This window comes from Procambarus clarkii, chromosome 40, assembly GCF_040958095.1.
Source record: "Procambarus clarkii isolate CNS0578487 chromosome 40, FALCON_Pclarkii_2.0, whole genome shotgun sequence".
In the NCBI taxonomy this organism is placed as follows: domain Eukaryota; kingdom Metazoa; phylum Arthropoda; class Malacostraca; order Decapoda; family Cambaridae; genus Procambarus; species Procambarus clarkii.
The window spans coordinates 9,881,043-9,953,131 of NC_091189.1; the positions used below are offsets into that span (position 1 = coordinate 9,881,043).

Consider the following 72,089-nt stretch of genomic DNA (forward strand, 5'->3'; position numbering starts at 1 on the left):
TACCTTTCTTGAATTCCCGAGCGTTTCTCAACAAAAAAATGTCCTGTCACTCTTGCGTGGGGAGTTGACACTATTTACTGATTGTCCTTAACACGTGTTATCTGGTATTGCCAGATATCTTATAACCATACCACAAAACTACGTCTTGTAATTAATATTTTCAGTCATCTTTTAATCATTTTTCCACACGCTGTTTAACACTGAATGGATCTTTTCATCTGCAAGTCATTTCCAAGTTTTATCAACAGCCACCTTGTCATTACTTCTTCTAAACTGTTCATATTTCCAATTTTTCTTCCACATTTTCCAGTTTGTCACAAACCATTATTTCATCACAGCCGTCACTAGTATTATAGACAGCCCCAGTCTGAGGTCGTCACACACCTGTTACTTTACCGCCTCATCAGACACTCGACGGATACATATGGATATCAGAAGCCATAATTTGCATATATGGCAAACCAAGCGGGCCATAGCACTGGTCCTACGATACGCCACTTCTCCTGAGAAGGGATGTTCACCTTGCGCGCCTTCCTACGCCTCCTTCTCTGCCCTACACACTGCTACCACCTCGTGAATATACCCAGCTTCCCACGGCAACAAGGCCCTTCAACACCATCGCCTTCTCCCAGGCCAGCATTCCTGTACGCGCCACACAAACACTGCCGCAGCGTGGAGAGCATGTGTGAGGGTCACACGCGGCCAGGCCCCGACGCTACTATGGCCAGGTACACCAAAACGTGTGAGCTTTGAACTGAGATGTTTGGCAGGAGAGGCTGCGAAGGGTACGATAATTCTCGTTTTTTCACCATCTCGCTCTGAGAGAAACACACCTTGTAACATAAAATGAGGTCCATTAAAAATATAATTACGCTTAAATGACATCATCCTGTAATATATTTACATATAAAAGAACAGTGTGTTGAAACGTTTGCGTAGAAACGTAGTCATCGTTTGCCCGAAACTGTGTGCGCATTAGTGGCTTCAGGCATAGTAGGTCTATCTTGAACTCCAACATTCTGTTTGTAACTCATTTTGAATGTATAGTACTTTCACCTGAATAAACATTATCATTATCAAACACATATCGCTCTATGCATCAATATATATACATATAGTTCCAAGACCCCTTATTAGTAGCCCAACAGCATAAAAAGAAATGACTTATTTATACAAATTATTTGAAAACAATCATCTATTTACATACTAAGTAGAAAAATGGAGTTGAAGGGCGACTGTGAGCTATACTTTAGGTTACCATTGGCGTGAGTGATGGCACAACAGAGATGCTGCCCGGGTACTTGGCAACTGTGGGCGGTGGTGGGGCCGTGCCCGCAGGTCGGGGGCGGGGTCTTCCGCTCCCCCCTACCCACAACCCACTACCCAAACATCACCTCATACCAAGGGAACACTTCCGCTAGAATTTTAGGCGACATATTTATAATAACAATCCCATCAGCGAGTGGCGATTAATACTGCAGAATTAGGCACATAAATCACCTGGTCCAATTAAAACGCTCTCACCAAAAAAAATTCACCATTCGAGAGCATGTAGCCAGGGCCATATCCTCCCCCTCTATGATTTAACCGTTCACTGCGAAACACCCGGCGGCTCGTGGCCTGGGCAGGTGTTTCCCTTTTGCAGGTACCATAATATTGATCCCATGCACACCTGCCACAGTTATTACGCGCCTCGACACGCGCCCGGTCTCCACTATTTCAAACGCTAACGTGTCGTCGCCAATTTAAAATGCCCGCCAATCATGCCACGGCATTTGGTGGAGATTTGATGTCGGTTACAAGGCACTATATAAGGTCACATATTGTTACACTCCCTTATTAACTATTTATTACCACCTATATAGCACCTAAAGCAAGTAGTTTTTTACGTTTAATGTAATAAAGACGGACAGCAGAGTCATTCTCGTTGGTTTGTGAGTGTATGTTTTTACTTAACAGTGCTTACCTAACAGTCACTACGGGAGGCGAGGTCTCCCTCATTATACCCCGGCTACTAGGCTTGTTGTACCTGTCGCGAGCACACGTGTGCGCGCGCGCGCGCGTATGTGTGTGTGTGGGGGGGGGGGGTGTTGTGTGTGTGTGCGTGATGGGAAACATTAGGTAATCTCTTTAGGTATGGCTAGACGGGGCAGGTCTCAGGTGAATAGTGGTGGACGATGCCCACTCTGTCAAGCACCCTTCGCAACGCACTCCTTTAGAAATCTGAATTTCTAAAGGAGTCGTTTAGGACCTTGTATACTCCAGGTAATAGACCAGTTATGTTATATTTGTTCTGTTTGCGCTATGCAACGCTATGCGTATTAGTGAGACCGATAACATGGGGTTTCCAGTTTGATGATTACGCTCAATACGCTCCCCTGCTGCAGGTTGAACGATCTGAAAGCGGCAGAACATGTATAACTTACGGATTTTTCAAGATACAAAGTCGACTTTCTTTGTAGTTCGTTTTAGTGTGCACATTAGAGTAATTGTAGTGGTCATAGTGTTTACTTGTGTCTGCAAAATAGCTGTTGGGGTACCTGAGAGGCCGATCTACAGCTTTAAGGGAAAATTTTCTTTGTTATATAAAAGCTCGTTGTTAAAGGTGTCGACTGTGAAGGGTTGTAAGCGTTGTACCACTCACAGGCACTGAAAACACTGAGAGTTGAATTTTTACTATATGCAATGTTCTAACTTAAGATGGATAGTTGAGTTACATACTATTTAATTAAATTGTACATTTTATTAATCTACTGTGTAGGTACAGGGATAATAAGATCTGTTACATCCCGTTATACCTCTACGGTGTACGTCCGACACTTTTCAGAATATATCAGTAATTTGTCCTTTTTTTTAGCGGACTCATCATCAATAGCCAATTAACTCTGGAAGGTTTGTTAACAAAATAGTTTGAGTTCATTGAAAGTTTCTGCTGATGGCCTGGGAAGCTTTTAATTTCAGTGTTCAAGGTTGGAAGAGAGGAGGGAGGGAGTCAGTATCACTGACTCCACACTACGTGTTGTTCCTGTGTAGGTACTGTATTGCCTCTCTTGTTGGGAGCTGTTCACGTAGCCTCTACTGCTTCTATTGTGACCGCTGATGCTAGTTATGTATATGCTGCTGGAAGGTAGCTGCTTACTGCTCAGAGAAGGTAGTTAACGTCAGGTTGCTATGGAGGTAGGGGAAAGGTTCGCAATTTCCATCTCTTCTTGATTCTGGTGTGGTAATTGCTAATCCTCACTTTAAACTCTGTTGGACTATAAGGGCTACTGTGCCTGAGGTGGTCCACTCCCACTAGACGGCAGCATCCCGGAACTAAGGAGTGACCACTTGTTTTCTTATCAGCTGATGTCATGACCTGCGACCTCAAAGGTACAGCTGACAGTAGACGCAGCTTCAGTCAGGCTGCCATGGGAAATGGATTGGCAGGGAGATCCAGAGGGCGGAGGACGAGGGAATAGCGACAACCTTCTTTCTAAGGAGGTTGTCGCTATTGTTGTCTGGCACCTGTTTCCCTGAACACCTACTGATTGGCAGGTGGCAGCGCGTCGAGATGTCAGCTGGAGCGAACATTGTGTAAAGATGGCCCACATCTGTGAGTCCCGCAGGTGCACGAAACCACGTCTAACTGTCCAACCCGTAATTGGTTTGGTGTTGAGCTTAACGCCTATTAACCTATGGGAGGTTATTAAGGCAACAACAACAGCTTACTGGCCAATCAGCAAGTATACCTTAGTCTTGAACATTGTCCAGGACTAAAGTATACTGTCAGTGTATACCACGAAGCAGGTTACACCTCTCAGTGTATATATATCCGTCACACTGAATGTCAGATGCACGTCAATGTGACTAGAACTCTCCTCTGATCTGTAATAATAATAATAATAATAATAATAATAATAATAATAATAAGGTTCCATACACTTTACAATAATACTACTGTCTTGTGCAGTACCTTATAATGTTAATAATAATAAATTTATCTGGAAAATATTCAGAAGAACATGATACAATAAGTTAGTTTAGTTCATTTATTATGCACCCCATACCCATCTTGTGGACGGTAGTAGAAAGGGTTACAGAGGCACATAATGGGCTCAGGGACTTAACTCCATAATTCATTTAGTCCTGAACCTAAATAACACTTCAGAACAATTAATTCACGATTCAGTTTTTTTTTTAAGATTTAAATAGTTAGCCATTTTTTTAGTTTTTGTTTTCTTTTAAAACTTTAGATTTCCAGAAGAGAAAATGTTTGATGGAAGACTATTTTAAAATTGGCAGCTCCGAAGCGTATTCTGAAGGTTTCTACAAGAGAAACCTTTTGATGGGCAATAATTTTAAAGTTGTCAGTTCCGAAGCTTATACCTAAGTTTACCTGAGAGCCAATATTTAGTGTCCTTGAAGGAGACAGGAATCCGGTGACCTGTGAAAGGTCTCGTTATTCATATGGGGCCATTCCATGGGTTTATATATGGGTTACTTACACTATTCGGAATAAAATCTCATTTTAACTATCCAACATCGTCCCTTGTTGAGATTAAAGTTCTTGTCCCTTGACGTAACAAGGGGCAAGGAATTGACGTAATAAAGGAAACATTACAGACCTTAAAAAAATTGTCTGTATTCTTCTAATTTGTTAAGTATTTTAAAGATTCCGATGAGGCTATCGCTGATATATCTTGTTTCCAGAGTTATTATTCCTGAGACCTTCTGCCTTTGTTTCTATAACAGCCGACAGGGTTTCCCCCTTTTCTCCCTGTCGGGGACAGGAAGCCTGTTAGGAAACCAATTATGTGATTACTCCAATCACATAAGTGTTGTTGAGTCTCCAATCACTTGTTGTTGTTGAGTCTTCAATCACTTATTGTTGTTGAGTCTCCAATCACATACGACTTGTTGAGTAACGTAGTTGATGGCTCTTTTTTTTGGGTCTGTTTCCTTAGTCTTAAATAAACTCATTAAAGATGACAGCCCCCATTCCATGATCCCGTTGCATTGACGTTATGCTATTAACGACTATTTTCAAGTTAAACGAACCGCAGCCGCATGATCCCTACTAATTTATATATCATTAAACAAGTCCTCTCGTTGGGTGACAAATCCATGTTCCAGGTAGATTAGTCACACAAAGTTAAGATCCAAGCAAACAATCTTGTCATTACCTAATCACTATCTGCCTCCTACAATTCCCTGGATAGAATTTTGAATTCCACATGCATTACCTGAAGGTTTACTGCTTGTCAACTTAGCACAGACCAAATTTGTAGTTAAGACTTTAAAGTTATCTTAGAACGTACATCTTAGTGATGATTCCTCCTGTGTAAAGCATTTCTCACAAATTTGGCAGAATAAAGATGGTTTAATAACTCTCTGGCCATCACGAGGATACTCCTCATCTTTTACACCGAGAGACACAAATTTACGATTGTACTCTATTAAAAATCAAACCAAAATCAAAATGTTTATTCAGGTAAAAGTACATACATAGAAGATGAGCTACAAACGTAATGTTGGATTTATAGATATAGCTAGTATATACACTACCTAAAGCCACTAATACCCACGGCGTTTCGGGCAATTAGTTAGTCAATTATTAGTGTTATAAGTGTTACTGATTTATTATTCATTGTGTGTGTTATTTATTTACTGAGAAATTTGTTTTTCACTGTACATGTAGGAAAGAAAGAGATAGAATGTTGTGTTTTATTTATGGTGTATTCGAAGTGACGTCATTATGACGTCACACATTCTTTTCTTCACCGCCCACCTCCAGGCAGCCATCTCCCTGCTAGCCTGAGATTACTATCTACTGTACATCTAAATCACTTCCTACTTCTTATTAACCCATCACACATGCAATATATGATTGTTACAAGGTTGCAGTTTCTTTTGTATGTATATATATATATATATATATATATATATATATATATATATATATATATATATATATATATATATATATATATATATATATATATAACAAAAACGGTTTAGAATTTGGGTTGTAGAGTGGCAAAGTTCGCACCCCAACAACACCAATGGCTGTAACCTTGGTCTTGTAGATTGTATATAATATATACTTGTTTAGGCTTTCTATCATAAATAGAAAGATTGCCTTTCCTTCAAGGCAACCCCCATTATATCGAGAGCTATTGTCAAATTCGAAAATTATAAGAAAGTTTAGATTACATCGTAGTGAAAGTTTATCGTCAATACTGGTGGTATAACTGACCTAAATCTTTGTCTGCGAGCACGTCCGTATATTCTTGGTGATGTTCCGCCTCTTCAGTGAATAGGAAAAAAGTTGCCAGCCACAAGAAAGCCTGTATAACTACTTTGAGCAAGTCCCCGCACCACCGAGTTTGCTAGATTTATGCAAGGAATGTTTTCCGACTGTGGTAATCAATTATATATATATATATATATATATATATATATATATATATATATATATATATATATATATATATATATATATATATATATATATATATATATATATATATATATATATATATATATATATATATATATATATATATATATATATATATATATATATATATATTTTAGTATCACCTCTGGCTGGAAGAAGGGGGACCCATAGCCTCGGAGGAAACCACACATAACGCATTGGAGGGAATGTAGGTCCCCCTACATTCGAATGTAGGTAGACGAACAGGTCAACCCCTTCCCACGATTTGACGAACCTCAAATTTGCAGTAGTTTAGACTACAGAAAAGTGCTCGAGCCTAGGTCATCCACCGAAATTATCGATGCTGTTACTCATTAATCGCAGGCAGCACCAGTATTATGGTGCTTTTGATTTCACTAATGCACTTAAATTATTTGTTCAGGGAAGGGGAATTTCCCTATGATCAGACGTTCCCAAACACAACGAAGCATGGAAAGTAACGATAAAATTTTCCTTCTTGCTGCAAACGTTTCGTTTCGCTTCAGTCTGTTTCCCGGTTATATGCTTAGTGTTTCAGAAATGTTTAATGTTTGTTAAAACTAACATTAAAGCAATTATTGTTTTGTTTTAACTGTTATTAAGTATAGACATAGTGTAATCAGGAAGTCGACCTTAGGTGTATTAGTTGTATCTGTTGGAATTACATTCGTCAATTCAAAAAATTTTCTCATGATGAGTGGTGGTAACAAGTAATAGATTACCTTCATATTAATTGCACACTAGTTTCTCTATCAGCTATCTCACCCTGTCAGAGTAAAAGAGACAAAGGTATGTGTGTGTATATATATGTATGTATGTATATGTGTGAGTATGTATGTGTATAAAGTATATATGGAAGCTGATCAGAGTTACGTTTCGCCTTTGTAAATGCACATTAATGACACTGTAAAAGACACATCGAACACTTTATGTAGCATACATAAATCTGTGTATCTATGTATTTACGTATGTAGCTTAGCCTAGCATTTTAAAAGCACTACAATCACCTTCTGTGGTTGATTGTTCAATAAATCCTTGAACTGTATGTTTGACAAATCTCTCACACTGTCCATGGAGGACAGAAGAAAATGTATATATGTTGGTTAGCATTGTAAATGTTTGGCCACGTCTGTGGTAGAAAATAATAATAATAAAAAACAACAACTTCGTATTAGAATACAAAAAAAGTAGTAGACGTCACGAGCCCACAATAAGGAAAGCTGAGACTAAAAAGCAAGCCATTTAATATCATTATCGAAATGAGGAAAATTCTCGCTGAAAATTGTTCCAATGAAAACCACATAACTTACATTAACAACTTTACTTATGCAAATAATTTGATTAAACTTTGTGGAATGACATGGGTTTTCCTCTATTCATATTTTTAATGCTTTGAACTTTAGATACCTATATCGTTAAGAAATTAGTACTGTAAATAAATAAATACACATTACGATTCTCCGAAAACACAAGACAAAACGTGTCGTATATGACGAAAATACTTGAAAGAGGAAAACTTTGTGCTGGGTCCCAGAACCCGGATGGAGGATAGCTTGGTGAGGCTAGTAGATGAGGACCGGTGGTGAGTCATGCTCTGAACTGGGAGAGTACGTTTCGTACCTTTTGTAGTATGAAAACATTGCTATAATAAACACAATGTGAATAATTTGATCATACGTTATTGGGTCGTTCAACAAAGTATATGCCTACTAGTCAAAATTTTGTCTTCTAAAGGTGCATTCAGAATACGTTGAACCAAGATTCATCACAATGAATAAGCTAAATGGGAATATGGAAAACATTTTTATTTGATTTTATGAGCCTGAATAATTTCATTGCTTTCGATATCTGAGAATATCGGAGAGAACAAGTTAATATAACACGATCATGGGGATCTATTTAAAATCAGAACTTTGTTCCTTGTGTTTGTGAATAGGTATTGACGCTGATAGCTTCTTCAAAACATTAGTACACACACACACACAATTCAGCATGGCGCCCATGTGTGGTAAAGCACAATATCAAAATTGAGAAAGTCCTTAGATACGCCAAAAGATTAGTACCAGAAAAGAGTGAGTGAGTTATGAGGGGAGGGTAAGAAAATTATTTCTAACGGCATTAGAAGAGAACAGGACTAGAGGCGATATGACCACAAACTTACAAGATAATGAAGTGAAAAGACGAAATGAATAGAGACTGAATTTGAAGTAAAGGGAATCAAAACAACAGGCGGCGCAAGTGGAAAATGGAAACATAGAAGGAGCAGAGAAATGTAAGGAAATATGTACTTGTATGTAGTAAGTGTGGTAAACAGCGGAATGAACTTTAGTCAGAGGTGGTGGAAGCAATTACTAGTCACAGCTTCCAATGAAACTAGGATAAAATACAGTCATGAGACAGGGGCTCTAGGCCTAGACATAGCTCCTCGTAAACCCACATACATACTAAGAATACGCACATAGCTTCTTAAACACTCAAATACACAGCCTTGCAGAGAGAAGACAATTTTCTACTTCTGAACACTTGGATCTGATATCTACCATATGAAGTGAGCTGTTACCGGGATTTCCCCCAGGAACAGCAAACAGGTTTACTAGTTCCAGGTTAATATCGAGTAGAGACGCCTTTGTGTCGACAATTGTGCTTCTTCAATATGAAAAATTATATGACAACTTCATAAGTAAAAAAAAGAGCCATCATAGTATGCAAATATTAAAATTTATTAATATAATCCTGCGATCGTATACAAAATCCAATTTTGTGACATAGGCTGTGGATAGTTTTATTTTATTTTATTTTATTTTCATATTTTAAAGGAATTGGTGGTAGGAATTGTGCAATTTGAGCTTGAATCTCCTGTCATCTTGTTTTCTCAATTCTGAATAAAAACTTGCCAGCAGTCGGTATTACAATAGGGGGATTCTGAAAATACTGTTAACATGGATTTGATATTTTAATTGTTAATTAACCGGATTATTTGAATAAATGGTGCCTCATTTTAGGATCTTATGGACACAGAGTAAAACCTAAGTGTCTTTGTGTATTGTAGAACAATACACGTTTCTCCTTTTCGATATACCTTCAATACTTGAAGCATTTTTACATATCTCTTTTGTAGAATTATGGAAATATATCTAATACGATTTATTCAAAGAATATTTTTTTATTTGGATAAATACTAAGCAGCAGTTTTAACAGGAAATTCACATTCTGTCAATCAGAGACGCTGTTTAAAACTTATTATCAATGCCCGGAAACGGGGTCTCCCCTGTTATATTGTGGCGTTGTCTTGGTGGTGGCGAGGACGTCATGTTTGGTGTCGGAGTCGCCAAGGCGTCACAGCTTATGTTGGACACCTCATTTATTTTAGATTTACTCAAACATAACATTACATTAATTAACATGTTTACCGAGTAGTATATAATGGTACCATAGATTGCACCATGTACGTAGTTCACGTTATAGAATATGCGTTTGAACTAAAAGATTTTTGTGTCTGTACTTAAAAAGAATTGCACCATAGGTGTCAACGAATATGTGAGGTTATGTAAATATATGGTTTTGGAAAAAGTGTAGCCTAATTTTTTGTCTGAAGTTGTAACATAATTTGTTCTTATTTGTATCCGGTAAATGAAGCACTCTAAAAAGAGTTCGGAAATCCTCTTGCATTTGTTTATACGACTGGAGAGTGATGGGAAGTGAAGGGTCACAGTATGGAACTCACTGAACTGAGAAACTGGCAACCTAAGAATGGTATTCCCAGTATTGAGAACTTGGCAACTATGAAGCAAGGTTAAGAACGAGACACCTGCGTCTTTCTTGCCAGTCTGTCTCCGTGCGCGTAAGGAGACTTAAGTCACAAGCTGAGGATATCTTCAACGGTATGTATTTCGGTTAATTAGTAGAGTTTTATAATCTTGAAGAGTGTAGTGAATACATACGTTTTATTAGAGTCGAAGGAACTATGTAAAATTATAAGCATTTGCGACAAGATGTTAATTATTGTGTTATTTATAAAATGGTTTTAATAGGTGTCTTTCCGGAAAATTGGTTTTGATTACCCTCAGATAATGTTTCATCCTCACAGTATTAGGCAGGGGCATAAAAATATATATATTTTTTAATTTTTTAAGTGTAAAATAAAAATATAATCCGATGCTCAACATTGAAATATAAAAATACTGAAGCCACCACTCTTAAATATAATAGTTAAGAAAGAAATGATCAATTTGTAAAGATTAAGAGTAAAAACAACAGTGGCAGATGGCACTCTTGAAAAACCAGTTGAGTTACTCTCCAGGAGAGAGAGTGTACGTTATACGCAGCCACAGCTACCAGCGAGTAAGGGCTCTCAGTCCAAGCTGTGGTTATATTACCATATTAACTGAAAGAGCTGGACTGTTATATGGTTTGGAACACTAGGCTGGGGGACGGATTATAAATTTCATCAACACAGTATATGCATTTCCAATAAATTTTCACTCAGTTCATACTGTGAGAAATACTAGACAAAGGGATACTATGCTGCTAGTTCTGCTTGTGTGGAGGTCAGCCAGTTGTTTAACCTGATACTGACAGTCTTTGTGCAAATAATATTTCTATAAAACCTACATGCTGCTGCAGTCCGTCCAGTAAAAGATTGGACTGAGCCGTCGATGTAGACACAGTGCTCGCGAGTCTTAAATTCTCGCTGGAGGAGGCAGTTGTTTCGAGTGTGACAACTTTGAGAAAAGCAAGATTTTCATTATCTTTCTTGGTGACAGGTGTGTATATATTCTTGCGGCAACCATGACTGGTGAGCCTAGAGACTAGTGCTAAGACATGCAACCCAGAATTCGCAATAACTTTTCTTAATAGCATCTGTTTTTTTTCATTTAATTTGTATAAATTTGTATTATGCATTTGAAACTGTTGAGATACTTGTTAGGTTCATGAAGTGAATCACCTCAGTAGTTTTGCCGGTTTTGAATGAAACAGGCCCTTCTGGTTTAAGAGAAATTCCTTTGACGTCATTATTTGCTTAATTTCATTTTTAGAAATGGTGTTAGTTCTCCGAAGGCTTATAACAGTATAAAATAATATATATATATATATATATATATATATATATATATATATATATATATATATATATATATATATATATATATATATATATATATATATATATATATATATATATAGTGTGTGTGTGTGTGTATGTAATTCACGAAAATAAACACGTGATTAAAAATGTGACAGAGTCAGACCACGGAGGAAAATTGAAACGGAATTTCCTTAAGTACTTTCGTACATTAATACATCTTCAGAAGGAGTGAAGATGTATTAATATACATCCTGTATACATATACATCCGACAAGACTCCTTCTGAAGATATATTAATATACGAAAGTACTTAAGGAAATTCCGTTTCAATTTTCCTTCGTGGTCTGAGTCATATATATATATATATATATATATATATATATATATATATATATATATATATATATATATATATATATAATACTTAATGTGTTGCATATTTCCATAGTTATAAAAGACATATACATTATATAATTATGGATATCTTGTTGATTAACAAACATATTTCACGAATTATAAATTCCTATCTGTATATCACTAAATTCGCCGTTTCATTGTTTTATTTGTTCTCAACTTTTAGGAAATTTAGAGCATAAATGTTCTATGTATTGATATTTTTATTTTATAATATCTTAGTTACAAGGCATTACACCGCTTAGTTTATGGACGGATTAGATATGCTTAAGGTTAAGAAGCCGGGAAGTATCGGTCACAGAGGTCTTGTGTTATAATTATACCGACAAGACGTGTTTCCCAGACCAGGCATCACGTCAGCTCGGTGGGAAGTTCTGTGGTACCAGCGTCCAAGGCCTTCACACCGGGCATTCCCCGGACCATATCCTTGAACGCCGGTGAAACCTTAATATCAGGTTGAGACTAAAGCCTAGCATACAGTATATTTAAATGTTAGAGTTTTATTTTCATTATTTAAGTAATTACATGTCCTTCTAGTTCCAGTATTAAGTCCGGTGCATATTGTACATGGTAGTCAAGTGTTCAGAGTACCTGCTTATGTTAGTTCAAAACAAGGCTTTGCCATAAGAGGTTTTTAAAATTTGTGGAAATAGCATCGATTCTTTTCTGTTAAGCGTCAACAACATGCTGAACTTCGCTCCTTCTGCTAGCTTCCGGATTCACGAAGCACTTACACAAGTACTTACGAACGTGTACATCTTTCCTCAATCTTTGACGGCTTTGGTTACGTTTATCAAACAGTTTATAAGCATGAAAACTTCCCAATCAACTGTTGTTATTGTTAAAAACAGTCTCCTGGTGCTTCGGAGCGCATTCACTCTTTAATAATTGTAAACAGAGCCGCCAAAGATTGAGAAAAGATGTACAGGTTCGTAAGTGCTTGCGTAACTGAGACAAGAGAACATGGTGCACACAATTATTACATCACAAAAAGTTCCCGGAATCTTCCGTGGTCAGCCAACGTTCATTTTTAGTTCAGAAGAACCACTGCTACCATTATTTGTAGGGATCATTTTTACATGTGTGGGCGACACTTCGAATGTATGGGTGTTCGCAAGATGAGTTAATTACCTTGTAAAATAAAGCAAGGCAGGCATATAACCTATTAATGTATAGTGTGACAATAATTCTTCATTTGATGTATGTTTTATAACGTCAATGCATTTTTAGAATAATAAATTTAACAATTTAGGAAAGTTTATAAATCTATATATACATGTATATATAAATTCGAAAGTCTGTTCACTATGCTATCAGACATCGTTAAACGAAATTCGGCCACACTTTCCACGGCTTCCTCATTTGACCCAAAAGAAGGTTGCATCTTCTAGGCCCTGTCTTAAGCAACGATTGTTTTTTGTCCATATCGGTAGCTAAGTTCCAAGTCTTATAACTCTCCCAAGATTCAGTCACAATCTATTTTCTTGACAGAAAATCCCAATGGATCATGGATTCTGGGGAAACCCCAAGGGCCAGGGATGGTAAGCGGTAAGAGTAAAGTTGATACAGTGATGAAGATCGTATGTGGAGAAGACGTGGGCTCTGATGTTCACTTGGGAAGTGTTGGGTACCTCGGCAAATGCTATCTCGTGTAACAAGTTGAAATAATGTATGAGAAACCTGAACTTTGTATTGTGCATTATTTTAGGGGAACTTTAATTTACAATATGTACGAAATTTTGTCAGTGTTCTTGCTATCACACACACACGCAGACACACACTCACACACACACTCACACGCTTTCTAACTTCAGAATTGCTTTTAAATACATGGATGGCGATATACTAAAGAAATTGTTCACGACTTTTGTTAGGCCAAAGCTAGAATATGCAGCGGTTGTGTGGTGCCCATATCTTAAGAAACACATTAACAAACTGGAAAAGGTGCAAAGACACACTACTAACTGGCTCCGAAAACTGAAGGGCAAGAGCTACGAGGAGAGGTTAGAGGCATTAAATATGCCAAAACTAGAAGACAGAAGAAAAAGAGGTGATATGATCACTACATACAAAATAGTAACAGGAATTGATAAAATCGATAGGGAAGATTTCCTGAGACCTGGAACTTTAAGAACAAGAGGTCATAGATTTAAACTAGCTAAACACAGATGCCGAAGAAATATAAGAAAATTTACTTTCGCAAACAGAGTGGTAGACGGTTGGAACAAGTTAGGTGAGAAGGTGGTGGAGGCCAAGACTGTCAGTAGTTTCAAAGCGTTATATGACAAAGAGTGCTGGGAAGACGGGACACCACGAGCGTAGCTCTCATCCTGTAACTACACTTAGGTAAAACACACACACGCACACACTCGCACACACTCACACACACACTCACAGACACACACACGCTCACACACAGCAGCAGAAGCACCTTATTCAAGCAAGTGAATATCTGGATATCATTCATGTATTTCGACAAGAAAGTCTTCTGAGCCGTATACACTACGTATGTGATACCAATAATTGAATATGAAACGATTATGTGTTAAATTCATCCAATGAAACACGAATATAAAAAAGAATATCTCCCGGGGATTTGTAACAATGCTGATCCTTGAGCTGAGAGGAATATGATGAAATGCTGCAGCCTGAGCATGACCGCCTAACACTGGAGGGACAGAGCAAGACTAAACTTGATCACTACATAAAGGCTCTTGAGAAATCAACATGGTAAACAAAGATGAAATGTTAGAAAAATAATTAGAAAAAGCACAGGGGCATGATTGTACCAACAAGACACACAGATGTCATAGATATTTAAGAAAGTATTCTTTAATTATGAGAAGTGAATAGGTGTGATGTGTTAGACGAAGCAGTATGAAGCTACCAAATTTTAGTTTTAAAAGCAGGTGTAATATAAAAATGGAACGTAGGAATAATTGCACTTGGTGACCGACAGCATGAAAGGCGAGGTCTAAGAGATGAGGCTCTACCCTGCAGGTACAATTCTATAAGCATTTTTACGTACATTTTTTACGTGAAGCCTTCCACTGCCTTCCAAGTGTAATAGAATGATTTAAATACGGTAACGAATGTGAAAAATTTACAGTTATCATTACAATATAGTAATTATAGAATTACAAATATATTATACAGTATAGTTTATATTATTATTATATAGTAATTATATAGTTTACAATATAATTATCTTTAGTTTCTCACGTGCTGGTTTACGTTCTATGATAAAATATACATATTTCTCATTAAAACAATTAGATAAAATATAAAACTAAAAAAATAATGATGTGCATATTTTAACAGAATTAATATATTTTTCAGAAAAAATGAAATTGCTTGGATGTGTGGTGCTCTTCCTCGCGACGGCCCAGGCACAAAGTAGGTATAATGGCTCCTTTATAACCGCATGATAACATTTTAGAAATAGTGAGTCATATATGAATAGTAATAGCGCTTTTATTTTTTCACACATAGCAATTGCATGTCTATTAAAATTACTTCAAAATATTTCAGCCTATCTGAATTCTTATGCTACTTTACTCACATATTTAACTAGTTTTAAATGCGGATTTTTAATTGGAACTGTATTTTGTTCCTCCTCTTCCCACATCCCCCTTTCCTGTCACTCCCTCCATCCTGCTGTCTGTCTGTCTGTCTGTCTGTGGCCGGGTCAATTAGAGTTCTTAGTTATATATATATATATATATATATATATATATATATATATATATATATATATATATATATATATATATATATATATATATATATATATATATATATATATATATATATATATATATCATGGTATCCCCCCCTCTCTTCCACCTTTTGTTTACCCTCTTCACTTCATATTCACACCTCATCACCCAGTTCGTCCCTTCCTTCCTCACCTGCCCCCCACTTCTTCCCTCTTCCACTTGTCTCAAAAAAATGTATCATTAGGAAGCAGTGGAAACTCTATGGGAAACACGCCAAATATTTCATACTTGACTCCAAGAAAATTGCATACAAGTGTCTATAAATGCTAATATCTCTTAAATTATTTAAGTTAACCGACCCCTACCAGCCTATGTCCGATCCTGTACCTGAGACCATTTCCCTTACAAAGTTGGTTTAAGTTAGTCCCCAATTAAACGATTGGCCTCTGACCTTGAACAGACAGACAAGCAGACATTATCTCTTATGGATATAGATTGGCAAAGGTATATTCAAGCACGTAAACAAATTATAAAATAATAACAAAAATGAGATCCTTAGAATAAATCCAGCAATGAATTTCTTTAAATAATATTTACCACAAATTATTCTCATGGATTTATAATCATTATACCATATTCAGCACTGAATGGCTCCTTGCCTCAGAACTTTATCCTAAGCTTAAATTTTATTCAGCCCATTCTCATCAAACATTTTTTTAGGGATGCGGAGAAAAGAATTAATTTAAGAAAATGGGCAAATGGTTTCAAACACGCTGATGATATAAAATAATAACACTTTTATCTTGGAAAATAGGCAACATCTGATTCAATGTGAATTACTCTGAAAATAACTTAATTTCAGAGCTTCACAAATAATATACATGTGGAAAATACTGGAGAGCCAGGTCCCAAATCTGGATCATCCAATAAAATCAGCGGACTTCTAGATGTTACTACTGCTCGGCTTAGACTCGGTTACAAGTATCTCTGGGAATTCTCATTATCTGCTAATGTAGACCTGACCAAATGTAAACTGTGTCAACAAAATTATTCGCACACCCTCCGTCACTATGTGATGGAGTGCGAAAAGATACGTGAATTTAGAGACAATTCTATAACCAATGTTCCAGCGATGTGTCAATATTTCATTCAAAATGATCTGCTACCAGAAATTTTAGCCAAATATCCCCAGTTTGCTAACTGTAGGTAGTAACTAAGTGATTGTAACCTATCCACCGCTGTCCACTGGATGGGGGGCGGTGTTCAGGACAAACATATAAATTTTGACACTAGCTCTCCACATATGTCAGTTGCTTAATTTAGAACCTGTACTTGAGGTCGATCTCGAACCCATTGTTGATGTGATGACTTATATTGAATTTTGTAACTAGCTCATCAAGATTGTAACTTGCTTAGCTAAATGAATTGTGGGGTTCAGTCCCTGAGCCCATTATGTGCCTCTGTAACCCTTTCCACTACCGCCCACAAGATGGGTATGGGGTGCATAATAAATGAACTAAACTAAACATACTGAAGTGAACGATATGGATGAAAATGCAGAATAGAATCAACGAAGAGCAGGGGTGCCATAGGCACAACCAGAGAACACTGTATAAACATAAAAAATCCACTGTTGTTCATCATCCTCCCAGCGAGCATAAGGAATATTGCCGGAACAAACATGGTCGTCAAGAGAAAACTGGTTAGTTTTCTTAAAGAAGTGCCGGACCAACCGGGCTGTGGTGGATATGTGGGCCTGTGGGTCTCTGCAAGCAACAGCCTGGTGGACCAAGCTCTCACAAGTAAAGCCTGGCTCAGGACCGGGCTTGGAGACTGGAAGAACTCCTACAACCCCATCCAGGTACAATCCATCCATATGCCGTTTGAATTATTTTACCAACACAATTTTAACACGTTTTCTCGTTTTATAATTCACAGTTACATTCCCCGGTGAGCCCAAGGACGTTGACAGTAAGCTCAACAATGTACTATCAGTGGAAAACCGCCAGAACTTTAACTTTCTTACCTCTAACTTTGCCAACGGCTGCAGAACCCCCGAGGGACAGGGAGGTACGTACTTTATTGAACTTCTTTAGGCTTGAGTCTTGTAACTGACTGTCTTTGGTAGAGTAGATGAGTGTGAGGGAAGGACTGTCACTGACGGTAACTGACAGTCTTTGGTAGCGTAGATGAGTGTCAGGGAAGGAGGAGAATCAAGATAAAATGCAAATAAAGTTTTCACAACTTCGGCAGACTTAAGGAGAGCAAGAACAAGTTACATGGCTTGGGTGTAATGTTGTATCCAAATGTTTGGCAAGGTGTAGTGGAACGACTATTCAAGAGACTCTTCTCCTCGGATGTAGTTATGCTGGATGTTATGCACTAGGAAATTCATTATAGCTAACCTGTTTGTTGAGACAGTTTTGAATGTTGTGACTGTTAGGTTATAGCCCTTTGTTTAGAACTTTTGTGAGGGCGATGTCTTAATATCTTATGAGATAGATTTTGGTGGCTGAACTTATGTAGGTTGAGTGCTCACTACGATCATTACTAGACGATCATTGGTGCGGTGGTCACGGTGCTGTGTACGTTTAGGGGTGATCCTGGACGGCATGGGTTCGAATCCTGGCCGGGTCGGTTTCACACACACGAAATGATTTTATTTCCCCTAAAAGTGGGTTCCCAAATAAAACATAAGATTTAAACACTATTACACAGCAATTAATAATTGAGCACTTCCTATTGTGTATTTGGAGATAATTTGGGTGTGATGTAATGTTTCCTAATATAGTATGGTCATGTGTTTTTATCTCTGAAATAATTGTTCATTATTGTACTGTTATTTTGAATGGTTACAGGCACTTGTGGACCACTGAGTCAGTGTCGGAGTTACGCTGACCTCTTTGGTCAGATCAGTCAGCCACAAGTCCTCCAGTTCCTCAGGCGTCGCATATGCAGGTAAGATCATCGTCGTGTCCAATTTTGTTCTCGTGAAACCATTTAATACTGAATTCTGCTATTTTGTACTTGAAGATGCAGTATTATTATAAAGATTTAATATAAAATAAATCTCATAGCATGACAGTCCAGTGCTGTAAATACTGTAATGACCTTTGTTATTAAGTTCGTGTTATTTACAAATCCTTTGTAATATTTTACTTGTTATAAGCTCTCTCTACTCAGGATACTCATTTATGTTCCCGCCATCAGATTCTTGCCGAGGACAGTGTACGTGTGTTGCGCTCCAGGGAGACCAGGCTCTCCTGGGCGCCCAGCTCCCATCCCTCCTGGGCGCCCAGCTCCCATCAAGAACATCATTCCATCGGAGAGTGTCTGTGGTACTCCCTCCGGAGATAGGGTTGTCGGAGGCGACATAATTGAATATGTACGTTCACATTATGTATTCAATATTGAAAGGTTTTTGGATATATTATTTGCAAATATTTCTTTTACCATCACACATTGAAATGTTAAGGCCTCATGAGAGACATAAATCTGAAATCTTTAAAATATTATCAATTGATTCATCTACCGTTATCTATACCTGAAACCCACCATTTCCTAACAAAACTCAACAATCAGAACTATAGCAAATTCTGTATCGACAGTATGCAGATCATTTGTTCAGATTTCGGAACATGATAAACATTGACACACTCCATCCATTAACTTGTGATCTTTACACTTACAGAACCCTTTACTGCAATACTAATCCTAACTAGTAATTCTTCTCTAGAGGGATGTGATAGAGCCCATAAACATCATATAGGAAATATTTCTTTACCCTTCCAAGTTTCAAGGTATTCAAACGTGCTATGCCAATAAAGGAACCTAAAATACATTATTAAACTCCCTAACGGAGTAAAGAATTCTAAAACATTTTCTTTATTGCAAAATCAAGTAAAAAAACGCACATCACTTCCTCATTATGGTACCCACCCAATTATTACTATTATTACAGTTTTGCATCTGTAGTATTATATCATATTTACCTATGAACCGTTCTGTTGATAATTCAATGCGTACTGTCTAAAATACAACTCCATCTGATACCATCTGATACTATATCAATTCTCCTTATCACTAATGGTAGTTATTGTTGTTTTAGATTCAGCTACTAGGAACAAAAACGTTCAAGCAGCACGGGCTATGGTGAGCCCGTTGTGGATATATTCTAGTTTATATGTAGGCTCGGCTTCAGGTAATTACAATACTACTACTGTTGTATTGTAATTACGTGAAAGCCTAGCCTACATATAAACTAGAATATATCCATTAGTTTAAAGTACATTAATACTGACTTTTCTGTTGAATTGTAAAGCTCTGCAAATTCCATATTAGTGGTTTTAGAGGAGCGTAGCCTATCTGTAAATAGCTTATCACCTTATTTGTGTTAATTAATTTGTATCTACTGTACAATGGCTTCTACAGATAGAACATTTCTCATTTTCTTCCTTTATTGCCTCTTTTTCTAATAATATTTATCGTGGAGGTAATGTGCTTTGGTTAATTTAGTGCACTTACACAGCCTGGGCGTTGGCCGTGGCTGGCGGCCATAGGGTTTCGGCAAGCAGACGGCTCCTTCCGTACCGACTGTGGTGGCACTCTCATCACCCAGCACCACGTGCTTACGGCTGCCCACTGCTTTAACGAGCCTGGCAAGAGAGACCCGTGAGTATATTAATAATAATAATAATAATAACAATAATAATAATAATATTTTATATATAAAAATCACAAAATTCTAAATTGGGTATTCATATTTTTTGTTATAAAACAACTGCTGCCTCCATATGCTTTGACTACAAAGAGTATATAGCCATACTAGTGCTTTCTTTTGATAATTTCAGAATCAAGTTCATAAACTTTATTCTGAAATGGTGGTACAGTAATAGTTGACTAAGTTTACAAATTTTCACGTTCATTAGTTATACAGGAAAAATTAATGACAATATTAAATGATAAATCCAGCCCGTCCTTCTGTTTATATAGTACTGGACAATTAGAAAGTAGAATTTAGTACTATTGAATTTGGACAAGCCGGAAAAAGTTTTGTATTTTCTCTCTCTCTCTCTCTCTCTCTCTCTCTCTCTCTCTCTCTCTCTCTCTCTCTCTCTCTCTCTCTCTCTCTCTCTCTCTCTCTCTCTCTCTCTCTCTCTCTCTCTCTCTCTCTCTCTCTCTGTCACTTTCTCAGAAAATATAATAATATTAGATTCAGTAACCCGAATCAAATGACGAGAATGATGAAATCACGCTCGTCATTTTCGAGTAAACAATGAAAATGAGCGGGTAAACTGAAGGTGTAAGGATCAAAACCCTACGGGAAAAATCTCCGAATTCATTTCAGATTTCAGAAAATCCCAAGGCGTCTCTATAGATTCTAATATTTCTCAAAGTGTGGCACTAGGGCCAACCCCGACTGGCCTGTGACACTCCTGTAATATCTCCCCCCCCCCCCCCCGCCCCCTCTATGTGTCTTTTTGGAAAGAGCGTCTGGACTCCATCATCGGAGAAACATATAAATCTGTGGAAGAACGTCAAATTTGAGAGATAAAAGGGTGCGAGCTACAGTTAACGTTAAGAACCACTGTCCTTGATAATTCTTGCAAAGGCCATTTTGTAGCAGTTCGTTGGTGGTAATCTTGACTAGTATAACAGTCTTGAGTCACTCAGACTCTTAGCTGCAGAACGCACCGTCCCTACTCACTTAGCCAGTTAAGTAATAAATAAAAAATATCGTTATAATATTTGTTATTTATTTTATATAACAATAAAATCTTTACCGCACACTTGTCAAAGTTACTTCAACATGCTATTTTACAATGAAATTCTTGTTAATTCATTTAATTAGTATAACACTCTTGCAATCGTTTATCCTTCTGTGTAGTTAGTTAGTTCCTATCACCACAGTGTCTCCGCTCAGGGCACATTGTTATGTTACATATTGGTTATCGTAAGGCCCTACAAGTCTTACCCTGAGTATTGTGTTACAGGGAAGATATACGGCTCGGGGAATTCAGCCTGACCCGATCAAACGACGACGCAGCTCCGCAAGACTTCAGGATCGCCAGCCGCATCGACGGTGGATACAACCGAAGGACCAAGGAAAATGACATCATGCTGCTCATTATGGACCGCGACGTCCAGTTTATTGGTGAGTGTAATTCGTAGTTGTTATTATGCTCACCAGCAGTGGCTTGAGAATATATAAAGTTATTCAATCTACAAAAGTTCGTGCCATTAATGGGCTGAAAAAGTAGAATTCATAGAAGGGAATTAGAAGATATGGATTTGTTTACGTTGGTACTTGTTTCGATATTTGAAACATCACAGTATGTTGAAAATGGACGCATCCTCATCCCTCGATCGTCGTCTCATCTCAATCAACAACAACAGTATGTTGAAAGAATTACTGATCACATGCCTCGGTAATGGGGATTTTTAGCATCACGTAGCTAGTTTTTGGACACACGCTGTACTACCCTTCATATAGTCTAGGGTAGTTGCACAAACTTGAACTTGAACTTGAACAAATGCAGATGTACCTAAATGTGTTAATAACAAAAATGTTGAAATAAAATCTAGTACAGTATTAAGAGCACGTGAAGCAAACAAGTTTTTTGTTTGTTGTTGGGCTTAGGCTAGAAGCTATCAACGGCAGGAGGGCTATTTTTAAGGCCATCACAATAGATTATTGACCAGAATTTTAACATTCAGATGTGCTTTTTTGTGTCTACGGTGTAGTTGTGTTTGGAAGATTCCTCAATGTTTACATAACATTAACAATTGACTAAAGCTTTGTTTGTACATAATATATCAAGTAGGCGACTCCAGCTGTAATAAGTCAGACCTCTTGTGGTCCCTCGTAACCGCCTCCATCTCCCTCCAGATAAGATCGCCCCAGCGTGTCTTCCCTTCAACGAGCGCAACAACAATTTCGAAGGAAGCCGCCTTACTATCGTAGGCTGGGGGAGGACAACTTTTGGTGAGTTTTCATGCCCTTTATTTCTTTTTGAAGGTCTCGGTCACTGTGCTGGGACACTACTGTCCCAACACACTAGTGTCCCGGCACACTAAAAAATACACTAATATATATCACTAATACACACTAAAATACACACTATATATGTACTTTGACTAGTGTCCAAGTACACTAGTGTGCCGCGAATGGTCCAGACGTGTGCCGCAGGAGTTTGAGGGAAGATAAAAAATAACAGGAATAAATGACAGCAATCTTTTAAAATCCGTGATCAACTTTACTTACAAAATAACACTATGATTACAATTTTGGCTATTAGACATTTAACACAATCTTAAACCCGTTTATTTATACATATAAAGTCTCTCTTTAAAAAATGATGGTGTCTTAACAACTTCAGCACCTTGCTCAGTGTGCCACAGTTTAAAAAAAGAAGATTGAGACCTGTGCTGTAGAGGGTTATTACGACGGTGACACGAGCTTACTGAAAGACCAGCAGGTATACATCAGTCCTCATCATAGTTCAGGGCTAAAACAAGCTATCAATGTATATATATATACAAGCAAATAGGGTGCAGCTAGGTGTATATACCCTGCTGATCATTAAAGACATACAATCCCACCACATCTCAAATAAGAAAGTAGATAGAAGTTTGTGTCTGTACTCACAACCCTTCCTCACTTCCAATAACAAAATATTTTAATGGGGTTTCATCACTTTTTTGCTTTTGTTTTAAATTTTGTACACGTATCTCCTTGTGCAGAGAGCAGAACACTCTCTGATGTGCCCATGGAGGCAAAGGTGCCGGTGGTGGACACCCGCACCTGCAGCACCTCCTACCAGGCAGTTCAGGGAGACAAGCCTGTGGTGGACCAGAGGCACCTGTGCGCCGGCTCCGGCACCCAGGACTCGTGTAGTGTAAGTACCTCAAGTCTAAGTCTCTTTTGGAATGCATATTAGGTGACAGAAAGGAAATTTGATCAGTTGATGCATTTCCTATGAGTTTTGTCCGTATGTGCAGTTGAATACTATCGTGCACAGTGTCAAATATACAAAAATATTTCCTCTGTTGCCCTCCACCGAACAGTATCATTTAAGCATCTTTGTGGCCACCAAACCCTCAGTATTTGACCTCCTTCATCAGCGGTTCTTACTGACCATTCATATCTCTCCTCAGGGTGACAGCGGAGGACCTCTCAACTACAGGGGTGCCAATGGCAAGTACTACGTAGTGGGCATCGTGTCCTTCGGTGTCGGGTGTGCTCGACCAGAGTTCCCCGGAGTCTACACACGCGTCTCCTCCTTCCTCGACTGGATCGTTAGAAATGCACAATAGTACACGGAACGTTGTTATTGTAGATGCCACAACTACAATCTCGTTGTTCTTGTGGTTAATGTACATTATGTAATTGATGCGTATTTATGTTTTCTCGTCCATCGCTTAATTAGGTATAATTCTAAAAGAGAGAAAATTATATTTTAGTATAGGGAGGTAGGTAAGGAAGAAAGGGGAAATACTAAGTAAACAATGGAACACATAAGTACATATTTAATGGGTGCGAATTTACTCGCTTCTCAAAGCGAATAAATCAAAGAAATCAAAGAAAAAAGAGAGATGTAGATAAAATAAACACAATTAAAATGTAGACTCGACAAAAAAATTTTAAAAGACAGAACTCGTATCGTCAGGTAATAATACTGGTTTTGCAGTATGTGGTGTCACTAGAAGATTGCCATAAAACCAAAACTAGTCTTTTATTATTACTTTACTAATATCGTTAAATGAATTTTTGTTAATAATCCTGTTTAAGCTATATATGCACTACAGAGAAGAAGCAGGGCATAGAAGCCTATCACACTAGCAGAGAATAAGACCAAACATCACTGGGTTTTCAAGACAAGAGGTAAAGGATGGGAACGCAGATCCCAGTAATTTATGGTGCATAGTTATCAATAATGAATCTGTCTTAAAGTTAATATAGTAAATGTGAACCATATATATATATATATATATGGAAATTGTATGGTGCATTATATTCTACCATGAAATAAGAATGCATCTCCAATTAGTTTCAGAGCTTGCAAATCTCATTAGTTATCCCTTATTTAACTTGAAAGATAAATAGTTATAACTATTTATCTTTCATGTTTTCTGTTACTTGTGGGCATTATCTCTACAAATCTTAATGCATTTGTGTAAATCTTGGTGTGTATATATCTGTTCCTTTCATCACAGATGGGAGTGCAGTGAGCTCAAGGGATGTATCATTAAATAAATAAAAAACTCTACAAGTTATATCATTTGAATCCCTTGCAAATGAGATCCCAGCATCCCAAACCAGTACTCACCTAGTTGTACTCACTTAGTTGTGTTTGCGGGGGTTGAGCTCTGGCTCTTTGGTCCCGCCTCTCAACCGTCAATCAACAGGTGTACAGATTCCTGAGCCTATCGGGCTCTGTCATATCTACACTTGAAACTGTGTATGGAGTCAGCCTCCACCACATCACCCCCTAATGCATTCCATTTGTCAACCACTCTGACACTAAAAAAGTTCTTTCTAATATCTCTGTGGCTCATTTGGGCACTCAGTTTCCACCTGTGTCCCCTTGTGCGTGTTCCCCTTGTGTTAAATAGACTGTCTTTATCTACCCTATCAATCCCCTTCAGAATCTTGAATGTGGTGATCATGTCCCCCCTAACTCTTCTGTCTTCCAGCGAAGTGAGGTTTAATTCCCGTAGTCTCTCCTCGTAGCTCATACCTCTCAGCTCGGGTACTAGTCTGGTGGCAAACCTTTGAACCTTTTCCAGTTTAGTCTTATCCTTGACTAGATATGGACTCCATGCTGGGGCTGCATACTCCAGGATTGGCCTGACATATGTGGTATACAAAGTTCTGAATGATTCTTTACACAAGTTTCTGAATGCCGTTCGTATGTTGGCCAGCCTGGCATATGCCGCTGATGTTATCCGCTTGATATGTGCTGCAGGAGACAGGTCTGGCGTGATATCAACCCCCAAGTCTTTTTCCTTCTCTGACTCCTGAAGAATTTCCTCTCCCAGATGATACCTTGTATCTGGCCTCCTGCTCCCTACACCTATCTTCATTACATTACATTTGGTTGGGTTAAACTCTAACAACCATTTGTTCGACCATTCCTTCAGCTTGTCTAGGTCTTCTTGAAGCCTCAAACAGTCCTCTTCTGTTTTAATCCTTCTCATAATTTTAGCATCGTCCGCAAACATTGAGAGAAATGAATCGATACCCTCCGGGAGATCATTTACATATATCAGAAACAAGATAGGACCGAGTACAGAGCCCTGTGGGACTCCACTGGTGACTTCACGCCAATCGGAGGTCTCACCCCTCACCGTAACTCTCTGCTTCCTATTGCTTAGATACTCCCTTATCCACTGGAGCACCTTACCAGCTACACCTGCCTGTCTCTCCAGCTTATGTACCAGCCTCTTATGCGGTACTGTGTCAAAGGCTTTCCGACAATCCAAGAAAATGCAGTCCGCCCAGCCCTCTCTTTCTTGCTTAATCTGTGTCACCTGATCGTAGAATTCTATCAAGCCTGTAAGGCAAGATTTACCCTCCCTGAATCCATGTTGGCGATTTGTCACGAAGTCCCTTCTCTCCAGATGTGTTACCAGGTTTTTTCTCACGATTTTCTCCATCACCTTGCATGGTATACAAGTCAAGGACACTGGCCTGTAGTTCAGTGCCTCTTGTCTGTCGCCCTTTTTGTATATTGGGACCACATTCGCCGTCTTCCATATTTCTGGTAGGTCTCCTGTCTCTAGTGACTTACTATACACTATGGAGAGTGGCAAGCAAAGTGCCTCTGCACACTCTTTCAGTACCCATGGTGAGATCCCATCTGGACCAACAGCCTTTCTAACATCCAGATCCAGCAGGTGTCTCTTGACCTCCTCTCTCGTAATTTCGAACTCCTCCAAGGCCGCCTGGTTTACCTCCCTTTCTCCTAGCACAGTGACCTCACCCTGTTCTATTGTGAAGACCTCCTGGAACCTCTTGTTGAGTTCCTCACACACCTCTCTGTCATTCTCTGTATACCTGTCCTCGCCTGTTCTAAGTTTCAGTACCAGTTCTTTCACTGTTGTTTTCCTTCTGATGTGACTGTGGAGTAGCTTTGGTTCAGTCTTGGCTTTGTTTGCTATATCATTTTCAAAATTTTTCTCTGCTTCTCTTCTCACCCTGACGTACTCATTCCTGGTTCTCTGGTATCTCTCTCTGCTTTCTGGTGTTCTGTTATTCCGGAAGTTCCTCCACTTATTCCAGTGCTAAGGACTACGTGCGCCACATATAATTCGCATGACATTTTGTATTACCTCAAGGCTCTGAAGTTTAGCAGTCGCTGCGCATGCATATGACTGGCAACAATAATCAAGTTGGCTTCAAATGTCGTATTAAAATGGTGCAGTGTTTAATGGTACCCAGGTGGTGCCAGTGAGGGCTTTAAGGCTGGTCGGTTATTGTCTGAATAATACAATGTTAAGTCATCCACGTATGCCGAGAGGTGAACCGGGAGGGTACGTGTTTGGTATACAGTATCAGATAAGAATGCAGCACAAAGAGTAAGAGTTCGACTTAGAAACTATGCCTTAACCTGTCAAAATCAGCTTTTTAGAAATCTAGCACCTTAGCAGAATTTTATCTTGCATATCTATTAATTTTACTTTAAATCTAATTTCCGTGTGATCACTGTTCCTTACTTAGCTCACTCCTCATTTTGATGTCATTTATTTATATATCCCTGTTAGTCAAATATTATTTTAGTGTTTTCCTATGTTGGCTCCTTAATATGTTGTTTAAGGAAGAAATCGTCCCCAACACAAACACTGTTTGGGATAGATGCTTTAGATGTTGACCAAACCACACACTAGAAAGTGAAGGGACGACGACGTTTCGGTCCGTCCTGGACCATTCTCAAGTCGATTCGGTCCAGGACGGACCGAAACGTCATCGTTCCTTCACTTTTTAGTGTGTGGTTTGGTCAACATATTTCAGCCACGTTATTGTGACTCCTCGTCTGCATATAATGCTTTAGATATTTCATCCCATAGATGCTATGCTTCCATTTGTCGAAGTTTAACGCTTATTATTAGATTATTATTATTTATTTTAAATTCCAACCAAATATAGTTTCTGTATGTGGCTCACTTTTGATCCCCTCTTTACTTTTACACTTTAAAATTCCCCTAACATATATTACTACTCCCCTGTCTTGCATATCTATTAATTTTACTTTAAATCTAATTTCCGTGTGATCACTGTTCCCTACTTAGCTCACTCCTCATTTTGATGTCATTTATTTATGTCTCCCTGTTAGTCAAATATTATTGTATTGGTTTCCTATGTTGGAAATTAACACTGCATTAATATCAGTGTTTATGTGAAGGCAGGAGTAGTTTAATCGTCTATTTTCTTGTTAAGAGTCAAGCTATTTGTGTAGTTCACCTAGAAGAATATTATGCTGAGGTCAGCATCCATCCTGTTCCTTTCACCCCCTAACTTTTTCTATCCCTCCCTTACCCAAATCCATTTCCATACCTCTGTCATCTAACACGTTTAACTTAAACAAACCCCTCCAACCATAGATTTCAAAGAATTGATAAAGTCGTATAAACCAAATAGGGAAGAACTTTAATTAAAGGTGGATCGTGTCACTTAATCTCACTTTCACTATTATAACTATGTAACTGGGAAAAAAAACCCAGATAGGCCGGATAACAAGAACCCTTCAAGCAGATGTCAAACTAATGATGGTACTTTTTAATACACTATGATGGAATATTGTTGCACACTAACAAACATATTCAAAACTGAAGTTGCTGATGCAGAGACCCTTTACTTGTCCGAATTCATTCAATAAAATCCTAAATTATTGGGACTACTGAAAATCTCTCAAACTATATTCCCTGGATCGAGCGCCAGCGAGATTTACATTTAGAAAATATTAGACTGACTAACTCCAAATCTACACACGGAAGTAATTAATTAGGGGACTCTAATGTATCGTTTAATGCTATTCAATTTTTAAGCAAAGGTGCAATTGATATGCTGAAAGACAAGTCTATAAAAATTAAGGACCCAAATGTTTTCAACATCCTCCCTTAATTAAACATAAGCTGTGTGGGGGAGGGGGGGGGGGGCATAAATATAGCCGATCTCTACTCTCGGTATTCATGAGGAAACATAAGAACAAAAGTAACTGCAGATGGCCTACTAGCCCATACGAGTCGGCTCCTATTTCTAATCACCCAATCCCACTCACATGCATGTCCACTTTTGGGGTGTGGAGTTTTCAGTTGCATATATGCTTGGGGACCATTTCAGGCTTGTTCACATGTGTTGCTCACGTGGCCCCACAAAGTGAGGTGATTTGATAAAATAACTGCCCAAGATTACCATCAAAGTGCCGTCAGGATGATGGGTAAATAGTCTCGACTACCATCATCTTTTGCATGGTCACTGATGGTCGAGTGGTTAAGGTCTCCTGTACACCAGCTGCATAGTGCTCTGGCTCTATGGGTTCTAGTCACTTCTGGGGTGTGGAGTCTTGAGTTGGATATATGCCTGGGGACCATTCAGGCTTGTTTATATATATACATACATATATATATATATATATATATATATATATATATATATATATATATATATATATATATATATATATATATATATATATATATATTCAAGAGTTCTTACATTCTTGTACAGCCACTAGCACGCATAGTGCTTCGGGCAAGTCCTTAATCCTAATTTTCACACACACACACACACACACACACACACACACACACACACACACACATACACACACACACACACACACACACACACACACACACACACACACACACACACACACACACCCAGGAAGAAGCCCGTAGCAGCTGTCTAACTCCCAGGTACCTATTTACTGCTAGGTTAACAGGTGCATCAGGGTGATAGAAACTCTGCCAATTTGTTTCCGCCTCCGCCGGGGATCAAACCCGGACCCTTAAGACTACGTACCCCGAACGCTGTCCACTAGGGGGTTGTATCTAGGTTGTTACCACGTCTTCAAAAGGTGAGATGCAACACGGACAAGTAGCAATGATTGATTAAGATGTTTTTACAGATGTTTTTTCACCCATAGTTATTAATCGTCGGTACCACTTACCCGCCGAAGCCGTAAATGCCAAAAAAACTGGCGATTTTCAAAATCCAGCTCGATAAAATTATCAGGACAAATGGGGGTGGTGATCTTTAGCAAGCCGTCATCTTGCAGCCCTCGTGGAGACCACTAGAGAGATGGTGGTCCTCAGGTAAATTCAGGCAAAACTCATGAGAGCGACTACGAGCAGAGGTGTCTAACAGCCTGGTTAACCAGACCACCAACCAGGAGGCCTAGTCAGAGACCCATTCACGAGGACGTTGATCCTCGGCAACACATCAAGGTAGTGACGTGTGGGAAAGGAATGAGTGAAGAACCGTATGTCGCCTTGAGTGACTCAACCCACATCCGTGGGTGGGGGACTAAGGGGGAACTTTCATCTCATCTCTTTTTTACCATTTTATCTACACCTAAATATTTCAAAGACATTCATATCACGCAATTAATAATTTTTAACTTTGTATTGTTTTGAAAACAACTTCACATATTTGTTATATTACCTGTTTTGTTAATTGTTATGGTGTGTTGATATTTACATTAGAGGTCCCTGTCATCGACATGTCAAGAAAGATGTCAACATGCCCGTGTTCAGAGGAGACCCTTGTGGCATAACTTGCTTAATTCTTACCTATGCCGCAATATTTTACGCAGATTATGTTGTCATCAACTGGATTGTGTTGCAGACTATGTCTAACAGGTAGGTTAACATCACTGGGTCTCGTTGTGCGGCCAAAACCATTGGGACAAGCCCATACTTGTAGGTAAAAAGCTGGCCTTCATCTGCGAGAAGGGAAAATCTAAGTTATGTATGTATTCGTCATCATAATAAGGAGGTTTATATTTTATAAATTCATTTTTAATGTTATATATATACATATATATTAATTTTGAGGTATTTTATCCATCGTAAAATATGCAGTTACTTTTTATTAGATTGATATTTTCAGAAATTCTCCAGCCTATAATTAGTAGTATGAGGAAAGGCTCTCTATGCATCCTAGAGAGGCAAACATTCTTGAAAAAGTGCAGCAATTTCTCAGGAGTAACTGAAATATTGCCAGAATAATTAACTAAGGGATTGCCAGTTAAATTTTGATGCTGTACCTCTGCTCTGCCTCGGGATTATCAGAAAATGTGTTGCATTTGCTGCCTCTTGGACTTCATTGTGCCATAAGGCACTTTATTCAACTACCAGAGTGATTGCATTGCCTGGCACATACGTCACCATGGGGTCAATGAGTGCTAATGAATTGTCTTGTGTTTTCCTGGCTTGCTCTTCGGGCATCGAGTGGGGTCGTGAATTGGCTTGGCCAAGAGGTGCTGAGGATCAGCTGGCCTTGGCGTTTCCAGTGTTCCCTCTAGATATGGAGGGGTACCTGGCTTTTGCTCCATTCCAAGGTAGCTATCCTATGTGCAGAATGGGTGGCCAGTTCCTGCCCTGCTATGGGTATTCGGGTGTCACCAAGTGTCGCTTAGTGTGCTGCTCTGCTAGGCAATTTTTGTTTTTTCCATTTGGCTTTGCTTTCATTTGGAGATACACTCCTATTTTGTATCATACTAGGAGCTGGACCAATTGGGTGCATACAGCTAATTTCACAGGTCCCCTGATATCAACTAACAACAACAAAAACAATTAACTAAATAGCACAGCACCAATGGGACGGTATCATATTAACTTTACCCCAAGGCCTGGATCCAACATATCTACAATACATAGAATAGGTAGGGTTCAATATTCAGGGGATTCTGAATACTGAATCCTCCCCCATGAGCCTGCATCCTCAATCAGTAAATAATCATTATTCTAGTAATATTTGAATTACATTAAAGCCTTATTATTATCAAATAATTGTCTATGACTCATCTTAAAGTGAGACTTTTCATTAAACAGGTGCTTTATTTTTAATTAATTTAATTACTATTTTATGCATTTTTTATGTACTGTATTTCAATCTGTTTTTGGGTGTTCATGAAAGGTTTATTCTGTGGGAAAGTTTTGGGATATTCACAAAAAAGATCTTTCTTTACCATATTCTAAGTGTTTGGAGAATCCAGATCAGTCAAATATTGTTTATACTGGTATTTATTGAAATAAGCCCCTTTTAATGTATTCAATGTGTTTAACTTATCTGATATAGTTTGATATTTTAAAAATGTTTCTTGACCTAATGTTTCTTTCTAATAATAAAATGTTTCTTGTAAGATTTCATTAATATCAGCTTTGTTAAAATTTTAGCTTGTTGTGCTTCTGAAAAAGCACCACTTATTCTGATATAGCCTGATATATAGATATTTCAGTGAGGTATAGAGCAATAGCACTGTTTAACCTAACTAATCAAATCTAATGAATGTCATTTTTGGATATCGTCATACAGGTATCATATAATACAAATGTCGTGGAAAATACTGAAACATAACACTGCATATCCATAGCCATTATTAAAATAGTCACAGCATACACATTATTCTGTATATAATTTTCTGATTCAAGAGAATAAGTGTATTATTTTACTGTGTTGGAGTTTTCAAACTGAAATTTCACACAAACCATCCTTAACAGCTTACAAATTGAGCTAACAAAATATAATGTCTTTATGCTGTACTGTACGTCCATTTAAATTTGATATGTCTAATATCTGTATACTATAATTTATTTGGTGACAGCGGAGTACCATATCATCTGGACAGTTAGTAAATATCTAACACGATGTATGTAAAGCTTATCCAGTTGTTGGTAAATACTTGGTATTCATCTTATACAATTCACCACAGTAAACAAGCACAGTGTATCACTACATTGGTGTCTTCCAGTTCACCACAATAAAGAATAAGTATTGTGGCAAGCTAGTTTGCAAGAGGTTTCCCTATAATTATAATTAGTAGTGTATGTGCAATCCTGTGTGGCACTCAATAGCATTTTGTGTAGGTGGCTCTTAGAAGATCAGCTGTGGCCAACTTGGTATCAAGTTGGCCTTTGTTTTCTCATTGGTGTTCCTATGTTCCCTCCTCCAGTGTTGGGATAGTGGCTAGCTTTACCTCTTTCCTTTTTGCCCTGACAGCAGTTGGTTTCACCATTGTCCATTTACTACTGACCTTGTCTTTAAAGAACACAATAAAGTAGCCGTCACAACTGCAAGAAAAATGACAGGTTGGATAACAAGAACTTTTCACACTAGAGATGCTGTACCGATGATGATACTTTTCAAAACGCTTGTGCTCTCTAGAGTGGAGTACTGCTGCACAATGACAGCCCCTTTCAAAGCTGGAGAATTTGCTGATCTGGAGAGCGTGCAGAGATTCTTTACTGCTAGAATCCACTCAGTAAAACATCTAAACTACTCGGACCGACTAAAGAGCCTAAATCTGTATTCCCTTGAGCGCAGGCAGGAGACACACATAATAATCTATACGTGGAAAATAATTGAGGGGCTGGTCCCAAATCTGCACACAGAAATAACATCACATGAGACCAGAAGACATGGCAGGATGTGCAGAATACCCCTGTTGAACAGCAGAGGTGCAACAGGTACTCTGAGAGAGAACTCTATCAACATCAGAGGCCCGAGACTGTTCAACACGCTTCCATTATACATAAGGGGCATAACTGGCAGACCCCTCACAGTGTTCAAGAGAGAACTGGATAAGCACCTCCACAGGATACCTGATCAACCAGGCTGCGAGCAGCTGTGTCCAACAGCCTTGTTGATCAGTCCAGCAACTAGGAGGCCTGGTCGACGACCGGGCCGTGGGGACGCTAAGCCCCGGTAGCACCTCAAGGTAAGGTGCACCAAGAGGGTGTACTCATTGAAATATTCTGCTCCGTGATAGACCCAAGCTTGTTCCTTGGCAATAGCAAGGAGGCAGTAGGCCAAACCAGTACTTCATTGCCATTACAGCATTGCTCTTGTGTCCCTATATTAAGGCTGCTTTAGGATACACGAGAATCGTACAGTCTACCAGGAGATCATATTGGCATAATTTCTGCTCTCAGCTTATTGCTCAAACTCTGCTTTCTTTTGTGTGGAAAGTTTTCCATGGTGTGAAAGGGCACTCTCTACTTGACACTTTTCCACTGTCAGGTCTGACAGGTGTACCACTGATGCCTAAAAAGAAAGCTAATGTGCTAGCTGCCGTTTATGTCTTTTATACTTGGTAATAAAGTCATCCTCCCTGACAAGGAGGCACTTGGGTGTGAAATCCACATGACAAAGACCAATTCCCTAAGGAACTGTCCTTATAATGTTTCCTTCACTATGCAGGAACTCGATCAGGTTCTCACTATGCAAGCAACCCGTCCTCTTAAAAATAACGTCACTTTTGGCTCGTATGCGCACTATGGCCAAATTTGGATGTAATTTGAAATGAAATTGACTCACAAAAGTGACGTACTGTCCCGTTTTCTGTTTGAGTCGTCCGGCTCACTCGGTAAGGTTAGAAGAGGAAACTTTCAATTAACGCTTTTCATAACGTTTTGAAATTTTATGAGAATTTCCTGCCCACCTAACCTATCAGAGGACCCTTAACTTACTGTTGTTGAAAAAAAAATCCCAAATTTATTTTATTTTTTTTAATTTTCAAATTACGTCCACTTTCGGCCATACGGGCAAACGGCCAAAAGCGACGTTCTTTTTAAGAGGACAAGTTGATGCAAGAACCTGATCCAGCTCTACACATGGCTCTTGGGAATAAGGTGACATTGTATGTCATCAAATCTTAAAAGTTCCTCATTGCTTTGCTGTTACATTACAAATGCTATCTGCTTATTACTTGTAATGACATTTGGGTTGGTGGCTTCATTCGAAGCTCGGTAAATCATACTGTAATATTGCCATTTGCAAAATGGCAAGGATCTTTTGAGTCCATCATCTTACAGAATTATTTCGCTGCTGTTTTCCATTGATAAGATATATATTCGAGAAAATGGTGTTCCGTCATTTATACCGGTACTTATAAGTGAATAACAGGTTTTCTCTATATCAAATCAAGCCAGTTTTAGATGTCATCGGCCTATGATTGATCAGTTGGTTCATTTAGAGCATACTATTCAATGTAGGCACCAGCCTTTAGATGGCAAGTCAATCTTCTCAAAAACTTTGTTGGGCTCGGGTCAATATAGGCTGATAAAGGTGACATCCTTCATGTGGCATACCAGTTTACATGCCCCAATGAAGGATGTCACCTTTGATCAGCTTATATTGGTATGACAACTACAAAGCTTTCGAGTACAAGTATATTGACTTTTCATCTAAAGGCTGGCACCCACATTGAATGGTATTCTCTAAATGAACCAACTGATCAATTGTAGACCAGTGACTTCTAAAACCCAAAAACCATTTGCAAAGTGAACAAGAGATGACACTTACTAGAAACATGCTAGAAAATAATAAAAAAAATCCTGGAATCTACTACCAATCAAAGAAGATTGTATATCCTGGAAGCTATACTAATGCAAGAAAAAAAAAGACCTCCTTTAAATATGCAAAATAATGACGTCGCTTCCCTGCTGATATTCAAACCCAGATCTCATTGCACATCACTGGATAACGAGAACATCACTACTGAGATCTCCCTGCCCACTGAGAGTTCCAGAGTGTTACTTAAATTCTGGCCCAATGTTTAAGTGGCCCCTTCACCTCCCCACTCTCTCAATCCTTTCTCATTGGTATATAGCCCAATGTTTTACCTTATGTATTCATTCTTTACCTCAAGATGTTCCATAGAGGAATAAAACATTGTTGCAAATAAGTTCTTAGATAATTATTAGTTTTCTTACAATGAATTTTGGTAACTTGATTATTGTTCTTAATACTGTTAAAAGAAACGTATATGAAAGGAATTATTAAGGCATATATTGAAAATTATTCAGTAACTGATTTTTTCTTGTTTTTAATCTTGCAGCTTATGGGGAGCACTACATGTCCTTCTTTTCAACATCCTTGTCTTCTTGACTCTAATGGCACATGTGCGAGCAGTCTTCAGTGATCCAGGGATTGTACCTCTACCCCAGATTCGACTGGATTTCTCAGACATGCATTCAGGTGACTGAATAACAATTTTAATTTCACTACATGTTTATTTACATTTTGTTTTAATTATTGAATGAATAAAAAAAATCCTTGCAATAGTTACTAATTTTTAATGTTATTTCTTTGATATACTTTATTATGTGCCTGTAAGGTTAATAGTACGGTATATAATAATACTGTAGTATGCTTGTTACATATCCTCATAGAGAAAAATTTAGCAGTTTTTTTACTCGTTTTTTCTTTACTACTAATTTTATTTAGATTGTAATTAAGATTTTGCTAATTTTATATGAATGCTCCATTGGTTCTGAATTTCAGAATACTATACAATAAAATGTTGCACAAGTGTTGATTAATGCAGAACTGTGCGAATGACTATTACAATGTTATGAGGAATGTATGACTTTGAAATACAGTACTGTACAGTAAATATATTTATTGGAGCCATTTTGGAGGCTATCAGAACAAAAGTATTAACATTAACTGTGTGATATGTGGAGTTCTTTGCTTCACTTAGCTGTAAAGGAATTACCTTTTACTATTTGTTATGAAAACACTTTATAAATAAAAATAATGCATGGTGTACAGTAGATTATGGTGCTACATAGTCCCCCAGGGTTGGTGCCGTTTGATAATTACATTACTGTATAGTGGATTATATAATACTATCCACTCTTGTGCTACCTGTAGTCTGTTTTTTATCTTGTCTTCCCATCTATCCCATTTTTGTTTTTGTTTTCATCTTGTCTTTTTCTCAGATACTGTACTGTATCTGTATATGTTTGCTGAAGCAGTGTTAATTTTTGCCACGTATTCTAACTCTTTCAGCATTAGAAATTCGATGGCAAATATTCAAATACTCTTTTCCTTCAAAATCTAACATTTGCAGACAGTTGAAATGTTTAGAGAAGATTTTAGACAAAAAGCAGTCACAGAGGAAACGAGGTATCAGCGAAGGACAAAAATTAACCCAAGAAGGGTAACTGTTTTTTCCTTCTGAATAAAAAATTAACATAAGTATGTTGCATGATATTTAGAAGAATGAAATACTTTATAACATAGATTTTGCTATTAAAAAATGACAACCTACAGTACAGTTTTCGAGTACAGTACTGTATAGTAAAACCTGAATAACTAATATTAAGTTTGAGAGTCGAGTACAGTATTTTCTCTGTGGAGACCCTTCAATACCTCACCAAGCTTTGGTGCTCAGACACCATAGGGCCATGATAGACATAACAAGCTTCTGTAAGAAACTCAATTCCACCATTAGCTATCACCATTTCACTCTGCTTTGTCCCCGCTTGTGGGCCCTAAAATATACGAAGAGACTATTTGTGCTTCAATACATTGATAGTAATAAAAAGCCTTGTGCAGTAATCAGCATCATTAGATTAACTTTTTACATTTTCAGGAGGAGAAAAAAATGATGACTGGACTGTGTGTGCTAGATGTGAAATGTATAGACCTCCTCGAGCACACCACTGCCGTATTTGTCAACGTTGTATACGTCGAATGGATCATCATTGTCCTTGGTACAATTTGAGTTTTTAATTAAAATTTACTGCTAATATTCATGTTTTTCTGATGGTAAAAACTTTGGAAAACTCCAATCATGAGCATTTTCTGTGGAGAACCCCTCCGGCTCCCTGGAGCTATACCGGGCTGATATGCATATATTAGACCGTGGCATCACTTAATTCGATTGAGATTCTTAGCCTACCAGGGACCATGAGTCAGAATCTGGCCCCCTCAGAGGAGTAGTGGTCTATAGAAACCCCCATGTGGTTGAAAGCATTCTGTGTCTGCCATTTACCATGTTAGGCACCCAGAAAGGTAGACATCCCAAAACAGACTCCATCTGGTGAAAATTGCTACTGAAAATCGAACTATCATGCAGAACTCCACAATCTGAAAACAAGCAAACAGACATGACGTCACAACCGCCGCTGCCGCACTACTGTCTGTGCAGCTCCTTCCTCCTCAGGAGGGGGGAAGGGGGTAGCCCTAGACCCCCTTTTACCGCCTACCCTACCCCAGTTCTGAGGCTGATGTGTTGCATGGCGGTCGTTCGACTCTGGCTCCTGTTTCTGAGCAGTGCTGTACCTTTCCGATGTTGTTCTGCTGTGTGGTGGTGTGCAAGCCAATAAGTAATTCACGGAGTACTGGGGCTGCATGCGCCTAGGGGCCACCTTCCCTAGGTGCCCTGTAAGTACTGCCCTTGCAGCTTGGGGTTTCCTTCCACAAGTCGTTAAGGACACTACCTCCATAGGATCCTTTTGCAGCTCTGTGATTGCCTGCCCTTGGGATCAGCTGGGGTTTTCATTTCCACTGTTTGACCATGGGCAGGAGGTAGTATCGTAGTTGGTAGGGGCACAAGGTACTGTGCAGCTTGTCACCTATTACACAAGGCTGGTTCTGTTTTTCCTGGAGACGTACTTTTGCGGGGGTTTTTCTTTTTGTTTGTTACCTGGGAAGGGGTCTGCCCCTTGGTTCTTGTCCACCCTCTATTATTCTGGTGATCCTCTGCTAGGTCCCCATGATTGTACATGTCACAGGGGTTCAGCTTTTAACAGATCTCTCGGTAGTTGGGCCAACCGGTTAGCAGTACCTTGCCTGGGCTTCCCTTAGCAGTCAGCCTAAGGGCCTTAGAAAACCCCATTGGGACTCATTTGTCCAATGGATGTGTCCCCTGGGTTCCATCTCGCTTTGTGCGATTTTGAAGGTTGCTCAGTCCTGTTATCTCCGGGTAACATTCACCGGTTTTGCCTTCATCATGCTGCCTGTTGGGTCAGTGACACCTTCAACCCAGAGTCCTGCGAGTGGTGTTCCTTGCTGGTTCTCCAATTCACTCAGTCCACTGATACTGATACTAGGGTGCAGGCAGCATCGGCGTTGCATGCAAGGTTTCGGTTGCTGCAACACATTAGGTTGGTTGCCTTTTCGGATGTCCCGCAGCTGCCCCGCTTTGATTATAGTGACCCCAGACTTGGGGGGCGTTAGTTACTTTGACTTTGGTTTCGTCCTCGCCCCTTCGTCCTTTCCCTCCAGTGGTCTGTCCTGCTCCCCCTCCCTTCCTGCTCTGGTTTGTCCTGCTGCCCCCCACCCCTTCATTCCCTGCTGCCAGCTCCCAAACATCTGAGGGTTTTGGAGTCAGGACAGGGTGTAGATGGTGGTGAGATTCAGGTGGTCTCTGGGGCTGCCCCCTCCGATTCGGCGACAGAGGCATTCGAGCCTGCTCCTCCGTCCTGGTCTTCGGGGTATGACCAGCGGGGCCCCCATTTTCCCAGGTTTTCTGGTTGACTCTGCCTTTTCTTTTTGATTGGAGAATTTGGAGGATGGCTCTGCCCTGGGTCCTGGCGTGGAGGATCATGGGGCTGGGAAGTTGACTTGGGGTGCTTGGGCCCTGTTTGACCCCACTTGGGTGTTGGTACACTCGGTGTGGGACTTGTTGTTGCAGGGGTTTTCTTACCCCCTTCCCTGTTCGAATTTGATATGGGTTTGGCTCCTCCCCGGGTTTGGTTTTGGGTTCCCTTGGGTTCTTTGGTCCCTTCCTTCCGGGGGTTATCGGCTTCCCATATCCTGCCTAAGGAGGTCCGGGAGGCCATTGCGGCATATCTCCTGCGTGACCCAAATTTTACCTCGATAATGGACCCTTCCTCGTTTGAGCTAGTTTCTGCTTTTCCTTGTTGGGTGTGTTACAAGGTACTGAAGTCATCCTGGCTAGCAGACTGTCCTTTCTTTTCATTGGGGGCGTGGCATTCGTTCTGTCTGACCCTGCACGCTCGAGTCGTGGGAACTTCTACTGTGGTTCAGGTTTACCTGGGGGGTGAGTTGGAGCACCTTAATGCGTGCTTGTTTGCCCTCGTTCTTCCTAAGGATGTTGGTCAGGTGCAGCTCAATGTGCAGGTTCCCACCCTTTTGGCATCGCGGGTAGCTGAGGATTTGTGTGCCCGAGGGCACTTGGCCTCGGTTTCGCGTTTCTTTTCCCTGCTCGAGCTGTATGGACTGGCTTGCAGAGGATGTGGAGGCGCTGGGGACTGTGCATGTGTCTGTGCACTTGCCTTGGCGGTTCGGGCATCGGCTGCCTTGTTGAAGTTGTATGCACCGATTCTGAAGGAGTCGGTGTCTCTGTTCTTTGCTTCCTGTCTCGTGTGCCAGCAGGCTGTGCTTGTTCATTCTCTGGAAACCACATGGGCCCTGGCTCTTAGATTTTCATCTCCTTGTCCGTTGCTGTTTGCGGATTCTGCGGTTATGCACTATCTGTACAGTAAGTGGCTTCTACTAGCTGTCGTCCTTTGTCGGACTTGTTGGTTCTACTGGGTAATCGTTGGGGTCATTCCCGGAGGGGTTGTGCCAGGGTTCAGGGCTCCTCCAGTCGTGGTGGGCCAGTAGTGCCAGCTTTGGAGTTGGCACTTCCTTCAGAACCAATGGCATCTGGTCAGCGCAGTGATTGCTCTGCGCATCGTTCGGGTTCGCGTGAGGGGCGTCTGCCCTTTTGCGGCTCACTCCGTTGATGGGGTGATGTGGGAGCAGTTCGCTCTGTTTGCGCATGCCTGGTCTGGCCTTTGTTGGGTGGCTCCTTCCCCTTGGGGGGGTTTGGGGCTCGCAGAGCAGGCCTCTTTCCCTGTGCTCTGTCAGGTCATCCTGGAGTGGGTGCGCTTGGGCATGGTCGAAACAACCCCGTCCCTCAGGTGGGTTTCCTGCCTGTTTCCAGTTCCGAAACAGGACTGTGCAGATCTGCGGTTCATTCTGGACTTGGCCCGTCTGAACCCCTGGGTCTTTTGCCCTTCCTTTCGGATGACCACTCTGTCCCAGGTCCGGCTTCTTTTGGAGCTGGATGCTTGAATGGTGTCCCTGGACCTTCAATCTTCGTATCTGGTCTTTCTGAATGGGTTTATCACCATTTGTAGGGTGATCTGGTGGCTTCTTTGATGGTGTCCCACCTGCAAGTTTCGTCTCGGCAGCAGTATGAAGTCTCCTGGTTGTCCTTTCATTATTTTTTTCTCTTCGTAGAATGTCTTTGGTTTCGGATTGGGTTGTCTTGGCCTTTTTCTATTGGTTGTTTCAGGACCGTCATCTTATGCCGAATACTGTCTCCTCATATTGTGCGCTGCTGGCGGAGCCGCTCCTGCTTGAGTTCGGGGGTGGATGTCACTTCAGCCCCATTTCACGAGCTGTCTCATATGTTGTTTCACCTCCGGCCTGCTCATGCACCACCTGGTTTCTCTCTTTTCCTAGGTTTGTGGTGGCCCCTTCGGTTCGAGATTGTTTTGATAAGGCTTTTTTCTTATTCGCATTGGTCTCTGGGGGGCTTGGTTGGGTCGGGAGTTTCATGCTCTCCTTCGGCGCAGGGGTTTTTGCGCTTTTGGTCCTGGTTAGAGGTTTGTTTGGCTGCAAGCGTCTCCTTCTTTTCTGGCGAAGAACAAGACGGTGGCTTTCCGGAGGGGTCCTTGGGTGGTTGATGCTTGGTTGGTTCGGCTGGGGTTGCATTATGTGTTGTGTCCAGTTGCGGCTTTTTGCCGTTATTTGCGTGCCTCGGCCTCTGTGACCAGGGACACACTTTGGGTTGACCCAGTTGTTACGGCCCTAGTGGGACGCAACCGGGTTCTTCTCTGATGTTAGTAGAGTTTGGGAATCCGGCCCCAAGTTAGTAGAGGCTTTCAAGGGGTGTGTTCCGTAACGCAAGTTAAACTAAAGGGGGAGGGATACAAATATTCCAATTTATATATATATATATTTTCCACCACCATGTATAAATAAATTAACAGTCACACGCGGGGGTTATAACTACACAATTATGTACAGGTTCGTCTTCCTCCGAAGACACTGGATGCTCGACGGTGCTCACTCTGGGTAGCCCTGGTTCCTTCTTCCGTGGCCCACTATGAATCCACTATGATTCTATGACGAATCTACCCTGGCCACAGGCCAGCCAAATCACCGTCCCACTGGGTGCTTCGTCGTGGAGGCCTTCAACCACAATCCAGCCTGTAGCTGGCAGGTACCGATCAGCTCCGCTGTGTAGGCCACTCCACGACCGATACTAGGGTTGCGAGCCCTAGGCAGGAACTTCGTGTGATCCCGCTGATCACTCTCCTCACTAAGCACCACAGTGGCTAGTCTCTTCCACCAGCCAGCCCCGGATAAGGCGATTCCCGACACCGCCACGCCTCAGGCAGGCTATTACACTCTCAACAGAGTTCGTCCGGGGGTGGCTCACAGCTTCTTCAAAGCAGACTGGTGAAGAGACCTTGGCTGCCTTGGGTAGACTGATTCATCATCCAACACTAGTCTGCATCATCCAACATTGTCTGAATCATCCAACGCAGTCCTAGGACTGTGTTGGATGATTCATCATCCAACGCAGTCCTAGGTCGACTCTGCAATCAGACACGTCATTAATACTGGGACGCTCTAGGGAACCTCACTTACAGGCTTAGACACAAACGTCCACCTCTTCATTCCATAGATGGCGTTGCTGTCTAAGCGCCACCTCACCAGAAGTCAGCAGCGGCTATGTTATGAGCTGATTAAGACGGGAATCCAGCACCTGTGGCTGGTATATCCCGTCCTCACTAGATGGCGTCGTCCATTTGGAGGGGATTTCGGGAGCGGACTCACAGATGGCGTTGTTGTCACTGCTCCGTGCTCCGATGCTGGACTCGGGTCCGTAACACCAGTTTCTCTTTTTCCCTGTTCCAGGGTTATGGTCTCCCAGGTTGTCCAGAGGGTTATTTGGTCCAGCCAGCCTGCGATCTATCCTTGTGCCAATGGCATTCACCAATTTGCTGCTTTAGCTGACGTTTTTGGTAATATGTCTTGGGCTAACATTCAGGCGTGGGGATTTTGGAGGTCGAACAGGGTCCTGGTTTAATTTTTCTGTGGTTAGGTAGCTCTGGAGAGCTGGAGGGGCTCTCCACAGAAAACCAGTGTTGAATGTAATGAAACAATATTTTCTGGGTGAGTCCCTGAGGCTCCCCAGCAACCCTCCCTCCCTCCGGTCAGCGGTTTTCACGTCTTGATATTCAGCCTCTGAACTGGGGTTGGGTAGCCGGTGCGAGGGGTCTGGGGCTTCCCCTTCCCCCCCCCCCAGGGAGGGGGAAGCTGCGCTGACAGTGGGGCGGCGGCAGTTGTGACGTCATGCTTGTTTGTTTGTCTTCAGATTGTGGAGTTCTGCTTGATAGTTTGGTTTTTGGTAGCAATTTTCACCAAGTGGAGTCTGTTTTGGGATGCCTACCTTTCTGGGTCCCTAACCCGGTAGATGGCATACATAGAATGTTCCATCCACATGGGCATTTCTATAGGCCATTGCTACTTGTGCCTCTCTGAGGGGGGGGGCCAACTTCTGGCTCGTGGTCTCCGGTAGGCTAAGAACTCCAATCGAAATGACTGATACCAAGGTCTAATACATGCATATCGGCCCGGTATAGCTCCGGGAAGCCTATGGGACTCGCCTAGAAAATGGCGTTTCATTACATCCAATGCTGGTATTTTATTTTTGTAGTATGGAGATACAGAAGTTATACTATAAAATATGCTTCTTTTCTGATTTATTGCAATTGGTTGACCCTTAACCACTGTACTGTGCAGAGTGCCCTAAGGCACTGAGAGTTGTGTTATTTATTTTTTAATTAGGCTATATTTTAATGTTTTTTAATGTTTTCATCACTTTTAGTTTTGAAATGAAAATGGTTGAGTTTAAAAACATTTCGACATTAACTTTACCTGAACATTTATATATAAAAAAAAAGTCCTTGTCAATTGCACTATGACGTTTTTGCCAATACCAGATTAACAGTGCAGTGGTTAAGCTAAGATCTACTTAGTCCACTGGACAAGGAAAATGGCATTCAGGCAGAATACATTCTTGGCACTGGCACCACATAGAACTCTTAAAATGGTTCTTGCAGGATCGTTAAAGGTGCCAATAGTGGTCATTTGAGATTACTGTTGTTCAATCCTGCTACAAAAGACTTGACAGGTGCATTCTTTAACCCTTAACATGCTCGGGGTCTAATATCCTGCCATCCGCACAGGCGCATGTCATTTTGAAAAAAAAAAAAAATTTTTTTTTTTGCTAATCTGTTAAGTTCTGTTCACTGATCACGGGAAAAATAAAAAAAAAAATCTATTGTACTTACTTTTGTTGCAATAGAGCCGAGAAGCACGGTGATGACGTCACAATCTGCATGTTCGCTCATGCAGTACACGCCCGGAAGGTGTTGCGCGCGGTCCTCAAACAGCCAGAGTTGCCACAAATATATTTTCGCGCTATTTATTTACAATGTCTAAGCGCATTTTATCTAATTTTTTTCACTAATTGTGTTTCAAATACTGTTTGAACATATTTTGTATCAATAATTGTTGCATATTTGAGTATACACAGGCGCACACAAATGTTTTCAATTACGGCAATATAATATGTCATTACAGTCTATTATATTGTATGTTCTGCTTATATTTGTATATATTTACACACACGCACACGCTATCTGCTTATATGTTTACATATTTACACACTCGCACACGCTATACACACTTTGAAGCACACTTAGAAGATTTCTAGACTGTGGTAGTCATTGAAGCAGTCGACAGCACATAATGGGATACCACACGTTTCACACCATGTTTGCACAAGCTTCCGTTTCTTGTCTCTACATGTCGTTGTTTTACACACCAAGCAATCACGTTGGGCTATTGCACGCTTCACACCAGGTGGCAAATACATGAGTCTGTGTGCTAGGAAGCCTTCAGTGTGAGCGAGGCGTGGAGTACCAGCATGCTGCAACAGTGGGTTTATGATGGGCCGCTGAATACCTGGGACATCTTTTGCAAACTTTCCTAATAACTGTATTGCAGCATCAAATACAAAGTCACGGAAAGTGGGCTTACGTCCAGTTCTCACAAGGTACATGTTGAAACAGTTCAGCATGCTCATGTCCACAAGATGGAAGAACACTTTTTTCGTCCACCTACATGTCTTCCGCACACACTCTGCAGTGCCAATCATCATGTCTGATTTATCAATCAACCGCATGTTGATATTATAGTCTAAAACACAGTCTGGCTTATATAGTGGTGCGTTTGTTTTATGGTTCACTTTCCCACTGTTCACCATTGTTCCATCATGAATTGTTGTCAACAAGTTCACCTCTCTTTTGTCTTTCCACCGAACTGACAAAATGTTATCACTTTTCCTTCTCTGACACTCACCAACTGCAATGTCGTTGTCAAACACAGGCATTTCCCTTCGTTGTGGCTTTACTGTACCAACCAATCCGGTTCTATTTTCTAGCAAGAACCGAGCTAGCAAGGGACTTGTATAGTAATTATCTGTGTATAAAATGTGTCCCTTGTTCATCCACGGAGCCATGATGGTCTTCACTACACTCCCCGAGAATCCATGTTCGTCGTTACCGGGAATGTCTACATCACTAGCCGAGTACAGAATCATGTGTAACACGTATCCTGTCTCACAATCACAAAGAACAAAAAATTTCAGGCCAAATCGGTTTCGTTTTGAGGGAATGTACTGTTTGAATGGAACACGTCCCTTGAAAAGTATGAGAGATTCATCAACCACCAGCTTCTGTGCTGGTACGTAAAAATCTCTGAATTTTCCAATAACATCGTTCATGTAGTGCCTCACTCGCCACAGTCTATCATCAGGTGTTTGGTCCTATCTTGAGGTTATCTTGAGATGATTTCGGGGCTTTTAGTGTCCCCGCGGCCCAGTCCTCGACCAGGCCTCCACCCCCAGGAAGCAGCCCGTGACAGCTGACTAACACCCAGGTACCTATTTACTGCTAGGTAACAGGGGCATAGGGTGAAAGAAACTCTGCCCATTGTTTCTCGCCGTCGCCTGGGATTGAACCCAGGACCACAAGATCACAAGTCCCGCGTGCTGTCCGCTCGGCCGACCGGCTCCCTGAACCGGTATATTGTATATTATATTGTCCTGAACACTTCCAAAATGTAGACACCTGAGGAGTATCTGAAACCTGTCTCGTGACATATATTTCCCGAATAAAGGTGTTGGTATTGTCTTGTCCTTGCTTCAATAGTCATTTATTGCATGTTTGTGACAGTGCTTCATCAACAAACAGAGTGCCAAAAACACATACATTTCCGCCACTGTGGTATTTTTCCAACGCTGCAGTCGTGAAAATTCTGTGATTTCCCTCTCAATCAGGTAAGCAGCATGCAGGTTTGTTTGGTGTACAATGTATTCCATGAGTGGTTCATCATAGAATGCTGTAAAATATTCCATCTCAGCCATGTCCTCACCTTGATTAGGGAAAAGGTTTGTAATCCCTACATCTTTATCGTCAAAGTGAGGAATATTAGGAATAAAATCGTCACCATCACTCCACTCAAGTATACCAGGCGTCCTGCGAGATGCAGAGGAAAGACGGCGAGGAAGCGATGCATACCGGCGACCAGGAGCTGAATATCGTCTGCGAGAAGCACGGCGGCTACGTGCACGTGAGGTGGGTGCACGTGAACACGAGGGTCTTGGTCCCTCATGTGGTGCCATGCGGTGGCGCTTGGCCGGGCGAGATGCTGCTGACGCGACAATTTCTCGCCCAGTCACTAAACCCAGAAAAGGAGTCACCTCCCTCTGACTCGTCACCCTCAAAGAGAAAATACCCACAGGAACAGTGAGGTCGTGGTAGAATTGGGGTAGAAAATGGGCGAGAAGGCATGGGAGAGCGTATAGGCCTCGCCATGGCATGGCGGTCATTCTCACTTTCACTGCTGCTGCTACTCTCACCCGACAACTGTGTATAATCCTCATCGTTGTCTGAATCGTCAAACACACTTTCTTCACCTTCAGAGAATAATTCGTGGGCTATTTGCTCTGGAGTGAGGGACTGAGTGGTGCGTGCCCGTGAGGCGTTTGACTGTGCGCTCGCCATGGTGACTCTCGCTAAACTGAGGCCTCCCATGCCATCGGATCGTGAGCTGGATTTTTTTTCAAAATGGCCGCTGTTTACTAGAGCCCCTGGGCAGCGTATGGGACCCCCAGCTACACCGCGGGCCATTCAAATCGTGCGCGGTACCCATACACTTCATATGAAGTGAAGCGCAGTTGACTGGTAAAACGATTTACACTTCATATGAAGTGATGCGCACTTTAAGGGTTAAAAACTTGTACCATTTACTCCCTTGTGATCAAACGTAACCACCAAATGAGGCCTCCTGCCACCTCCCTGCCCAGCAACCTAGCCGCTACCAGATGGAAGTGCTGTCACCACAGCAGATGGAATGTTGGGCATTTTGGGCTAAGTAAGACTGTTGGTTTTACTCAATTGAGCTCATCTTCATTGACCCTCCTTAGTGCATTTAGTGACCCAACATCGCTGGTGCCAAGAATGTTACCTGCCTGATCATAATGATCCTTGTTTGGAGAGCACAGAGAATCTTAACTTAGGAGGTACAGTAACTGAATGGCATTTCTTGGAAAAGTTAATTTTATATTTACTTGCCACCATATTTTTTTCAGGATTAACAACTGTGTTGGAGAGTGGAACCAGAAGTATTTCTTGCAGTTTCTAATGTTCGTTGGTCTCATGTCAATATATGCAATGAGCCTTATTGCTTATTCTTGGATTAAGGCATGCCCCGAGTGCTCAAAAGACATGATGGTGAAACAGGGCCGACTGTAAGTATTGTTGAGGTGACTAAAGTATAATTCTTAAATCTTAAAGAATGGAATGCAAAATTTAATATTATGAGATGTGACATTTTTAGAGAATGCATAATTATGATAAATGTAGAGAACTATATCATTACAATTTTCACTGAATGAATATGGCATTAGAAATAATGTTAGATAAATAAGTTTAAATTTGAACAGGGACATTTTATTTATGGTAAATCTTGGTTGGTAGGTATTGTATATCCAGGTTGGAGAGTCTGGTTGCTGGAATTTTATTGGTTATTTGAACATGTCACTTATATTTATCCTCATTTTAACTAAAACACAGTCCAGTAATGTATTAATATGTATAGTAAATAAAACTATCAGAGTCACATCAGCCTTTAAACTGTTTGTGAAGTAGTCTTGTTTTGACAGCACAAGGCTTAACATGTAATAAACAAAGACCAAATAGCACCTACCTGTGCTATTTGGCTCAGGTAATACAGTACTATAAATGACTACAGTGTCATTTACAGACATGCTTATAGCTAAGCAAATATTGCGTGAAAGTCTCATGATATCACTCTTTATGAGCTTGATCCTTAGCTTATGGATCAGTGATGTATCTCCTAGGTATGGTCAGTCCCTCCTCAGCATGTGCTGATATAAGTATTCTATGCCTAAAGCCTCATTTGAAGTTGTTGGCCTTCCACTTATTGTTTATAATCACTAAATCAACTGCACTGCAAACGAGTTACAACTCTTACACCCAGGTTCATTTTCAGTTTAACAATCACTGAGCACTTAACACATATTCATGATTAATTCTTGTTCTTTTTCTTCTATAGTATTTGCTATTACTGATTATTATCCATTTTTTTCATGTAACAGGGTCTGATAAGATTAGCATTGATGCTCCTAAATACTACTACAAGCTAAGAGCTATTTTTCCCACACTAAAATTGCTGATATACCTTCATAAATTTTTAGCTTTGCAATAACTAATTTTGTTTGTAGTGTGACCCTTGGGTCCTTTGTTTTGTTAAATGCAAATGTTACTTGAACTACTACAAAAAAATAAGACAGACATATACTTTCCATCTGTATAAGATGGAAAGTATCTACATTGCATGTTACAAACACATGTACTGGTATAAACAATAAAAGCAAACACATTTCTTGCATCCTGTGGGTGGTGGTGGAAGGGTTTCAGAGGTGCATCATAGGCTTTGGAACTGAGATCCATTATTAATTTATATAGACATGTTTCATCATTGGTGAACTAGTTACAGAATTTATTAACACAAATCAGCAGGTTATGTAGGTACAGTATTTAAATGACAATGTTTACAGCATAAAGGTTATATATAAAATTGAAGAACTTTGCTGCCGGTTTCATTGGTTGTCAATTAACCATTTATTTTTTCCAGTTGCAGCCCAAAAAATAATATCCTTGTTTAGTCAAATTTTCTGAACCTGTTAGTATGGATCAATGAATAATTACGTTCTTTATATAAGCATTCATAAGATACAATTTAGTACTACAATGGTTCTTTATGTTTGCAGGTTGCATTCTGTAATATTGAGTATGGAGAGTATTTTGTTTGGTCTGTTTGTTATTGCCATCATGTGGGACCAGATGCAAGCTATACTTACAGATGAGACAGCTGTTGAGCAGGTTAGTAGTTATGCAGCTACATAATTCCAGATATTTTTAAATAAAAAATATTAAATCATTCTATATTGGGCATGATTAATTTATATATTTATTTATTTACTTATTTATATATGCATATACAAGAAGGTACATTGGGAATGTGAGGATACATAAAATGGTAATTACAGTCTTGTAAAGCCACTAGTACGCGCAGCGTTTCGGGCAGAAATATACATATATAGACATTTAACATCATTGGTGAACTAGTTCACCAATTAAATCATTAGAATTAAATCAAAGAACTATTAGATCATTCCCTATTGGAATGATTTAATAGGTCTTCTTTTGTTTTTTTAATGTTGCATTTTTACAGGTATATTTTAATAATTTACAATCATAGTATTGTACACCTAAAAATGTGTTATTGCTATGATCTATATATTTAGGCTTTGAAGAAATCATAAATGAAAGTGATATTGTAACTTCAGATAAATACTTATTCATAAATTTATCCACTGCTCAATACTGTACTAAAAGAAACATTTCTCCTTCATAAATTTATCAGACTAAACATTAAATAGTAATTTGATGTGGCAGTGAAATTCAATTATTTCTTTTATATAAGTTTATCTTGAGTTCTTGATTATGTACTATAATGCAAATTCGGTGGAATGAACTACAATATTGTATTTAAATACCATAAGGTTAAATACAATCTGGCTCTCATTAGACTTTTCTGGGCTGGTCCTCAGTCACTTCCCGGTGCATTGACTCTAAATCCACAGAGATACAGTATCCACAAACTATAAGGCCTTCAGACTTGTGCAAACCTTCTTAAGACCGGGACCAGAATTTGGTGTGCTTCTATAAGCATATGGAGCATGGGGATCTGAGATCAATATCATTATCAAGTAAAACTGCCTAGAAAGCTGCCGTTCTGGTGATCTATACTGGAACATTATTTTATCATTGTTTTGTTTCCCCAATTACACACAGAAATCACAATAGCGTGATGCATCAAATGAACAAATCCACAAGGGCCGTGACAAGGGTTGGAACCTACGTCCGAGAGGATCCCAGACACTGCCTTAATCGACTGAGCTACGACATGGTAAAAGAATTGCAACCGGGAAATCATCCTGATTTACCGACGGATCCTGCAGTCTCTCTGAGACGTAAACCAGGGTTTTACTCAATTCCCCCATGTACTCGAGCTATGTCAATAGGCTGGAGAGGTAGAACAGCCTATTGACATTGCTCAAGTGCATGGGGGAATTGCGTAAAACCCTGGTTTATGTCTCGGAGAGACTGCAGGATCCGTCGGTAAATCAGGATGATTTCCCGGTTGCAATTCTTTTACCATGTCATAGCTCAGTTGATTAAAGCAGCGTCTGGGATCCTCTCAGCGTAGGTTTGATCCCTCGTCACAGCCCTTGTGGATTTGTTCATTTGTTTCCCCAAACGTGGCCAATATGGTGTAGCACTGTGATGTTTGATAAAACGTTGCATGCTGCAGCATACCAAGTTATTGTATAGATTTCCTAGACCCTGACAGCCTTATCTTTAGCCCCCCTCTATTATCTCGTTGGACACACAGGGTCAGCTTCACACGCTTTGTAGTATACAATGTTTGAATGCTTACCCTGCTTAGCAGTGGTGTATATTCTTCAGAAGCAAGGTAAGCATTGCTTACCCCATAAAAATTATTCCTTTCTAAATTAAATATCTTTATTTAGTTAACATATTATTTAATTCAATTGCATATAGTATTCTGCATTTCTCTGGTTGAAAATCTGTCCCTTAAATATGCAACATTCCATTTGCAGTAATCAAATTGTGAAAAAGTTGTACAATTATTTTCTTTACCTAGGTAAAGCGCCAAGGTCCATATCGTGCGCGCCGACCCAAAATGGCTCTTCTTAGAGAAGTGTGTGGTCGCAGTCGTCCAATACTGTGGATATTTCCCTGTACCAGTGCTCCTACGAACACTGAGGCCTCTTATAACTTGACTGTTTAAAGACCTTAATTAAAGTTGAGAATTTATAATAAATTGTATATTAAAAAATACATTTAAATCTGACAATGATATGAAAAGGTCATTGATAGCATGAATGGTTCTCTAAAGGCTATTGATTCCACTGCCGAATGTGATGCCTTTTTAAAATTCATGCTGAATGCTTAAGTCAGTTTAGTGCCTAACCCAACTATCTACTCTGCATTTATCTCAAGAAAAAGCTTTTAAGATTTTCTGAGATAGTTTGACAACTTAAAGATGTAAAACAAGGTGACTAATAGTTTTTATACAGTTTTGAATTTTAAATTAGAACATATAAATATACTTTAAGAGTGATTTATATCAATGGTATATAGATAAATGTTGAGCACTATACATATAGCTTTTTTACAGGATTATATATTAAGCAGTAAATCACTTTGTATGACACCAAGATTTGTAAAAAGGCACTACATCAGTACTATATATATCTGATATGCTAGAGAATTCTTATATCGAGAAGTTAAATGTTTTTTTATCAATTAATTTATTTAAGATGTACAGTAGATGGGGTATCATAAATTTATATGACCTTTCTCATTGCATAAACATATAATTTTAATATTGATTTAGTATCTAAAACTTAAAGGTACTGTACATATCTTAAAAAAACAAGTAAGAAGAGAACTAACACTTATAATTACTGTGTGAGTGAAATCTCATTGTATAGATCAGTTGTTGTTGGAAGTTGTAAATGAAGATACTATAGTGTATGAGGTCCCCAACATTATTTCGGGTGGTGAGCTGCTGTGAGAAATTATGAACATGTAGTTGGAGCCAATTGAAGTCATATGCATTACAGTATAGGAACCAAATGTAGTAGTACAGAACATAAGGGGTTAGGTTCTCCTAAACAAATTACATAATAGTATTATTCAGTACTGTATATGCAATGTGCATGTGTAAAATGTTTTAGAGAGGATTCAGAGTTTTTATTGCTTATTCTAATAGTAATAATGAGAAACTCCACTAGGGCAGTGAGGTGGGCGAGAACCTACCATTAAGGCAGTGTTAAGCCGCATACTTTGCCACTAGACCACCACTAGTCACTAAACCTCTGGTGACTAGTGGTGGTCTAGTGGTAGAGTATGCAGCTTGGTTATTGCCCATTGACCTTAGGCCATGGTCATAGGCTCGCACCCATCTCACTGCCCTAGTGGATTTTCTCATTGAAATATATCACATTAATGTGATTTCTGTGTGCTAGTAATAATGTATTGTGCTCTTAATTGTGTGGCTTAATGTTGTGGCACTCACAGGCACCTGGTTGGGGATCCCTGCAGTATAGTTTTGTCTGTATTTAATTTAGTATATCTTGAAGAGATTCCTTTGAATCGAGTTCAGTTAATTGTGAAGGATTGGTATGTAGTCATTCGATACACTGTATCTTAAATGTCATTCACTAAAGTGTTATGACCCATCAATATTGAAGAATAGTTACTAATTATTACACTAGCTTTACCGTTCACCTTTTCAATATAGTTTTATATATTTGAGCTCTATTAAACCTTTAATATATTATAGATTTTGAAAGATGATCCTTACTTTTTGTTGCATATTATTCAAAAATTTGATAAACAAATTCAGTAGTTATTAAGTCATAAGAGTCATCTGTCAAATTATTTGTTAATGTTTGAGGTTTGGAAATTATTACAGGAGATGATTCATGTTATTCATTATCATCCTATATTATGGACATGATTAATTCATATGCATTTAATTTTTTTGTTAATCATACAATTATTTTTTTTGTCAGTATGAAAAGCTTAATTGTCCTTTAATGTACTTGGTATTTGTGTACTCTTCATAGCATCTAAACTTCAGCGAATATTCAAGTGTAATAAAATGCTCATTATTGTATATAATTTCATAGATTATTTCATTTCTTAAGCCAAATATGCGGGTTCCTCAGGACAGCAGTAGATATACAACAAATTTATATGCAACCAGTGCCTGTATGTGATGATCATGCAGGTGCTTTAATAGGCAACATAATGAAAGTTACCTAATGTAGACTTGTATCTTCCATAGGGCCCAACCATTCCTAAAGTTCAAAATATCATATAGTACCATTAATGTTCTCCACAATTATCACAACTTTTGCTGCCACATTGCTTTAGCTGTACACTATGCTCTGGATATGTGCTCACAAAAATTTAAATTTTTCATAGACCTAAATGGAAGATCTTTGGTTTTAAAAGGTTCCAGCATCTCTCTTTTGAGGTAATGTATAAAGTAAAGAGGCAAGGGAATTTTTATGTATCTAATGTGGAGAATTTTGTATAATATTTGAATTAGCTTAAGTCCCGTTGTCTGGGGACAGGATACCTTTACTCAGGTTTATTGAGGTCCCTGTAGGCCAACTGATCTTTCCCAGGATGCAGCTTATAACACTTGCCTGTCTACAAAGTACTGGTACCTATTTACTGCTAGGTGAACAGAAGCATCAAGTGAAAGGAAACCTGTCCAAACTATTTCTGTCCCCACCCTAGGATGGAACCCAGGTTCCTTGGTTCTCTGTCCAGGACATACCATTCAGATTGTAACTAAAAACAATGATATATAGGAAAGTTTATACAATACAGTAAGTTATTAAGGTGTGTGTGTGTATGTATGTATGTATGTATGTGTATAATTTATTTTAAATTTAAAAATTTTAAATTTTAAATTTAAATCTAAAAATATAATTTATTTTAAATTTTAAATTTAAATCTAAAAATATAATTTATTTTAAATTTTAAATTTATTTATTTAGACTTTACAAAAGTCATTGATAGCCGAGGCCATTTGACCAACGATCCGAAAGCACTTGCAATGGGAAGAGAATACCGATCTCTTCCCATAGTGTGATCTCCTAGTGTGTTTGGAGCACCAGGCTATCTAAGGTTTGAATCCTTCATGAGATTGAGTTCTTTAGTTACATATAACTTGTGCATGCACACACACAATATATAATATATATATATATATATATATATATATATATATATTGTACCTAGTAGCCAGAATGTCGTACTTGGCCTACTATGCAAGGCCCGATTTGCCTAATAAGCCAAGTTTTTCTGAATTTATATATTTTTCCAAATTTTTTCTTATGAAATGATAAAGCAGTCCATTTCATTATATATAAGTTAATTTGTTTAAATTTGAGTTAAAACTAACGTACAGTGTAGATATATAACCGAACCTAACGAACCCTACCTAACCTAACCTATCTTAACCTAACCTTAACTAACACAACTAAGTCAATAAATTATGGTCTTAATATAAAATAATAATAATAATTCAAAGAAACTATTTGGAAAAAATTATTGAAAATAAAGAAAATCACTCGACCTATTAGGCAAATCGGACCTTGCATGGTAGGCCGAGAAGTGTGTTCTGGCTACTAGGTATGACATACATATATATATATATATTATATATATATATATATATATATATATATATATGTATGTATGTATGTATGTATGTATGTATGTATGTATGTATGTATGTATGTATGTATGTATATATATATATATATATATATATATATATATATATATATATATATATATATATATATATATATATATATATATATATATATATATTTTATTTATTTATATTGACCGTCGATTAACGAATTTAATCCATTCTGGCACCGAGCTCGTGTGAAACGCTCATCTTGCGAACCGAATTTCCCCATTTAAAATAATGGAAATAATATTAATCCATTCCACCCCTGAAAAGCATCAATATGAAATTTTATAATATAATTATAATACATGTAATCATTATAAATGTTTTGTTTTACAGTGGTACCTCACCTTACGAATTTAATCCGTTCCCAGAGACGGTTCACAAACCAAAGCGAATTTTCCCATAAAATATAATATAAATTGAATTAATCCATTCCACACTCCCAAAAATATTAACTTCAAAGTAAATTTTATACTTAATTCACCCAAATCTTTAGTATTAAAGAATTTACAAGTTATTTCTTACCTTTATTGATGACGCTTGTTGATGTATGGAAGACAGTGAGGAGGGGGGGGAGCAGGAGAGGTGTTAGTGTTTGGAAGGGGAAGTCCCCTGAAATTATAACTTTAGGCAGTGAGGACTTCTCTGGAGTGGTACTCACTCTCCTAAGTTTTGCAAGAGTACCACTAGGACCTGGTTGTAGCTCACTGCTTGCTTGTCTTACTAACAATCTGTCTAAAGACACTTATTTTTCCCTACATTTTAACACGTCATTTAAAATGTCAATGCAACGGCCTGCTAAAGCTTTATCTGGATGAGTTTTTTCAACAAAACTGCAGTTCTTCCCATACTTCACACATTTCTTAGTGAGGAAGGGACATCCTCTACTGCCTCTACTCAACTATTTTCTTAGGTTGAACCTTACCACTGACTTTCTTGGGACCCATGGCAAGATATATAATAATTACCTGTACTTTTATGTACAAGTACCCAAAAATCTGAAGAACATTGAAATTCTTGACAAAGAATTCAGGCACGATGGTCACTAGGCTGGAGGCACTGGTAAACTGAGGGGCGGTCGCCATGCCACCATGCTCTAGGTCGGCCATACACGTATCAACAAACAACGTTACCCGAGGCAAAGTTAGCAACCCAATTCGGATTTTACGAAGAAATTGGGCTCATAACCCGAAACGTTCGTAGAGAGGGGCATTTGTAGGCCGAGGAGTCGCTGTACTGTTTTCAATTGTACCTTACCTTATGAAGACTCGTTGCTGGCTTGATGGAGACGATGGGGAGGATGAGAGGGGGTACGGTATGGAAGGAGAATCCACCTTCGAGTCAGGCAATTTCCTTCTTCAAATCTACAGTAATTGTGTCTTTCTTCCTCTTGACAACACTATCTTTAGCAAGCAGCAGCTTTGTTCACATCGTGGGTTACAAATTGTGGTCACAAAACCACAAAAAAAAACAAATAAATGAAAAGGGATGCTTGTCCTGTGCGATAAAACAACAACACTGCCGTCGGAGGTCTGAGAATTTGCGAGAACTGGTGGGAATGCTAGGAAGCACCAGGTGGTTATCTCATTAATCGAGAGGAAGCTTGTCAATTGAGACAAATTTTCTGTGAGTGGCTTGCTCATTACCTGAAATGCTCATAGATGGGGCTGCTTATCACATGAGGTTTCTCTGTGTGTCTATGTGGTGTGTGTGTGTGTGTGTATATATATATATATATATAATATATATATATAATATATATATATACATTATATATATACACACACACACGCACGCACACACGCACAGTATATATACAGTGGTATCTCGGCTTACGAATGCCCCTACTTACGAAATTTTTGAGTCATGACCCCAATTTTGTCAGAAAATTCTACTCAACTTACGACCTTAACCTCGTCATGTGACTTTGTTGATACACGTATGGGCCGACAGAACGTGTGGTTCCTGGTGGCATGGGTGACCCCGATTCAGTTTACCAGACCGCTCGCCAAGCGATGATCGCGCTTGAATTCTTTGTTAAAAATGTAATTGTTTTTGTGCTGTTTTGTTTTTTTAACATAAACGTAATTATTATATATCATGTCATGGGTCCCCAAAAAGTCAGTGGTAAGGTTCAACTTAAAAAAATAGTTGTGAGTAGAGGCAGTCCCTTCCTCATTAAGAAAATGTGTGAAGTATGGATAAAAAGTGCAAAGTTTTGTTGAAAAAAACTCGCCCAGATAAAGCTGTAGCAGGCCGTTGCATTGACCTTTTAAATGACAATGTGATGTCTCACTACAGACAAGTGTTAAAATGTAGGGAAAAACAAGTATCTTCAGACAGATTCTTAGTAAGACAAGCAAGCAGTGAGCCACAACCAGGTCCTAGTGGTATGCCTGCAAAACTTAGGAGAGAGTACCACCCAGAGAAGTCATCACTGCCTGATGTTATAATGGAAGGGAACTCCCCTTCCAAACACTAACACCTCTCCTCTTCCCCCCATCCTCACCATCTTCCATATGCAAACAAAAGTCATCAATAAAAGTAAGCTATAACTTGTACATACTATAGTACATAGTACAAAATGTGTGTATTATGTATGAAATGTATTTTGAAGTTAATATTTTTGGGAGTCCGGAACGGATTAATTCAATTTACATTGTTTCTTATTGGAAAATTCGTTTCGAGTTAAGAATTTTTGAGTTTCGACCCATCTCTGGGAACGGATATAATTCGCAAATGGAGGGGCCAATATAAATAAATAAATATATATAAAAAGTCTCATCAAAAATATAAAAAATGGCAATGTATTGGGAATACTCTTGTAGTTTTTGGTACTTTGGATTATTTTTTGGAGGGACGGGGAAGGGAAGCATATGAATAATTAATTACTAGTTAGGGCCATGGTTGTATGTATGTGGTGTGATTTGTACCATCTAACATTTGTTGTTAACCACTCCTATGTACAATCAATGAACCTGGTTCCCTTTTTAACATACAGTATATTAACTGTTATATCACAGGAAAGTAACAAAAAATTCAGACGACCACATGCTTTCCGGACACCTCGAGACTGAATGAATAACCTGTTGGGTGCAAACAAGTGGTTTGTCATTTTAAAAATCTAGGGGAAAAATCTGACTACCCTGATTGTACACACCAATATTAGAAGTTCAGATACACTTATGAAACTAAAGATTATTATTATTAAGGGTACATAGCTATTTAGATGGTAGAGTTGGTGGATGTTAATGGTGTTGAGTTGACTTAAAGTGGAGATTGATGGTGATGAGGTGGTACCCTTTAATGTTAAAGTGGTTCCACCACTCTCACACTCCATTATTAACACTTGTATCTTAGTTCTACTTGCTCCCATTCTATCACACATTGTTTTATCACTTTCGCTTCTAGAAAGATTGTCAGAGATGGTAGATTTAGCCCCAGTAGTGTCTAAAAGCATAATCTTGTTCACCTGATATTCAGTGCACAACAACTCTCAAGACAACTCTTTCTTAATTAGTTCAAATTTCTTCTTGAATGTCAGCACTGACCTCATTTTTTTAGTTTTGTCTCTTGTTGAAACTTTCACTGGCAAAATGCTTGCATTTGGAGCCGACATAGAGCAAGGATGCACAGGTACCTACATTTTGTAGATTTATACTGTACTGTATAATGAAATCATGGGAATGAATGCTCCAATGCCTCACAACAAATCAAAACAATGGCCCATGGACTTATGAAATCACATGGGTAGGAGGCACCCAGTACTGTCACTGACCAAATTAAGCCTACCTTGCGATGATTTCGGACTCAACGTTCTCACTGCCCGGTCTTCGACCAGGCTAATCCATTTTTTTTGCACATTTTTATTTGGACCACTTGCCTTGCCATTTTATCGCAACTGTTATTCAGACAAATCCAAAGTGAATAGCTGGCGTATCCAGATAAGTAGTGCCCGGAAGAAATGTGGTCATCTGTTATTTCAATACTTTAGTTGTGCTAATCAATATTAGCCTGTAGTGTAGGTAGTAAAAACACCTCCTGTCAGCATATTGCTCTTTAAAAAGATCAATGATGGTATGTAGTTGTCATAACTGTTCTAGTTGCAAATTATTCATAATGTCTTGCAATTGCTAAATTGCTTTTTTAATAAAGTAAACGTAACTATTCAATGAAACTTTCTGTGGAGCATGCAGCAGTAGTTTAAAAACACTGTTTACTCACTCAGTGTATTGTTTTAGATTTAAAGATAAATTTTATTCTTCCTTTCATGTAATGTAAAGGGAGAAAACTTCACAATATACCTTGGGTATTATGTACTGAATTTTGGAATTGTTTTAATAACTTCTAAATTTGTTATAGTAAATTTTGTTTAAATCAGGCATGGTCAATTTTTTCCACTTCGGCAGATATTTTAATATTTTTTCTGTGTTAAAGTTTTGTGTAAATCTTATTCTTAGTGAAAATACATTACCATATGCTTTTGTTGCATATTTGTACAGCCCATAATGAACCATTTGAAAGTTATGGAAATGAAAGTTCAATATTTGTTTTTGCTTTATCGTGTTATCGCTATTACGGTTGTGGATTAACTATAGCATCCTGTTGCGTTACGTATTTGTATTGCTAATGTAGAGTTATTAAGGGATACATTAATTTTGTAGTATTGTAATTTGTTTCTGTCATAAAATCAATAACTCAACCAATATTGCCTTGATAAAGTAGATACAGCACAGTAAAAATGTTTGATTATACATGGCCTTTGTTTAATTGTCCAAACTGAATATTTCCCACCAAATTAGTGGTACAGTGTAGAGGATCAAGGCCACTCAGTTTTATGCATTATTGGCCTAAGGTATCAGGCAATTGTAACACCTTTTACAACTACAGTATCATGATCATAAATTATATACAGTACTGTACTGAATTATAATGGTAAAGGGTACTACCAAAAAAATTCTTTAAAAGCCACTGAATTTTATATAATAATGTCACATTGTGCACTAAGATGAAGACAAAGACTCTTTGTCTTTGCCGAGAATTTTTGGCTAAAAATAAAATTATAAATTTTAGTAAAAGCCCTCTAATTATGGCAGCAAATCCTAACATTTCACATTTTATATCACATGAGTTCTGTGAAGCATCATCCTTTATAATACAGTGTATAAAATTTAATTATGGCAGATATCATTGCTTTTGTACTGTGTATAAATGTTTAATAATAATAGGAAAATAATATTACTCATACAGTAATATATTTGCATCTGAACATGATATGCAGCGATTACTTTTCCATTATAAAATAACGACATTGTAATGCCATATATTATTTGTATATATACTATAAACAGTATGGGTGTTACTTAAGATATTCCATTACAGTACTTGCTGCAAAAAAGATGATCACACTTGTGTACAGTACTAACTATTTTCACTGAAATTGCTTTAAGTCTATATACTTTTTATTAATACTGTACAGAATAAATAAAGTATGTTAACTTTATGGGAAAGAATATTTGGCAAAATTTTATATTATTGTTAATACATCATGCTTATTTAGATTCCTGAATGTGGGTTAAAAATTACAGAATGACAGCTACCTGTATACACACACCATTAGTGGTTATAAATAATTTTTAACAGCTTAATAGAGTTTTTGGTAGAAAAAGTTTCTATAATAAATTTAACCAAAGAAAAATAGTGTGATAAGTATTATATCTCATTACTACATAGAGTGCCACATAAAATTCAGTATCTCATCTTCCAGGAGTGTCAGGCAGACTAGTCCAGAATATAATGTTCCAATTTTTTGAAGACAGCAACCACAATATAATAAATATTATAATAATGATGTAGTATTATTTTGACGCAAACTGTTTAACGTGTTGTGATAAGACTTTTGTAATTTATAATTGAATTATACAGCAGAACTAATACATCTTAAATAGAACCAGCAATTTTCTTTTAGTCATTCCTTTGTCAGATGTGCATCTTGGGTTATTTATACATGTTTTGCTCTTAATCTTTAGAGTACTTTCTTGTAGTTATCTATTCAATGTATATGTTATGGGTATCATAAGTTTCACTATCTGGCAATGATTAAGTTTGTACAAAAATTGTAGCTGCCTGAACATGAACATGACAGTGTTCATGTAAAATGTCCGCAAAGATGTTCAAGTGTATAGACATTACTTCCTGTTGTAGATATTATATAAAATGATTTTGAATTCTCAGTGCTTGCAAAGTCTATTGTATTGCACTTAGTACTGTTATCATTAGACTTGTTAAAGCTAGAATTTATAACATTAACCTTAGAGCCTATCTACCTGTTTGAGCAACCAACACCAGAATTTTACTTTCTTATAAAAGGAGCTATGCTGTACTTTCCTGCCCATGAGGTATGTCATATTTATATCATTAATGAACTGTGGGTGTTTAGTCCCTTCTGGCCAATTGGTATAAGTTGGACAGTGTGTGCCCCAAAGCCTTTCCTATGGAGTCACATGAACATGCTATTGGTAATTACACAGTATGATGGAAACACAACCTGTCAAGGTAGCATTGTTGCAATAAACAGTACAATACCTGCTCGTCTTCCCATGGCTTGCTTCAAAAATTTCCCATGGCAGTTATATCTAGGTGTTGTAGTAGGACTTGTTCTTTGTTCAACCCCAGTGGATTTTGTTTGTGGGTGCCTTTAAGCACCTGATAGAATCGAACTTGCCAAACTGGATAGTGGTTTAGAAGCAGACTGAAAGCTACCTGTAGGTTTATACCACCAATGGTTTTTACATGCATTATAGTCGAGTCCAGGTTAGCAACATTCTTTTTAGGTGTTGGGTTTGGGTAAATGGAAGGTTTAGTATAGCTTGCCTGAATCAATCAGCTGGCTTTGGGTCAAGTGAGCACTCTGGAGTCAGCATATATTTTTGTCCTTCATTTGACATCTAACTCAATGGTAACCAATGTATGCTATCCCTAAGGTTCTTACTATGCATCTGCTTTTTACATCCCTTCCTTGTTGGGCTTTGTGGTAGGTGGTGATGCAGGTATGTGAAGGTCTTCAATTTTATATTACATTGTCTAACATTCTTTCACCTTTCACAGCTCAAGTTGTGCCCTACCGAAAGATCTGTTCTCCCCCTTACCTCGGGGAAGGCTCCCTGCTGGAACCACATCATCTGCTGTGATCAGGCCTGACTTGGCATTATCCCCTGATCACCCTAATGATCATCTCCTCTTCCCTGCCACTTCTTTAGCAATTGAATCTACTGTACTATATCCTCCAGAGTGATCAGCTCTCCAGTACTTCTCGATGCTTCTAATAATGGTATTTTATGCCACCCCTCACTACTCAAGGGAGGCCACAGCATCATATTTATCTTTTGACTCCACTCTAGCTATAGCATCCTGTTGCATACTACCACATTTAATAATATATTTGGTCCACCTATATGGACCAAGTATTGTTATCTTAACTATGCAGTTGTTGATAAATCTCCAACTCCAGCACTCTAATGCAATACTAGATGATGATGTGGCCATGGTGTTTTAGCTTGCAGAATTGCTGTGATCTTTTACCATCTTTATTGCGAGTCTGATAATATTATATCCACTTACATTAATTGAAGTGGTGCCCAGCATTCATACAGTCTTATGCTTACTTCAAAAAGAACAGTCTTGTGCTTACTTCAAAAAGAACAGTCTTGTGCTTACTTCAAAAAGAACAGTCTTTTCTATACCTTTAACACTGCAGTGACATTCTCTTTTGAGGTAAGGTGGCAACTGTGGTGCCTCAGGCTCTTCACAGACATTACATATACATTGCTTGTCAGGTGTCCTTGACTCCCTCTCTGATCTCCAGCTCCAGAATTATTATCATTTCCTCATGACAGTGTTCTCTACTGAAATGCCTCTCTGCAGTCTGTTATTGGATATGACTCTAGGGCACTCTCCCCCCATCCACATGGTTTTTGCCCTACCCTTCCCTGGCCCCCCTTCTCCTTGCTTTCCTATTTCAGCACCCCTGTTGCCAGTACAAGTTTCTCAGGGACTCCCTTTTGCCTCTTGGCCCTATTACCACACTCAAAGTCACAGCCAATATCCAACTATTCCCTACATTCATCTCGGGCTCAAACAGCTGGCAACATCATAAACTACATTGTGGCTACAAACCTAATAGTCCGCTGCTAGAACTGTATAGACAAAGTCTATGCCAACATGAAAGAAAGGCAAAGAAATTACAGGCACATGGAATAAAAGATATAATACTAGAATAAATAAAACAATGGTTTAAACAAAGAAAAGAAAAGGTTGTGCTAAATGGGAATGAATCTGACTTGAGAAATGTAGTAAGCGGGGTACCACAGGGGTCTATTTTGGTGCCAACCCTTTTTGTCATATACATCAGCGACACAAATGAGAATATTACAAACCACATCATCAAATTTGCAGATGAGAAAGATTTATGGTAAAGTAGGAAATGAAAATGATATTGAAGCCTTACAAAGAGAAATACATGAATTCCACAAATGGCCAGAAAACTGGCAAAGCTATTTAGTAGCGAAAATGCAAGACTTTGCATGTGGGGCATAGCAACCCATGCCACAACTACCAAATTAATAACATTACATTAGAGCAGATTGATGAAGAAAGGGACCATGAAGTCAAAGTCCACCATTCACTGAAAGGTGCACAACAGATAAGAGCAGCAGTCAAAAAGGTTTTTTTTCAGTCCCTTGAAATAATCAACCGTTCCTTTGACTTTAAGGAAAAGAAGGTTTCCATTCAATTGTATAAATCTCTGGTGGGCCCCCATTTGGATTACTGTATCCAATCATGGAGACCTCATCTTCAGGACATAGCTGATCTGGAGAAAGTACAACAAAAATAATTTAAGAGCTGTCAACTCTCGTATAGAGAATAGTTGAGGGCTACAGGGCTAACAACACTGCAAACTAGGCATGGCGTTGCGGATCTCATTGAAACATAAAATACTGAATAATTTAGAGGATGTTGATCCGGACAATTTCTTCAAAGGTCAGATGTAACACAAACAAGGAGCTACGGTTTCAAGCTCAACACGCCACAATGTAGGACTGAGAACGGGAGATGCTTTTTCACCCACAGGTTTATAAACCTATGGAACCGCCTACCCGCCGAAGCCATAAATACCAACCCTGTTGAATTGTAAAATTCAACTGTAAAAGATCATCAGGGCAAATGGGGGGAACCTTTGACAAGCCGCAGGCTTCCTGTCCTCGTCGAGGCCACTTATGTTAATGGCCTCGCAATATCTCAGGTAAAATCAGGTAATTAACCCATGGAACCGCCTAGCCGCAGAAGCGGTTAATGCCAGAGCACTGCTGAACTTCAAGATCTAACTCGATAAAATCAACAGGACAAATGCATGGAACTTTGAAAAGCTGCTGGCTTCCTGTCCCCGTCAAGGCCACTAGAAAGATATTACGGCCCTCGGGTAAATTCAGGCAAATATACAAAAATTCATCTCGCAATTTTTTTTTACGAGATGTAAAAGGGGTAAAAGCTTTTACCTCTCCTGCAGTTCTGAAACGCCTTTTCCTTAAACACTTTTCTTCACACTCCATTTCCGTCTTCACCGATGGGTCTAACTAAGTCTGCAGACGGTGTAGGCTACTCTGTTGTTTTTCCTGACCACACCTATATGTGCCGCTTACCTCCTACCATCTTCACGGCAGAATTGTATGCTCTTCGTCAACTGCTTTCTCGTTGTCAATCCTCCCTTGTTGTTGTAGTTGACTCTCGCAGTGCCCTCGTGGCTCTGGAGTCCTTTAATCCAGTCCATACTGTGGTAGTCGAGATTCAACACTGGCTGTTTCTTAACTCCAATAGATTTAAGACTGGAGTTTTGCTGGGTTCCAAGCCATATTGGGGTGTCCTCAAATGAGCGGACGCTGCCGCTTAGGAAGCTATCCGCACTTGTCCCATCTCTCATAAAGGTATTCATTATTCCGACTTTTACCCAGTTATTCATTCCTCCATCCTTGCCCGTTGACAGGGTTGTTGGTCTTCTGTTACTGGTAACAAATTGCGTGCTCTTAAGAGTAGTGTGTACCTGTAGCGAGTAGATTATCCAATAATATGCTCGCTCCAAATGCATTGTTAATATTCCTGTCAATCTTTGGAGATGAATGAGGTGAGGCGTTGCCCGGGCAATACGGTGAGGAGTTGCCCGGGTATATAAGCAGCAGGATAGCAAACATTAACCAGAGTCTACTTTCAAGTGTGGTCTAGAGCAGACACTTGCGAGATACTGTACCGACGCTCAGTGCGCTCAACTCACACCAAAGTATCACCGGTGTACTTCTGTATATTCGACCAAATATATATATAGTATCTTAGTGTCTGTGTTTATTTGTCACCATACTTTACGTAACAATAGAACCGTTACATTGGTGACCCCAGAGAGTTTCGACGATACCCAGCCACGATTGACTACAACATGGACTCTCACTGGACCTCCACTGCTGCTGCTTGCTGTGGACCGCAGCCACCTGTCATGGAACGTTGCCAACACCCTTGCCACAGCTATGATTTTCATCGCGATCGTCTCTGCATTTTCATCTACTACGGCTTGCTGCTCCACGATCACTACTCACTCATCTGGCAGCTTCATCAGTAACTACATAATGTGGGATCTACAGCCTGTCCTGCCGACTCTCCGTCGCTGCCAGGGCACTGCTTGTTCTACAGGGGCGCCCACGAAAGCTGCTCTTTCGTCAGATTCATCTACACGTTCACTGCATTCTGATACTCTGCCGACTCAAGCACTTTGCGCAGTACAGGACTTACAGCTTGCGTTTCCGACTCTTCGTCGCCTCCAGGACAATTCAGCTCTAGCAGTGATTACCTCGTTGTCCTAACTACGTGCCTACATTACCTCCTAATGTCCTGGTGCCCGAGCCCATCCGCCCCGGATCTAAATGCTCCACCAGCGACCCAAGGACGCAACAATTATGCACATTCAGATTCAGATTCAGATTCAGATGTTTATTCAGGTAAGGTATATACATACAAGTGATGTTACATTAATGGATTGATATATAGATAGAGCTAGTACATACAATGCCTAAAGCCACTATTACGCAATGCGTTTCGGGCAAGAAAAACATTAATATCTAGAACTTAATACTAATTGAGCATAAAGAATAAAAGGTGTTGAGAACAAATACAAATAAAGATAAAAAATAGGGGGAACATGACTGAAAAAGCAGCATAAATACAATAGGTTGACAAACAGTGTTGATTAAAAAAAAAAAAAAAAATCTTCTCTCCTGCTACACCGAGCTTGTCCACACACTGCCTACATCTTTTGGTACCAGACTACAATTTCCACAGTCAACAATGTAGTACTCGGCGTGTACAGTCCTAATCAACCCAAGACGTTACAGCTTCGACACAGAGCAGACAGCAGACTACGACCGCATCGAGCCGCCACGCTCTCGCTCCCCAAGTTTAGACACTCACAAATCTCAATCGAGCCGCCACGCTCTCCCACATAGAGCTCCACGACTCCGGCCTCACTCAGCTCTCTGCTCTGCTCCAGGCTTCGTCTCAACGTCTGCGACACTGCTAAATCCAGAGACACATCCGCCGACTACGCAGTTCACTTTTCGACCCCAGTTACCAGCCGCACCACAACCTGATCCTACGACGACGGACGATCCTGTGCGACCTCCCACCCTACGACCCCAGTTAGATGACATCAGCGAAGAGGAGGAAGTTAACTTTGATGGTTATGTAACGCGAGCAGGGCGTACAATTCACTAACCAGCTAAGTTCCTTGATCAAGTATTTTTCCTTTCATCCCCTGGGAGGGGGAGTTCTGTAGCGAGTAGATTATCCAATAATATGCTCGCTCCAAATGCATTGTTAATATTCCTGTCAATCTTTGGAGATGAATGAGGTGAGGCGTTGCCCGGGCAATACGGTGAGGAGTTGCCCGGGTATATAAGCAGCAGGATAGCAAACATTAACCAGAGTCTACTTTCAAGTGTGGTCTAGAGCAGACACTTGCGAGATACTGTACCGACGCTCAGTGCGCTCAACTCACACCAAAGTATCACCGGTGTACTTCTGTATATTCGACCAAATATATATATAGCATCTTAGTGTCTGTGTTTATTTGTCACCATACTTTACGTAACAATAGAACCGTTACATACCCATGACCTTCCTCCTACCACCGTAACTGGTGGAGGGAAACGGCTCTGGCGAGGTTACGTATTGGCCATACACGTTTAACTCAAGGGCACTTAAAGGAGCGCCGCCCTGCTCCTTATTGTCCAAACTGCATTGTCTCTCTTACGATCGTGCGTATCTTTGTTGAATGCCCTGACTTCCAGGGCGAGCGTGTGTCTTGCTTCCCGACCGTCCCTCGTGGTCACTTGTCCCTCGATAGAATTCTTGGTGAATTGGATACCTTTGATACCATTCGCCTTATGCGTTTCTGTTCTCATATTGGCATCCTTGGCCAAATCAAATAGATTGCAAAAATCTGCTATCAGAATAATAACTAACTCTGCTTTCAGACAACACTCAGCTCCCTTGTTTAAATCCCTAAACTTGCTAAATATTAACTCCCTCCACACATTCTCTTGTGTCAACTACATTTACAAAACCCTGTTCTTAAATGCAAACCATGCTCTGAAACTCTCCCTGGACAGATGTAATAGGACCCATTATCACCACACCAGAAATAAATATCTCTTTGATATCCCCAGGGTCAAACTTAATCTGTGTAAACACTCTATGCAAATTAAGGGACCTAGTCTATGGAACTCACTCCCTAGTGAATTGAAAAACTGTAAAACTTTTGCCTTATTTAAAAGCAAAACCAAAAAGTACCTAACTTCATCTATTTAGTTTCCTACACTGAGCTTTAAATTTGCTCTGTACCTAGTGTTACCCAATCTCCTAATTTTTATGTAATATCAAACAACCTTATCATTGTGTTCATTGCTGTCTTCTTTTATGTGCTAGCCATATGCTGTATTGTGACTACCAATTTTTGTCAACTACCATTCAAGCTGTCATTGCAATCAATCTTATATTGTTTCTGCTGTATTGTGCCTACCAATTTGTTGTCAACTACCATTTTAAGCTGTCATTGCAATCAATCATAGCTACCTATGTGCTTTAATATACTGTACCTATAATTTTCTCTCATCTTTTTTTTTCATTCCATGTAATCTGTTATCATTTTTTGTCTATAAATTTTGCAAGTATTTACCTCCTTAAAATTTTCTTAGATTAAGGACCTGCCCGAAACGCTGCGCGTGCTAGTGGCTTTACAAGTCTGTAATTACCATATTTGTATCCTCACATTCCTTATGTACATTCTTGTATATGCATAAATAAATAAATAAATAAGATGGGGTTAAGAGTAGCTATAATGCCTCCTTTGAATTGGGCACACAGGGAGGACTCCTCATTCCTACGCTTTTCAATGTGATGATGCATAGACTAATAGCTGACATGTCTATACAAGTCGACGAGGCTGTCATCTGCTATGCAGACGACATAATTTGCGTCATTACAGTGACAACCGGCTGCAGACTCTCCTTGATACACTTGCAAATAAATGTATTGAGTGTGGACTTATCGTCTCCATTGGTAAAACTAAGACCTTATGCCCCCTGCCTTCCCCCTCAATCAATAATCCTCCTGTTTTTAAAGTCAATCAATGATAAGTGCATTGAAAACTGCAGGCAATACAAATACCTTAGTGTGAATATTGATAGTGACATTGTAAGTAAACTACACTTAAGATTAAAGAAAGGCTAAGTCCTTTTAAAACGCTTGGTGGAAAGCACATTGGTATTAATGTCAAATATGCTAGAATGTTCAACATGATGTTCATCAGGTCACTAGTTGACTACCATGGTCTGCACCTTATTAGTCTCCCTGGCAATAGGCTGAAAGATTTAGAGAAAATTCAAAATGAAGCCATGAGGATAATTCCTGGAGCCCCCAGATGCACAAGAATCATCAACATGACGGAGGAGCTGAAACTCAACCATATTTGAAAAAACTGAGCAGCTCAATAGTACCTTCTGTGTAAGGGCGATGAGAGATCCAACATCACCCTTACTACTGTCTGACTGACTAGTGTTGTTTAGCACGCTACGCACGCTACTTTAGCACGCAACCCACGCTAGTGTCCAAGCGTGGGTTGGCTATGTATATGAGTGGGATTGGGGGGTTATAAATAGGAGCTGCCTCGTATGGGCCAATAGGCCTTCTGCAGTTACCTTTGTTCTTATGTTTATAGGCGGGAGAGTGATGCAAACGCACCAACGAGCAACCTATATACAAGCAGGTTGAGTAGAAGTGTTGCCAATCTCATTAAACTAAATATTCCTATCTTATGCAACGTACTAGCCAAAGATATTTCATTATTTCTGTACCCTGAAATACAAGTATCTTACACACCCATCAGCAAAAAGAGCAAGGAAAACCCGCGCAGCACTCCTGAAAACAACAACACTTGAAACCATTGATTCCTATATAAATAACTTACGGCCTCCGAGCACTATGCTCACGTTGATGAGTCTGTTCAAATGTCAACAGGTCGCACTGCAGCAGCCTGTAGAATATATAAAGACAACATATGTACACAGACCACAAGTGGGAGACTGAATAACTGGCTTAGCTCCACACAAATCGATAGGGAAGATTTCCTGAGACCTGGAACTTTAAGAACAAGAGGTCATAGATTTAAACTAGCTAAACACAGATACCGAAGAAATATAAGAAAATTCACTTTCGCAAACAGAGTGGTACACGGTTGGAACAAGTTAAGTGAGAAGGTGGTGGAGGCCAAGACCGTCAGTAGTTTCAAAGCGTTATATGACAAAGAGTGCTGGGAAGACGGGATACCACGAGCGTAGTTCTCATCCTGTAACTACACTTAGGTAATTACATGCAGCATTAACTGCACCACAACTTGCCACTAACCCACTGAAGAACAGTGAAGGAGTAGTTTTCTGTGATTCAAAGTCTTAAAAACTCGACATGCAAAATAGATACTAGGAATGTTGTAACATCCATTATAAACAAAATTATTAATGCAAAGAGCAAGAGTCTCATTTGTATGGATACCATCTCACATAGGTGTTGTCCAGCATGATGACACAGATGACATCACATAATGTGATGACACTGCACATTCTCTCATGTGTATTATACATATATAAAACGCTAAACTATAATGCCAATCCTGATCTCAAAAGCTTCATAGAAGGTTGTAACAGAACCCATGAGCACCACACCAGAAATAAATACAGTTTTGATATTCCTAGAGTACGACTTAATCAAACCAGAAATGCTCTACAAATCAAGGGGCCCAGAATGTGGAATGACCATCCCAACCATGTTAAAGACTGTACCTCTCTCAACCAGTTTAAGTTAAAAACGAAGCTATACCTAATAAATTCCCTGTAACCTACCTTACCCCTCTGTTGTCAACCCATGTATGTTTTTTTTTTTTTTTTTTTTTTCAATTCAACGCTGTTTGAATGTAATTTTCTGTAATAATTTGTAATTGTATTTGTGCTGCTTTTTCAACAATGTTCCCCCCTCTTTTACCTCTATTTTTATTTGTACTCAACACATTTTATTCTTTTTACCCATTAGTTTTAAGCTTTAGTCATTAGTGTTTTTTCCTGCCCGAAACGCTTTGCGTAATAGTGGCTTTAGGCATTGTATGTACTAGCTCTATCTATAAAGCCAACAAACTTTGTAAAATCTCTTTATGCATGTACCTTTACCTAAATAAAAATTATTATTATTATTATTATTATTATTATTATAAGGCAACTAAAACTGTATATGATAAGCCTGAAATTGAGTTGGATATGGGCATTCCAATCTCTGCTGTAAAAGCCGCAATATTTCAGGAAATTAGGGATGTAACAGAAGAGCATGAATATAAAGAGCTATGACATGTTTAGAACCGAGACATGTACGGGCAGCACAAAACATCCACTAGACAGTGTGACATTGTAATTGCCAGAATTAGGCTGGAGTATCGATATCAGATACTCCAGGCAATCAGCAATCACCTCCACCAGTGCAGGTGGCTGCAGGTAATGAATCCCCCAAAGGTGAACATTCCAATTGTAAACTATGTGAACAAGAGCTTGAACATACTCTCCAACACTAAAGCGGTGGTTGCCCTGTTATCAGTGACTTCAGGTCAAATCGTATGAGGTACTTTGAGTTCTGTACACTCAGGAATATTGGAAGATGTTCTTGTTCTGTACCCAAATTTTGCTAGTGAAGGCTAAGTGGAGTTGGTGGTGAACCACCAGACGAGTAGGACGTTCCTGAGGTCTCTGCTCCTGGCTGGTGTTTACTTTGGACGATTGTCAGTTGCCCTGCCTGGTGGTAGTTTGCCACTGCGGGGTGACTGTGTTCAGTCTCAATATGGGGACTTACGTGCCGCCGCTGAGGAAGGAGGAGTCGACTGGGCTGATATTTACCTGTAGGGTGGCTATTGCTATCATCACCAACACTCTGATGTTTATGAACGTGAAAGTGGAAGATCTCGCTGGTCTTGAGGTCATTCGTGAGGACAGAGTGGTTGTGAAGTTCGCCGAGAATGGCTTGTTCCGGAAGTTTATCGACCAGTATGAGGATCGGGAGGTGCGGCTGAGCAACGGTCAAGGCTCTGTGACTGTGACGAATTTGTTGTTGAGTACAACATACGTGTTGTGTTGAGTACACATGCGTGTCTATTAAGAACGCGCCGTTTGAGATGTCTGAGGATCTTCCCTGTCGGGCTCTTGCCAGGTATGGGCGTGTGGAATTTATTCGTGTGTGTAGGCACACGTCCGGAGCCGTCAAGGGACTCATTAATGGTTACAGGACGGATAAGACGGTTCTTCGTAGAAATGTGCCTTCTTCTCTATCGATTGTTGGCTTTACGGTCGGCTTCTTTTACCGTGGGCAAACTCGGACATGTTTCAAGTGTGGTCATGTTGGACATATGGCTGGTGCCTGCACCACTCGGATGTATGAACGGCGTTAACGTGTTTAATGAAGCCGATTTTCCTCCTTTGAAAGAGCAAAAAGGTCTCTTGGTTCTGAGCAGTGCCCCTTGTATGGGGACGGATGCAGTGGTGGATGACAACAATCTGGGTTCTACGAGTGTTGCTTCATTGGTCACTACTGGTGGAAATGGCGTCCGTACTGCTGTGTCGTCTCCCTTACGGTCTAGTGGGGGTGGTGTTCTCCCTACCGGCCAGTGCGTGTCTGTGCAGATCGGCTCCGAGGGCGAGTGCGCTGCAGTGACTGCCAACTCTGGTGAGGTGGTAGATACAGTGGTGGGCATTTCCTCGGTGGATGTGT

The 72,089-nt window shown here is 39.5% G+C and overlaps 1 protein-coding gene and 1 pseudogene across 3 annotated transcripts; both read left to right on the forward strand.

Moving 5' to 3' along the window:
• Positions 1-10,096: 10,096 nt before the first annotated feature.
• Positions 10,097-24,951, forward strand: LOC123757884 (venom protease). 3 transcript variants are annotated; one of them, XM_069338672.1, is made up of 11 exons: positions 10,279-10,341; positions 13,452-13,501; positions 15,300-15,356; positions 17,618-17,749; positions 18,538-18,637; positions 18,890-19,064; positions 20,208-20,350; positions 21,673-21,833; positions 22,569-22,664; positions 23,423-23,577; positions 23,837-24,951. In XM_069338672.1, the coding sequence occupies exons 2-11, from the start codon at positions 13,468-13,470 to the stop codon at positions 23,993-23,995; spliced, it is 1,212 nt and encodes a 403-aa protein (XP_069194773.1). In that variant the 5' UTR covers positions 10,279-10,341; positions 13,452-13,467; the 3' UTR covers positions 23,996-24,951. The 3 variants fall into 3 exon arrangements, with proteins under 3 accessions (XP_045597756.2, XP_069194773.1, XP_045597758.2); XM_045741800.2 differs by lacking the exon at positions 13,452-13,501 and having other exon boundaries at positions 10,097-10,341; XM_045741802.2 differs by lacking the exons at positions 10,279-10,341; positions 13,452-13,501 and adding an exon at positions 13,533-13,629.
• A 5,445-nt stretch (positions 24,952-30,396) lies between these two features.
• LOC138372935 (palmitoyltransferase ZDHHC3-like) lies at positions 30,397-51,342 on the forward strand (annotated as a pseudogene).
• The last annotated feature ends 20,747 nt before the right edge of the window (positions 51,343-72,089 follow it).

Excerpts from the sequence above, each read along its gene's own strand:
- LOC123757884 (XM_069338672.1), top strand. The coding sequence starts at position 13,468 with ATGGATTCTGGGGAAACCCCAAGGGCCAGGGATG. Across the intron at positions 13,502-15,299 it reads AACCCCAAGGGCCAGGGATG|AAAAAATGAAATTGCTTGGA; the intron begins GTAAGCGGTAAG and ends TATATTTTTCAG. Across the intron at positions 23,578-23,836 it reads GCACCCAGGACTCGTGTAGT|GGTGACAGCGGAGGACCTCT; the intron begins GTAAGTACCTCA and ends ATCTCTCCTCAG.